The sequence below is a fragment of a genome, unplaced genomic scaffold (assembly GCF_019419815.1).
Source record: "Pyrus x bretschneideri cultivar Hongxiangsu unplaced genomic scaffold, Pyrus_bretschneideri_v1 Contig13, whole genome shotgun sequence".
In the NCBI taxonomy this organism is placed as follows: Eukaryota; Viridiplantae; Streptophyta; class Magnoliopsida; order Rosales; family Rosaceae; genus Pyrus; species Pyrus x bretschneideri.
The window spans coordinates 5,103,697-5,175,785 of record NW_025999424.1 but is presented as its reverse complement, the minus strand read 5'-3'; the positions used below and the strand labels follow the sequence as shown (position 1 = coordinate 5,175,785).

The 72,089-nt window shown below is 36.3% G+C and overlaps 1 protein-coding gene, 1 long non-coding RNA gene and 1 pseudogene across 25 annotated transcripts; all 3 read left to right on the top strand.

Annotated features, from left to right (window-relative positions):
• Positions 1 to 18,165: 18,165 nt before the first annotated feature.
• LOC103935350 lies at positions 18,166 to 33,937 on the top strand. Of its 20 annotated transcripts, none has more exons than XR_007256283.1 (8): positions 18,166 to 18,352; positions 18,500 to 18,600; positions 18,909 to 19,451; positions 20,383 to 20,557; positions 20,641 to 21,193; positions 21,334 to 21,450; positions 21,541 to 22,237; positions 32,069 to 33,937. It is a non-coding gene; the product is annotated as an uncharacterized LOC103935350 (long non-coding RNA). The 20 variants fall into 20 exon arrangements; XR_007256282.1 differs by having other exon boundaries at positions 18,167 to 18,352; positions 20,641 to 21,190; XR_007256272.1 differs by having other exon boundaries at positions 18,168 to 18,352; positions 20,641 to 20,867; positions 21,035 to 21,447.
• A 9,049-nt stretch (positions 33,938 to 42,986) lies between these two features.
• Positions 42,987 to 49,662, top strand: LOC103935347. 5 transcript variants are annotated; one of them, XM_048579094.1, is made up of 9 exons: positions 42,987 to 44,099; positions 44,183 to 44,520; positions 44,630 to 44,686; positions 44,853 to 45,317; positions 45,544 to 45,693; positions 47,123 to 47,227; positions 47,396 to 47,443; positions 47,568 to 48,001; positions 48,861 to 49,662. In XM_048579094.1, the coding sequence occupies exons 2-9, from the start codon at positions 44,190 to 44,192 to the stop codon at positions 49,482 to 49,484; spliced, it is 2,214 nt and encodes a 737-aa protein (XP_048435051.1). In that variant the 5' UTR covers positions 42,987 to 44,099; positions 44,183 to 44,189; the 3' UTR covers positions 49,485 to 49,662. The 5 variants fall into 5 exon arrangements, with proteins under 5 accessions (XP_048435051.1, XP_018500033.2, XP_048435050.1 ...); XM_018644517.2 differs by having other exon boundaries at positions 42,990 to 44,045; positions 44,853 to 45,359; XM_048579093.1 differs by having other exon boundaries at positions 42,990 to 44,103; positions 44,853 to 45,359.
• A 2,570-nt stretch (positions 49,663 to 52,232) lies between these two features.
• On the top strand, positions 52,233 to 55,374 carry LOC103935359 (annotated as a pseudogene).
• The last annotated feature ends 16,715 nt before the right edge of the window (positions 55,375 to 72,089 follow it).

Below are 72,089 nucleotides of genomic sequence, written 5' to 3'. Positions count from 1 at the left end.
AACGAAGATGGATATAACCGTTAACCAATGCGAAATCCATTATCCGGTGGGTATGGTTATAGATAATACCTGATGGTTAATTTGTGGTTATGAATATGGTTAATTTTCGTGATTATGGGGATGGATATAACATTTTCATCCCCAAACCGATCCGTTGCCATCGATCCCTAGTTGGATGCACAGACTCCTAATTGGGAAATTTATGTTCCTCTAATTAAAAAATGTTTGCACTTTGCAACAAACTATTAATTAAGACTCGGAGTGTGATTAATTGATTATGAATTCAATATATGATTTTAGGAATACTACGTATTTGTAATATTATAGGGGACGAATCCGTAACATTATTTTTTTATATAACTTTTTACACATATTTTTGTGAAGTTCATTTTATAATGTATTTTAACGAACTGAGTAGTCTATCTTTTAGGTATTCCCTAAAAAATAATGTCTACCAAAAGTCACCTAAATCTAAAACCATATGACTATTAGTTTAAAGGTTTAGGATTCTTTATTGTAGAATCGTATTCATTTATTTTTTTCACTACAAATGAAGGTCTTAATGATTTTTGATTTGTCTAATTTTTTGCAAGGATGATCTATGAATATGTTCTAAAAGATAGATGGTTCGAATCGTCAAAATACATTACATTATAAAGTGAGCCCAAAAAACATGTGTTAAAAGTTGTGTAAAAAAATGATGTCACAGATCTAGTACCATATATAAGATTAATATCATATAATTAATGCGTTACCAGTCGATAGTGGTATGTACATATATATCACGTTGATTAATATTTTAACTCGTTGATGGTTAGTTGTATATAACATTCTGCACTAATCGAACTTAACATAAAAATGCGGTTTCCGTAACACTACTCTTATAAATCAAGCCTCCAGCTAACCAAAACAACTAAACATTATATTTTAGTTGATCATAAGCTAAAAGTATTCGTATTTTGCTAAGCAAAAGATGACAAGTTGGGTTAGGAAACACATGTGCTATATATGGTTGGGGGGAATAATTCAGGTACCTAATAGCACTACATGAATGTGCGAACAAACTTACTAATGTTATGTTTTATTACCCACAACTTGCATTATGATATGTTGATTCGTACATGACTTAGTTCTAAGTTCATGTGAATTCGAACACAAGATTTGGGTCGTCCCATTTCTTATTTGGACCTTATTGCAGTGACCCTAATGATGGTCTTTCTTAATAAATAATTAACAATATTCTTTGTAATAATGAGGGACGCACAACAACATAGATTAATATGTATAAATTATCCTAATATATACATAAGCCTTCATGTATCTCAAGGGATGATACTTTGAGTTTCGGATGAATGCACATATCCTACTTTTTTTTTTTTTTTTAATAATGTATATTTATCATATAAATTTTATAATCGGAATCGGTAAATTTCTTAATCTTCATTTGAAGATCATCTTTATAAAAAATCATTCAAATCGTATATTGTTTAGTCATCCAAATGTAAGAAACAAATCGACGATGTGAGTATCAACTAACATATCCATAATGACCCTCAATTTATTTGATACATTTGGATAACCACACGATGTCCAATTTCAATAATTTTTTCATGGAGATTTCAAATAAAAATTAAGAAACTAAATTGTTCCAATTATAGAGTTTATACGATAGAGATACACTATTTGCAAATATAGAATATATGCATTCTTCCGAAGAATGCAAGGATTGTTCTATATTATATTGCTGGTAAATTTGGCATAGTTGCATTAGTTTAATTAAGTTTGGCTTTCTCAAAATTCGAACTTCTACGAGCCTTTAGGACTTTAATATTTATTCAACTTGGCTACCCTTTGAATTTCCACAATTATAGTCTCGAGCAAGATTGCTTATCAAGCTTTTCTATCGTATACATTCCGTGAAAGATGTCGCACATGCAATGCAATTTCATAATCCAGGCTTGTACTATCCCACATGGCTTAATTGAAATTAAACAAGAGCTGATCAAGAGCATCATTTATGTAAAAATATAATAGAGTAGTGCTCAGGTACTAACTAGTTAATAAGGCAATACAATGTTAATAAATAGTTAGGTACATTCTTAAACCTTATATCATGACCCGAATAGTTTATATTTTTAGGTCCTTGTGTTGAATCATTGTAGTAAAAAATTCACTCAAATAAAAAATTATTTAGTTACCTAATTGTGATTGAAATAGATATATGAACAAGTGATTAGCATTGTTGCCTTATTAACAAGTGAATTGTATAAAGTATGATATGATATCATTAATCATAGATCATATATGCAAAAAATTAGATAAATTAAACATCATTAACGACAGCTTATTGTAGTCAACCAAATAAATGAATACGATGCTCCAAGGAAACACTAAAATGACCACCATTTAATCTAACAATCATATATATATGGTTTTCAATTTGAGTACTTAAAAGATAAATGATTGGGGTCATTGAAACACAATACTTAGTGTGCCATGAGGGTCCCTATGGAAGTCGGAAAATATGTGGGGAAGGTTTGTAGGATGACCCTATGGCCATTTGGTATTGGACTGGAATGCCTCCGAACTATTCGACGAAATGTCGCTTCAGCATAATTTGACAAATCTTGGCAAGTGATGCATGTCTTGGGAAGCTATCGACATATCTAGGCACGATGATGACATATGCCTACTAAGTGCTCAATTAAATGCCTTTGTGCAAAAAATTGGAAAACTTTTACATGCTGCGTTTGGATTTTTTACACTGTGACCCCATAAGGCTAGAGTCTTAGATCCCACACGGCTTAATAAGCGTGTCCCTTAAATAAGCTTAGTTGAGTGTGTGTGTGTGTGTGTGTAAAAATAAGAATACCAATTAGGTATTACCATAATGAGTGCTATCAACCTTCTCATTTATACTTTCTTGTTCTACCTTCTTAGCTCTCATTCTTATTCTGGAATGTTGCTTGATGATAAGGGAACCCCATGTATTTGCACTAAGAACCTTCTACATTGTAGATCACCCTTTTAAGATAATGTATGAAAATATTCACTGAATCTAAAATTATTTAGTCATCTAATGATTATCCAATAAATAGATGAACCATGAGAAATAAACATTGAAATTTTGGCAATGTTAATCAAATAGTTAAAGATTTATAATTTGGTTAATTTTTGCAGAGTTAATCTTTAAATGGTGATCTAGGAAGTAAATAGTTCGAACTCAACAACATTGAAGAATGAGAAAGATAGCCAAAAAGATAAAACGAGAAGATTTAAGCGAAATGTTTGCTAGCATTCCCCTAATCCAATTATACCTTCTACACATGGTATGCACGCATTCCTTACCTTATTTTTTTTTAAAGCTAGGTACACACACACACAAAACACATAGTTGTGTTCCACCCAGAGACGGAAAGTTATTCTTCTGATTAAATTTAAAATTATGACAAAAAATAAATAATTATCTAAATGATCTTATTTGGAAGACAGAGACTTGCACCAGCGTCCTGCCTATCTTGTCCAAATCCAATGTGATTTATTCATTGGACTTATTTGGTTTCATTCAAAATAAGTGTAATGTGTCTCATTAGAAAATGACCATAAAATCGTCATTGTGGACATTCACTTCCCTGTGTTATTTTGTTATCTTTTTATCCAGACCCAACTTGCTTCATTTCTTTGGTTGTTAAATAATCATATAAAGCTATTTCGTTATCTGCCTATATATACTTCTTATTCGTTGTAATGCAAGCAGGACGAATACACTTTCGAACCAAGTTTATAAAATATCAACTTGTCTTTGTTGTATTCATTTTCTGTTATCTCACAATTTAATGTTAATTTTCGTATCAATATTATAAAACATTATAAAAAAAATATGAATTGATAAAAAATTTGTAAAAATTCCATTTTTTTAAAAGTATCCTTTGAATTTTTTTTTTTTTTAATAAGTATTATCTAAAATGAGTCAGATGGCACTGGCAGGCACAGCCAACAAAGCACCAAAGCTTCTTCTGGTTCTGGAGCACCACGGTATACGTGTAGGATAAATAGAATGATTGTTAAAATGTGCCTTCCATGCACAGGAACGAGAAGTGAGGACAGTGCGCGTGGCGATTAGGTTCTGAGGAATGACAACGTCTTGATAATTGGCTGCATACCCATTCAGCCATGTGTTTTGGTCGTGCACAAAGTATTGTGAAATTGAAAAATGACCATTTCCATCATTTTCCAATTTTGGTCACAAGCAACATCCACATTATTTGCTCCTAAATTTTTGGGAAGCTTCTCAAATTTCCATGGTAGAAGTCGTTTGTTCAACTCTCCATCTCCAAATGGTCGATAGGCTCTCAAATACCACTCCCCAATTCCCCTAGTTTTGGTTTTATAATCCATGGCCTAGCCCGTGGGCGACTCATCAACAAAGTTAATATAATATATTTGCCCTTGCGGCTGATGGCTTGTGGGAGTGGTTCTACCTATAAAACAATGTGTGTTTACATATAAATGGATCAGAGAATACATTTCTTTAACACGTTTACGATCCAATTATTAATCTGTGGTTGTATTTAATTTTAAGATAATGATTGAAAAGCTGGTTAGCAAGAGTTAATAAAGAAATCCATGGTCTACAAACTCATGTGTTACGTAACAAGATGAGTACCATACATTCTCAATTAAACATAAGGACACTTGCCCTGTTAGGTTGGATTCCTATAAATTGGAATCACAATATTTGGGAATATTTGACTTCAATATGAATGAGTTTAATTGATGAGTATATGTAAGGTTGTAAAAGATGCTAGTTGCTAGTTAGGTGGCGGGCTGGAACTTAGCGTTTAGGTGTCTGGGCGGAAGACGAGGCGGACTAGGAGAATTTAAGTAAATTTATTATAGCGTATAAATAAGTGTCTGATTATACTTATGAAATATATAATTTCATTGGAATACATAAATCATCATGCCCCCTACGCCTTGGGCAACATACGTGCTACAATGGCCGGAACAAAGAGTCACAATCCCGCGATGGTGAGCTAACTCCAAAAACCCGTCCTCAGTTTTGGATTGTAAGCTGCAACACGCCTACATGAAGCCGGAATCACTAATAATCATCGGTCAACCATACGACGGTGAATTTGTTCCCAAGCCTCGTACACACCACCCGTATTACAAAATAAAACGACAGTGCTAGAACCTAATAAAACCTCATTAGATTGTAAGCTGCAAAACGCCTACATGAAGCCGGAATTGCTAATAATTGTCGGTCAACCATATGATGGTGAATTCATTCCCGAGCCTCGTACACACCACTCGTATCACAAAAAAAAACGACAGTACTAGAACCTAATAAAACCTCATTAACATAATAAGAATTTTAAGTACTAAAATTTGAGATGTCTCACTCGTAAATTAAAAACCTCAATCAACACAACAAGAACCAATGATGGCAATAACCTCAATTAATTCAAGATGAACTAATAATCATGTGCCATGACTCAAAAGAAAGATATACAAGAAAAAGAGGATATATTGTTAGAAAGGTAACTTGACTGAGGATAAGTTCTTGGATGTCTTGTTACCGATTTAAGGAATTTGGTGATTATAAATGAAATAATTTATACTACAAATCACTCTACAAAAATCACTTTTGAAAAAATTTATAGAAAATAATATCTCTAATAATTGAAATGTATACAAATTGTCTCTTTATTGCTACAATTTATTGGCCAAACAACCTCATGTTAAATAAATTTCCAAGTAATATTTACAGAATAATTTCTTAATATTAACCGTTTTGATTATAAATACAAAATTTTATAAAATTAATAATAAAATATCTTGAAGAATAACTCCTCCTCAATTTTGAAGATATAAACTCTCCTTTATTGTTAACCCATACCTTGCCATTGCGGAAAGCAAACGAGGACGAGGGGATGGACACGAGAACGTCGAGGAAAAAGTGGTGTACCTATTTCTGAAGAGATTTTTCAATGTGACAAGTATATAGGATAATACATCATGTGTAACTGTATAAATAGTGAGATATATGTGCTAACAAGTTAATAACTTAAAAAATAAAATTTCCCACAATTTCTATTAAAACACGTGATGTACTCCTTGTGGTTCCGTCACAATTAAAAATTTCTTGCATTTCTGAAACATAATGACACGTGTAGGACGCAGAAGAAAGGTCGGAAAATGTGGCATCCATGCAAATGCAAGTAGCTTCCAACAACCCATGAACCTCTTACCCCACGAGAACAGCGCGTGACCACCACGTTTCTTCTGATCTCCAATGTCAGACTCCACCCACGTTACGTGGAAAAACGTCACCTGCTTTATCTCTCTCCATCACAATTTTAACTCCTCAATTTGAGGAGGCCTTTTTGTAATACCGCCATCGGATCTGTGGGCGCTTCTCAAACCTAATTGCATTTGTTTTATTTTTTTAGTTATCGTTATTTTATTTGTGGAATATGTTCTTTGTGTCTTTGTGTTTAAATTAAGCGTAAAGCAACTACAAAAGTATAATCTGATTGTTTATTAGTTCATAATCTAGTTTAACAATATTGATTATTTGCCAAATAGAATCTAAGCACACAGTATTTGATTGTGTTGAATACAAAACTTCTAGTTACATATTAGAAAAATATGTTGACTTTGCTGATTGAAGCAAGGTTCAATGCATTCAACTTATCTGGTTCTTTCATGCATGTGTATTTCCAGCTTTTTGTTTTGTGTTTTAGTTTGTTTTCCTGTTGCTATTGGACTTTTGTATGAAAGTTATGTGGTTCTGAGTCGTTTGGTATAAAGGATCGATGTAACTGGAACAAATAACTCTACAAAATGCAAGAATATCAAAGGTAGATGAGAACTATTTTTCAATTTGAGGAGATTGTAAGAGGATTATAGATATGATAAAAACTTCTTCTTTCTTATTCTTTTATTTTGGGGATGATTGGAATAGATAAATTTATTTCTCGAACAATCATGCTCCCTTTGATCACAATTTTTTTCATTTCTTCTTTCAACGTACTTTAAAAATAGATGCTTATCCATTTTAATCTAATCCTTCAAACCCAACAAAGCCTTAAGATTTAGGAATTTTTGTTTGTTATACGAAAATGAATCGAATCTATAACTTAACCTCATCTTGACTTGTCTCGCAACTATTGGCAAAGGGAGAGGAGAGCATAGGCTCAGGGGACGTGTGCCCCTCTCACCCTTTTTATTTAGAAAATTGTACATTAATATAGCAAATATTTACAAAATTTCTATTAAATTCTGGTCTTCCTTCATATTATGTTTTCTCACTCAATTTTATGTCTAAAACTATGTGGAGTTGCATATCTTCTTATATATAAAGTCAATGGAAAGTGAATAGTGATTTTGGTGTCACCAAGCTTCAACAAAAACATTTAGACAAAAATGCCCCCAAGACAAAAAACTTCAAAGGCATCCCAAAATAATGCATCAAATAAGATAAGGGCATTTTCATCATTTTAACAGTTTTTTTTATTAATTAATTTTTTTGTGCTTTTATTTTATTTTATTTTTAAATTAGTGCATCATAATAGGCTAGCAATAATATGATTCAATTTCTCTATTTTTAAACACGTTCAAAACATCCTAAGAGACGTGTAATGCCGATTATAAAAAAGGTCATTCGCATGCGGATAATAATGTGACTAAATTAGTTGTCAAATGATTTTTTTTTTTTTTAACAAATGATATTGTTTATACTAAGGGGGAAGGGGTGGGCTTAGTCTCACAATGGGCTAGCAATAATGTGATTCAATCAATTGTTTATTAAATATTATTTTCTCTATTTTTAAACATGTTCAAAACATCTTAAGAGGCGTGGGAGGCGTGTAATGCCAGTTATAAAAAAGGTATTTCGAACGCGGATAATAATGTGATTAAATTAGTTGTCAAATGATTTTTTTTTTTTAAACAAACGATAGTATCTACACTAAGGGGGAGGGGTGGGTTTAGCCTTACAATGAGCTAGTAATGATTGAATAATACTAAGGGGAGGGGGTGGGTTTAGTCTCACAATGAGCTAGCAATAATGTGATTCAATCAATTGTTTATTAAACATTATTTTCTCTATTCTTAATGTAAATTCTATAGAGACCGATTTTATTATGTGAATTCAGCTGCTTTAATTTGTTTATAAGGGCTTTCTTTTAGCATGATCTAAGATTATTCATTTACTTCAAATATTTGACTTTCCTTTTTTCAATTTACGCTAAATACATTTAAAACGTGTAAGTCGCTTGTAGCACACTATGATTCAAAAAATGCCTTATGCACGTGTGTGAGCGTCGCGCGTGCATGAAGGCTAGTATTTGTTAGTACGATAGTGAGTGTTGTATTCACGCGTGTGCATGAAGGCAAGTATTTGTTAGTACAACAGTGAGTGTTATTATGATTACAACAGGTAGAGAAAATATTAGAGAAATGAGCCACAAAATTAGAGTTTTTAAAGTTTTTGCTTTGTCGTGGCATGTTGGAGTATGTAAGTGTTTGAGTCAAAGTGGAAAGAACTTCCTTTTTGTTCATAATTGTTGGCCTCCATCTATGCTAAAATGGAGTGAGACTATAGGCATTCATTTCACATTGAGAATAAATAGCTGTGAAAAAAATGTTGGAATATAATGCTAAAACTGTTTTTCGAAAAAAAAAAAAAGATGGAGTGGTTATAATTGCTAATATGAAAGTTTCATTAATTGGTATTGTTCATGCCTCCAATGAAAAAAAAAAAAACGCATTTTTGAGAAGCATGTGTAGAGCTACTTTTGTTTTCTGCTGTTTTGGACCCGTAATTTTGAATAAGAAAATACCTTTTTTTTTTTTTTTTTTCACTTTCCAAACATATTAAGGCTCTAACTTTTTTAAGAAGTTGGTTTTAAAAAATTTAAGAAATATCAAACCAAACACCGAATTATGAGGGAAAAAGTTTCAAAGACCCCTTGAAAGTATCAAAGAAACGCCACTAACATGTAGATAATTTGAGTTTTATATTATACCCAAACTGAATGAATTTCTTGACCCAAGGGACAAAGAAATAACAAGCATGAATTTGACTTGGCTGGGTTCCTCGAAGTTGGAAGATTTAGGTTATGGTCTCTTGTATTCCAAAATTATCAAGCAAATATCTGCAAGCTTAACAAGGACGAGTCCAATCTGACTTGGCTTGAAGAATATACACAAACATATGTATATGCACACACGGTTTTTCTACTTTGCGGTTAATCACATTATTTAAATGCGGACCTGTAGTCAATATGTGGTCAATATATAATAGAGTTAACACTCTCGAATTTGACGTAGATAATTGAGAGTGGTGTTTGAACGGGATGATTCAGGAGTTATTTCTATAAGGACTAAGAAGTTTGAAAGTAAATAAAAGAAATCAACCATTGTTTCCATCACCCGAGCTCTCTACTAATTAGCTGCTTGGGGGACAGCTCCATCGATTGTTTTTAAATAACGTTATGTAAGTTGACAGATGGAGCATTGAAGTCCTGGTAATCCACTTCTTAACCAAAATCACTACGAAGAGTGGACTTCCACACATAATCCTAAAACTTGCAAATTAATTAATTTCATTTCCTTGTTTTGAAATGGTTTCCCATGTTTGGTTTGGATTAGAGTTTTTTGTTTGTTTTGTCAATTTGGTTCGCACAATCAAACTGTTTGGGTCGGTTTGATTTGGTTTTTTTTTTTTTTTTTTTTTTTTCTTTTTTTTGTTCATCTTGGCTTTGGCTCTTTGTGTACATGTTTTGAGTACACCCACGATTTCGAGTGCTAAGCATTCTACTTTTCTGCCATTTTCAATTTGAATGTTTGCTTAGTTTCTTTATGGGTTAATTACCTGTTCGTTTCTAACGTTTATTGAATATGGTGGGTGCGAAAGATGATTTTCCCTTCAAGCTATTGGTGTGAGACTGAATGAAAGTAATTACACTCATTTGACAAATGTTATGAAGATTTTTTGATGAAAAATCAGTGTGTGGTTACGTACATGAAGATGTTACCGTTCCATCAGATATTAAGAGCAACTCTACTCCCATTAATTACCAAGCCCAAAAAGTCAGACTATTCGTGAGCCCATCCATTCCGTATTAGTCTATGTGACGTAAAGCTAACGTCAGTTATGTTATCATTTTTTTTTTTTTTTTTGTGTTAGGCACGTGTACTTCACATGTGCTAGTACACGTGCTTGACGGTGACTGGGCCGACCAAAACCCAGGCGTTGGGGCCTGTGCACTCACCACAACTGTCGTTAGATTTGCAATGGTATGGGTTGTTGGATTGCAAAAAAAAAAATTATTTTTACCGTTGGGTCCACATGGCATAATATGGGTTGTTGGATTGCCAAAAAAAAAAAAAAAAGTAATCCAACTATCCATGTTAGTTAGGTGAGAACAAAATATTAAAAAAATTACAAATTACTAAAAATATGACTTTAGCCCTTGAAATTCAATTTTCGTTACATAAAACCCGACATAATTTTTTTACTTGATCAATACCCATTGACTAGACTCCACACAAGCAAATTCATTAACTATGTTTGACTTCACCATTGTACATTTTTTGAATGCCTAATATACCCTTAATTACATTTTTTACCTATACAATTAATTGTATACGGATTAAAAGGTGGATTAATGATTCTTGAAAAGAGAAATAAGCATTAATATTCATACTGTGATTCGATCACAATATATATGATGTAATTTAACAAATATGTGGGGAATAAATAAATGTGCCTAATAGTTGTGCTAATATATGGAGAATAATTTACCTACAACATAAAGAAATGTTATTTGCCTCAAAGTTATTTTACATATAAATATAGGTAAATTAGTTTACACACACATATATAATAATAATATTTTACATATAAATATAGGCAAATTATTTTACACGCGCATATATAATAATAATAAAATGTGCCTTATATATATTAATACATGTAAAATAATTTATCTGCAACATATAGAAATGTTATTTTATTCAAAGTTAATTAACTATATTTTACATATAGATATAGGTAAATTACTTTACATAGACATACATATGGTAACAATAAAACGTGCCTAATATATGTACTTTTTTTTATTTATCCAAGCCTAACATATGTACTAATACATGTAAATTAATTTACCTACAACATTAATTTACCTATACATTACATATAAATATAGGTAAATTATGTTACACACCATAATAATAATGTGACGAATATATATATGAAATGATTTACCTACAAAATATAAAAATATTATTTTATTTCAAATACATATGATTATAAGTGGCTAAAAAAACGTCGAGAGGATTAATTAGAATTTGTGGGCATGATTGAAGCCAAAATTGGAGGGTTGTGTGTGAGAAAACGTTAGAAGGGTTGTCGCATATGTTGTAAATTATCTGAAGTAATAGGCCATTTAATTTCTAATGTGGCAACATATTTGAATTTTGGGTTTATATTGGATGTTTAAAGATATATGGGTTTTAATCTAAAAATTACAAGTTGTATGGGTCTATATCTAAAGAACCCTAAAAATTACAAAATCATAACAAGTGACGCTACATAATTGATTAAACATCTAATCGAAAATCAAACCACACAAATTTTAATTTCGGAGAATAACACGTGGCGCTACATAATTGATTAAACATCTAATCGAAGATCAAACCACATGAATTGTAATTTTTGGAGAATAACACGTGGTGTGACAGGATTGGTTAAAAATCCTATTTGAAATTAAACATAAAATTATTTTTTATTAACATTTAAAAAAAGTTCAATACCAATTGCCTTGACTATTCAGTTTCGAAGTAAAGATGCACTCGGATAATTACTATTCATTAAAATAATAATTACCTTTGCATAATTACTTGTGCAATTATGGTCTGAGTGAGGTAGAATTTGACACACCCCGACCGAAATCAAGGCGTGATGGCCGTCACGTGAGGGTGACGTAGTCATGTGCACAGTGTGGAAACAATAATAATAATAATAAAAGAACGAATAAATAAAAACCAAACTACTAAATAAGCTAGTTAAAGTAACACACTAGTGTGAGACTAAGTGTGATAAACAAAATCAGAGCACAAAAAGCCTAAGTGCAGTCCAGAAGAACGAATACTAATTACACAACACCCAAAGGTGATCCTACATTTGTGTTGTTCTGTCTGAACCACCGTCAAGTTCTCGTGAACCACCAAAGCGCTTCTAACTAGAACATGGAGGGGCGCAAAACAAAAAGTGTGAGTGGGAAAAAACAAAGCTTTTCAAAATCATTTCAATCTCAAAAGTTCTAACCCCTCTCCGTAAAACCTATATAATTTCCCAGAAAATAGAATATATAAATATATCACAACCATGCTCAGAGTAGCAACATTCACAAATATGTATGTATGTAAGCCATATCAACTAATTCAGCATATGATGTAAGTAACCCAGGTAATGTCAATTAATGCAGAATATATGTTAGCCGGAGTCACCTAACGTGACTTGTACGGCTGAATCTAGAGCTCAAATCCATAGCTCAACCACTACATCTGCACACAAGTCGGAACCACCTAAAGTGGTCTATACGACAGCACTGTGCACCTAACTTGGATCCAAGATGAGCAAGTGGTGCGGGAGGTGAACATTACGTGAAAGACTATGCCCTACTTTGGGCGGAAGCACTAACACCGGGGTGCAGGTTTATGAGCTCTCTATGCATCTCACATAACTGCTAATTCACAACCATAAACTATAACTTACCTGGCACTTACCTGTGCGTCCACAACACCAAACACAAATATATGCAACAAACAATGCATAATTAAAATAGGCAAAGACTATGCATGGCATTTAAAACATATAAACATTCAATTTCATTTTCTGGGAAAATTCTCAAGTATATAGGTATATACAGAAAACCAAAAGCCCACTCACTGGTATGTGGAAGGGTCGTAGCCCCCGAGCCTTGAGTGACTGTGCTCATCCTCAGGATAGGTTTCACCTATATACGAAACAACTATAAAAACGTCAATTTAAAGCACATAACCAAAATTAGGTAATAACTTCTCATACAATGCTCAAATGGGGTGTTTGGATATACCAACGTGATCTACTCAATCTCACGAACATCCCCATATTTTTAAAATAATTTTCCGAGGCCCCACATTCCGCCACGTGCCGACGAGTGCACGGACCTACGCGCGGCCACGTGACAGTCACACTGACTGGCGTCAGTTAATGCCGTCACGAATATTCCGTTAAACCCTAACGGATTCCATTAAAACTGACTGACGGTGTCAGCACATTCCGTCCAAACCGAGATGCTCGTGTGAGTTCCCAAAAACAAAACCGTGAAGGCGTGGTAGGGGTCCAAAGCGGACAACATCGTGCTACGGTAGAGTCGAGCCCAAAATGTGGTGGGCCCCAGGCCGGGATGTGACAGAATTGCTCTAAGGAGAAAAACTATGTTGAGTTGCTAGATACTTAGCAGATGAACAATTCAAAAATTATTTATTTGGATCAACAATTCTGTTGGCATGCAACTTGCAAAATTTTCTACGTCTAAAAAAGTTTGGGATTGTTTAGCAATGTTGTATGAAATCTAAATTTACTAGACGATACCAATTAGAGACTGACAATAAAAGTATTCAAAACTTTTATCACATAATGACTGGCCTTTAGAATCCTGTAGGACTCAACTCTATTCATCTTTATTGCACATATAGAGAAGACCAACCCTTGTTCAATTTCTAATGGCTCGACATGTAAGATGTATATATATGTATATAATTACCATATTATAGACCATAGGTGTGCCATTGAGCCACAAAAGATAAGCACAACTTTGCAACTACAAAAATGAAACGAGAAGCATACCTTCAGCACCAGATGAAGAAGATGAAGCCATGAAAGCCTTTCAAATAGCTAAGCTTCTCCTCTTTTGCAATAAAACTAGTGCTCTCAAAGAATAGGTCTTTGAATTGAAACAAGCAGGAGAATTGCAAGAGCAGTAACTAGTGTTTATATACTGACACTACAAGAAAAATGGGCTATAGATACAAAATTGAGGACACATATGAGGAGTTTGTGTCCCTTTAAACACTAATATGGTGGAACAGTGAGCATTTTATAAAGGGCACCAAGTATTGTGCCCAAATGTAAAAAAAGTTGACACAAACACATTATTGGGCACGAAAACTAAGCCTTTTGTGCCCAAATGTCCATCCAACTTTCACGTGTCCCTTTAATGTTAGAAATGAAAATTTAATATTAATTTACAAAGACACGATAGCAGTTTTCGTGCCTCTAATTTAATATATTTAAATAAAAAGTATGTTTTTGTGTCCTCTACATATTTACTTTTTCCTATTCCACAATAATAAGATTGTTTATTAATTTCAAACTGACACAATAATATTTTCGTGCCCTTTGTTTTAAATAAAATAAGAACACCACTCTCTCTTTAGACCAAAAAAAAAAAAATACCACTCTCTCTCTTGTCAATCTTCACTCTTCTCAATTCCTTCCTTCCGCCTCTCCTCTTTCTCTTTCCCTTCCTTCTCAACCCCAACATTTCCTCTCAATTCCTCCCACCTCTCCTCTGTCTCTCCCTTTCCCAATCAACCCAAGCCTTTCACCAACCCCGGGCTCTCCTCGTCAACCACAGCCTCACTTAAGCTATCCTCCATTTCCTCCTCAATCATCTTCCTCCCTCTCGTATCCTCTCTCTTCCTCTTCTCTTTCACGCAACAGCGCCGCCGTCCATTAGTCACCAACGGCCGCCAAATTATACCTCCAGAATCATCTTCCAGTCCTCTTTCCAACCCCTAAGTTTGTTTCTACAAATTCGTAACCGATTTTTCTCAATTTCATATCTAAGAAATGGTGACCGTGGGTTTTCCGGCCAATTTCTGGCCAAGCCTGCAGGAATTGGACCTCGACCTAAGAGGTAAAAATGATCCTCTCTTCGTGGGCTGTCCTCTAATGTAAGTGCTTTTCCAAAATAGAAATTTCAGTTTTGGGATCAATTCTAGATTTCAAATTTTAATTCCATTATAGATGTCAATTAGTATTGTATCCCATATTTGAAATGTTGTAAATTGCTTCTGTTGATCCCAGATTCAATAATCTGTAATTTTTTTTACGATTTGCTAGTGTGAATAAGAAATTTAAAGTCCGTTAAAAAAAAAAAAAAAAGCAAAGCACGAAAATAACGAATGGAGTATTGGTAGTCCGTCCTGTAGGAATGGTTTTGCATTCGACTATATTTGTCTTGGTTTCTGATGAGTGATGGCTATAGAATCCATGTGTACCCGATGAATATTGTAGTCTGTTAGCCGAGTGGGTCTTTTAGCCACTAAGATCAAGCATGAAATGATTGATTGCGTTTGAAAATTTGTATGAAATGATTGGTGGGTTTTGGAATTGTTGATGGAATAAGTCATGGGTTTATGAATTTGGGGTTTATACGTTGTCAGTTTCTGGCGTATTTTGATTATGTATGCATTGGTATTAATGGTGGGAACTGGAAAACCCATTTCTCCAGTCCAGATGACCTGCAGGATGACGATAGAGTTGCAGGGAGGACAACTTCTCACTCCTCTCTTCCTCTTAGACTTCGATATAGTGGCAAGGCTCTTCATTTTTTCATTATAATAATCACCCATTCCACTTCCAAATAAGTCATATTTTTGGGTATTGTGTTTGTTCATCTGATTGTTTTTGTTTTTTAGCTTTTAGCTCATTTGTTTCTAATATAGGAACTGGGATATAGTTGGACTTAATTTCAAGTCTATTCTGTTTTAAATTTCGGGTTGAATTTGGGGCTTGTGTTTAAGAACTGTGATTTAATATGTTGTCAAATTAGATTTGGGAGTTCATGTTGTGGCTTCGAAGTTCAAAGTTCTTCTTGGAGAGGTATTAGTAACCGTTAAAAACTAAGACTTTTCATTAAAAAAGAAAAGGTTGTGATATGTTATTTGGGTGTTTTAACTTTCTCTTTGCTGGTGGGGAATTGTTCAGCTGGTGGAAAATGTGTAAAATGTTTTGTGTTATGTTTCTATGAAAATAGGGTTTATTTATTTATTTTATTCTGGATTTGATAGGCTCTTTTCTTGCTTTGGTTTTCAGTGGGAATGGTTGTGGTTCACGTTTGTCTTTCAGCAACAATGGAATTTTCATTTTTATTGTTGATTATTTTCTTTCAACCAGTTCTGTTGATGTTCCTTGATCTAGTATTTTTTTAGTACTTTACCAATTTTCAGACCGTTAGTGGTCTGGCTCTTTGTTTAATTATGCTAGATTTTATGATTGTTAGTGAGTCAAGGAGTGAAGCTGAGATGCTGAGAAAGATCAGTGCACTATTTGAGTATTTTTTTTGTGGAAACTTGGAGAATTTACTCAGAAACATATGAACTTTTTGTAGATCATATCATACATGTGGTAATGTAAAGTCAAAATGAAGATGATAAGATTTATCTATGACGAATTTGAACCTTGAGCAATTAGCCATGTAACCTTATGCAAGGTCTTATGGGACTGAACAACGTAGTAATGCATTTTTAAGTTTTTTGTTTGAAAGTTTTGGTCGTTGAACATCACTGGAAATATGTGGTAGTTTCCCCTCTTGTTAGTTGTATGAGCTGCTTTATTTGTTTGTTTTTTTTTTTTTTATCTTGAACACTTGTAAACTTATTTTTTTATGAGGAGCGCTTGTATACTTTCATTATTAATCTTCCGCTTCCGTTGTTGGCTGTATTGGAGGGTTGCGTTGTGATATAAGAATCATCTTTAAGCAAGTGGTAGAAAGGCCCCTAAAGCAAATAAGAGTCCTCCCACAGGTATTTCTTTCTTTATCCCTTCATTTTCTTTGCTCTTGTAAATTGTGTGGTTTTTCTTTATCTTTGAATTTGATATTTATTCATGACTTTTGTGAGAGGTTCAAATATTGCACATGTTATCTTCATTAATTCGTTTCTGGAGCAGCAAAGGTTTGATGAAGTGTAAGGCTTGTTGGGGAAGATGCATCTTTCCGAAAATGTTTGTTTTCAAGTCTTTTTGTATTAGAGATAAAATATGTAACATTATAATATATGTTTGTGAGATTGGGAAAGTGAAAGTTGGTTTCATGGTTGTAGGCTGTTTTCATTTTATGAAAATTTAAATTTTTGCATTTCCTCAATTCAATTTGAGTTTTTTAAATTTTGATTTTTTTAATATTTAATTCCTGTTGGCACAAGTAAAATATAAGTGTCAAAATGGCTGGAAAAAGTCTTCTGATAAAGTTGTCAGAAACAGGCACAAATAGTGGTCCATTTGTGCCTGCCTCTTTCAACACCAAATGTGTGTATTGTGCCATTTTGGAAATGGTGACGTCCATAGAGGGCACATACACAAAGATAGTAGCTGCGCTGTTGCTATTGGTCTATGAGCACAATTGTTGGTGCTTTTTGGCCTCAAAGGGCACATATAATTTATTGTGTGCAATACTCATTTTTCTTGTAGTGTGAATGTTTTCCTTGCTGGCCTCCTATTAGAATCAGCATAGGACTCAACTATCCAGTTCATATTAACATGTGAATATACACAATCCTTGCACATATTTAAGTCCTCAAAACTCAAACTATCATTAGTACTTTCAATCCTACAAGAATTAGGATTACTCAAAGCTTATTAATAAGACTTTTTCATATCTAATTCTCACACTATAACCTGCTTTAATGTCATGTTTAGACTCATACTCTAACACGACAATCAATTATATGTCCAAGATGTCTATTGTGGAGCATTCTAGTAGTGAGTAGATGTGGAGAATAAGCCTCACATTGATAGAAAGAGGGACTTTAGCTTATAAGAGTTTGACCCACTCTCATATTGCCAATTAATTTTATGATACTTTCTTCAGTAGAAACGATTGACTAGAACACGAGGACATGGTAGTTAGGTTGTACATATCAGACACAGTGTTTACTTAATTCATCACTTCTTTCACCAATTTTACATGGTATATAATTTTCCCCACACATGCAAAATTACCTTTTTAACAATTTTTTTTTTACATGTTTTCATGTGTCTGGATTCTATATATCTATATGTCTTTAGAAAGAGATAAGATGAGTGGACGAGTACACCATAAAAAGAGAGACAACTCATCAAAGATGAGATTACACTTTTGTTTTTTTGTTTGTTTTTGATTTGTTAGAATAAAGATTACAACCATTACACTTATCAATCAACCAAAGTTCAGAGGCCTTTCTCTTAGCTGTCATGGTAGTTGTGTTTCTCTTCGTTTAAGGTCGCAACATTCTCTTGTTTTCTTGCCAGGTTCTTAAACTTCTCCCGAGTTGTCTCATTTGGTTCTTAGTAGATCTTTATTTTTTTTTGTTTCTTTATCCAGATTGAACAGTTTTTTGGGACTGAATACGTGGTATTTTAACCATGTTGCTTACATATTTTCGAATTTCTTTATAGATTGCGGGTTCTTCCTTATCGGATCAGGGCGTTGGTTTGATTTCGTGCTTGGATCTTGTTGCTTCCTCTTTGGTAACCCTTTGCTGGAGGCCTGCTAAAAGGTGAGTTGAGTTGGAAGCTGAATCACTCAAAATATGAAAATGCATACTGTAATTTCTTCTCTTGTTCGTTCCTAGCTTGGTAATCCATATCCTAATTATATTACTTTTTCTGAATCGGCGTCTCGCATGGTATCTTATTGCTGTGCCTTTACACGTTTCCGTGCTCTTAGTAGCTTACCCATCTAATTGCAATTCCTTGAAAAATGTTTAAACTCTTTCTCTGGTTGACATATTAGGATATTATTTGATAATTTATTTCGCTTTCAGTTTTTTTAACTGAAATGGTTATTGTTTGAGCCATAAATTAGGTATGCTATGAGGCCTATTCATTTTTATTCAGCGAAAGTTGCATGACTTTGGCCCACCAACTTCGAAGCTCAAACCAAGGCTTAGAGGACCATCTCATTTAACTCCAACCTGTCTGAGGCCTGAACAGAAATCTCTCCAAAGTGTTTCTTCCATACAGGCGACCCAGGTCTGAAAATATCTTGTCTCCTTAATTACCTATGCATGCATCATCCACACGCTGATGTCACAAACACGTCATCCGACACGATATGTCACTACCAACATCTAGAAATTGTAGTCACTGTTAGCATCAAATGACCGATTTACCCCTGCTCCAACTTAACAATGTGAGATTTTTTTTTCCTGTGTCTATAAATAGAGCCACATGCCTTCAAGCTCAGGACCTTCGTCAAATTTAATCAACCCAAGTGTTTTTCAGTGAAAGCCCAATTGCTCTTCAGCAAAACTCTTTAGCTTTTCAACTACAATCTCAAGCCTTCTTTCGAAGCAAACATTGCCTACGATCTTTGTGATCCAAAACCTTACAGCTCAGTCACCCTGTGGTAAGATTCGATGGATTTGCATTTCCAACCACCATGATTTTCTCTCTAAGGCGCATGTTTTGTACTAAGTCCAGTCTAATACTAGTGATCTCGATGGACTACTCTAGCATTACTTACTTTTCATGGCTTGAATTTTGCTAGAGTTTTATTGCTTTCTTTACATTTCCAATCAATTACATTTCAAGTCATGTAGCTTGGCCCATCTGCCTAAATTTTACTTTTGTAAACGTTTGTAACCTTGACTTTGTCATGAAATAATTACATTTTGTTTCTCATTTTAGTTTCTATTTCGCTTTCATTTACATTTTAGGCAAGCATACAGGAAGTTACACTAAATTTTAAGTCCTCGTTCGCTTGATACACATAAAAGAATTGAACCGAATCAGTATCCTACTCAATACACAATCTTTTGGTTAAGAAGTCAAATTTACATGCAACTTTCACACACGCACGAACATAACATTGTTGTTGGCAACCTCTAACATTGACAAGCCCCTCTCTTTCTCTCAAGCCATCCCGTGATGCTGAGACCAAAAAGAACAGTCGCAGCAGTACGTGTTGTATTAAATTTAGACTCCATCTGAGTTTTGACACCAACCGTTGTCTTACAAAGCTTATAATTTTGTTCATTTCTATCTTTCTTGGTCTTTTTCCATGTTTTAATTGCTAATCTTTTATTACAAACGAACATATAAAGGGAAAAAAAAAACCTTACATTATTGCTTATCTATAAATGAGAAGATTGGCTACTCTGGACATGTAGGTTAATTAAGAATTATATAGCTCATCGTTGCAGCTTCTTTTGAAGATTGCCCCAACACAGATTGAGTTAGGGCAATCTTCAAAAGAGGCTACAACAATAAAAAATTTTCCTTTTTTTTTTTTTTTTCCTCGCTTACGCTTGATTAACATAAAATTTTGTTGGTAATAGGCAGATTAAATGTGTTAGCAACGGTTGTCCCTACCTGTGTAATGGCTAATCTTAAACCTCCTAACCGTATTAACAATAAAGATTGAAGCTGTCCGGTTAAGACCTACTTGTTGGCCGAAGATCTTTAGGACGTCGTCGAAGGCACCAATGAACCTACGGATGTAAATTTTTTTATGTATGTTTCCATATTAATATTCAAGTATTCAATATTGGAAATTAGATTTTATACTTATTTATATATTTTAATTTTACTAATAGGGACGTTTCCAAAAGAGGCAAAGCTCCTAAAACAGATGAAGAAAAAAAAGATGAACGTAAGGCTTGGAGGAAGAAGGATGCCAGGGCCTTATATGCAATCCAGAGTTTTCGCGGGGACGATACTTGTAAGTTTATCAAAAGCGCAATCACGGCGAAAGAAGCATGAGATATTTTGTCAAATAAATTGATGCCACATTATAGTCAACCATCAGACAGAACAAGAACAGGTACGTACATATTGCTGATAGTGAATTCCACATCAAGGAAAGGAGGGACCTTGCTTGTACTTATAAGTAATTGAGCTACTCCAATATTGCCAATCAGAGAAAAGAGGGACATTGCTTGTGCTTTTTAGTAGCTGTGTTACCTTCTCATTTACCAATTGGTTTTACAGTGGAATCCTAACTTTCTATGGCAATGGTCACACATGCTCCACGTCATCCGATTTGTGTTGTCCACATGTTAAGCTTGAAATTTCGTCACACATGAGGGAGCGTATTGAGAGTGAATCCCACATTGGAGAAAAGAGGGACCTTACTTGTGCTTATTAGTAGTAGGCGTATTACCTTCTCATTTACCAATTAGTTTTACGATGCTGAACTTCTCACACACATAGGCATTTGTAAGAAAGGAAAAGAAAGGAAAAATTAAGAATTGATGGTAATATCTGAACATCAAGATTTCCATTTTCAGATGAGAGGTCACTTCTTCAAGCGTATCCAGCCCCGATTGATCATGATGATGGGCCAACCCCAACTGATCGTGAAGCTAGGCCAGAGCTCGCAATGGAAGAAGGGCTCAATGCAGGTAGTGTGTATATATACCTTGATCCCTCACAAATTAAGATATTGCGTGGGAAAGTTAGCAGTTAACAAAGTTAAAATAAAATATGGCATTCAGGACATGAGAGCAATGCAAACGATATCTATGCAACTTTCGTCAAATATGTGAAGTCTAGTGATTGGGATAAAGCGATCCAGTTTCTTCGCGACCATCCCCAGGTAGGAAGTGAAAGAATTTCAAGTGGCGGTACAGTTCTTCACTATGCAGTCCGGCCGCTTAACAACTGCAGCGTGCGCAATATAGAACAGTCAAAACAGGGTTGAAGTAGCCAAACGCATGGTTGAAAAGAATGACAAATTACTTAGTATTTTACCTTCCGGCACTGACACCTCCAGTTGTCTTCGCTCAGAGTTTGTCAAATGAGGAAATAATGGCTCGTTATCTCTATTCTGTTACTCCACGCGAAACACTGCACGTTACCGATGCCTCTCAACTGATTTCTCTCGGCCTTCGTTATAAACGATTTGGTAAGAGAGGGAATCGACTGAGTTTCAAACATGACCAATTATTAATGTCGACGCCCTAGCTATATCTTCTTTTGCCCGTGTGTGATCTTTTTGGTTACATATTTTATCTGCATACTTACACTGTCGTTTTTCACATTTCTATTATATATGAGATTTGATTTAGCGCTACCCATAACTAGCCATGGCTAAAGATCACGACGGAGAATTCCCCTTGATAACATTGGCCAGTGATTGTTCAACATTCAAAAGTGGAAGCCGACTCAATTTCTGGGAAAAGATTTATTACGGTTAGTTCAACACTGTTTTTTATTTTCTCCTCATATTTTCAGCTTTTAAAATTACCTATTACCCTCCACAATAAAAGTCCTTTCGCTCTACTTTGTTTGAAAAAATAAAAGGGTTTTTAAACTTTAATCCTTAAAGAAGATTAAAATTTAATAAAAACCTGGTGTTAGATTGGATATTGATTTTAGTCCTTTAATGTGTACTTAATTCAAATTCATATTATATTTTTGTTTTAATATTTAATAGATATCTTATTTAATGTCATTACATTAAATTTTAAATTGATTATTATACACATTTTAATTCATTAATTTTATTTAACTTCCTCTAATTAGTGTACCTAAATGTTTGTATCTTAATATATTTGTACTAAATTAGTGTACCAAAATGTCCATATGTAAATGTATTGTAGTTAATTAGTGGCACATAACAAAATATGCAAAAACATAAGTGTATCGAAAATTCCTTACCTAAATATATAATACTAAACTAAGGTACCGAAATGTTGGTACCTAAATATATTATACGAAACTAGTGAAAGAAATGTCTGTACCTAAACATATTATACTAACTTAGTGTACTGAAATCTTCATACCTAAATATATTGTAATGAATTGGTGGCATATAAGAAAATATGTAAAAACATAAGAGTACCAACTATGAATCAATAAACAATGATCTAACCTAAAGGTTTAGTATGACCACTAATATCATTCATATTGTTTCTAATTTAGCCAATCACTTATTATTTGGTATGAGACTTTATTATAAAATGCCTCGGTTTCCGATGTCAAACTCTATTCTCCAACATGCTTCTTCACAAGTGACTTTCACATAAAAAACTGATATATTCTTTTTTCTTTCTTTTTTTTTTCCCAAAAAAAGAAAAAAAAAACAATTCTATTCATCATATTGAATCTAACAACAGTCTTATTTAGAGCCCAAAGTACTAGAGTCAATAGGGGTGGAAATTTTTACCAAATTACCGTACCAACCATACCATACCAAATTATTACCAAAAATTTGTACCAATTGGTAACGGTACGGTATTTGTACCGTACCATACTGTTTCGGTAAGGTACTGGTATCCAAAACCAGTACCGATGGTATACCGTACCTACCAATATTATTAATATTATATTATGTATTTATTCATATAATTATTTGAGGGCAAAATTAATAATAATTATTGTTGTAGTGTAAAAAATGTAAAAAAAATATATACAATCACTGATAGTGATAAGCTTTACACCTTTTATGAAGAAGTCAACTTCAAAATCCAACACTATAATCCATAAACCTTAAATTTATATTTAACCGTCGATTGTCAGTTACGCTTTATTCTTCTTACTGAATTTCATTTTTAAAATTTTCTTTTTTGAATACATGATCATCTGGCGAATGTAAGAAGATGAATGGTTCAGATCTTTGATATCACGTTTCGATATTTACGGTTAACTGAAATATGAGTCGATGTCATATTGTTTGTAGAAACTTTATAAACATCAAGCAATATTTTCACTAACTGTAAAACTCTGAACATAATATCAACGATCCAAACCGTTCATCTTCCTGCATTCTTTAATAGATTATGTTTTCAAAAAAAGAAAATCCGAAAAAAACAAAATTTGATGAGAAAAATGAAGCGTAAATGTAAACAACAATTAACGGTTAAATTTTGATCTATGATTTATATGATTATAATGACGAATTTCAAAGTTAAGCTCTTCATGAAAGTTGTAAAGCTTGTCATTACGAGCGTTTATATATTTTTTCTATATTTTTTACACTTCTACATTAATTAAAAAATATTAGATTTTGGGCAAACTAAGTGGCATAAAACAAAGTGGCAATTACTATTGGCATACCATACCAACCAAACTATTTGGTATACCGATATTCGTATACTGAAAGTTTGGTATGGTAATGGTAATAGATTTTGCCGTACCAAATATTTGGTATGGTAATTGGTACAGAGGTTTTGGTACGGTAATGTACCAAAATCACCCCTAGGAATCAATGCACATCTTTTTGAATGACTGGTCATTAAATCAATACCTTTAAGTTAGAGCTAGCGCAATTTTTCGAAAACTGCTAATAAATCGAGCCTAAAACACATTCGAAGAATGACATGATCTAAGGCTATAATAAACTTTTTGGCTTAGCGTGAGTTAGGCCATCTTCAACCGAAGGGTCTAGAGGGCCAGAAGGTCCAAAATAGCCTGAAAACTATCTTCAACCTAGGGCTAGGCCAGAGGGCTTGTGGAATATAAGAGGGTCCCACGAAATCTGAAAGGGTTGGAGGGTTGGAGGGCTGGCTGTATGCCAGCTCGGGGCTGGCCAGAAAAATCATTATTCCTGTCGGTTATAACCTACAGGAATTCTTAAGCTAAAATTCAAATGCAATGGCTAGCTGACGTCAGCTAGCCTTTGCATTGATTTTTTTTTTTTTTTTTTTTACAGTTTTATTATTATTTTTTATTTACAAAATTTTTCCTATAACTTCTATTTCACAAAATTTGTTTCATTTTATTTTAAATTCTATTTTTTTTTCCTATAACTTCTATTTCACAAAATTTGTTTCATATTTTTTTTAAATTATATTTTTTTTCCTATAACTTCCTAAGCCATTATACAACATTAAATTTAATTAGGTAACATGAAACAACATTAAACAATATGAAAGAACATTAAATAACATTTGCGCCTCATCTTCTTGAACTTCTTCATCAAACTCCTTATCTTCTCGTCTCATTTGCGCCCATTTTGCTTCCAATTTGGAATTGGATGAGGACCCCTAGTTGGAATCCGAAGAGGATCCAAAGTTGGAATTCATTGCAAACTTGAATTGAAAAAGATTGAATTAAAAGAGATTGAATTGAAATAGATTGAATTCAAAGTTATGTGAATTATAGCCCAATATCCACCATATTTATAGCAAAAGAAAATTTCAAATCCAACGGCTAACTGACGTCACTTAGCCGTTGTATTTGAATTCAAGTTGTAGTTTTTAAATAATAAATTATGTTTGGTCTTATGGCCTTCGGTTGGATACGGTTTTTTGTGACATGGCTAAAACGAGCGCTATTGTCACATCCCGGCCCGGGACGGATCATTTCCCGGGCCCGCTCCACCACCGTAATACGATATTGTCCACTTTGGGCTTACCATTCCCTCATAGTTTTATTTTTGGGAATTCACGAGCAACTTCACAGTGGGTTACTCATCATGGGATTGTTCTAGCCCCATTCTCGCTTAACTTCGGAGTTCTTATGGAACCTGAAGCCAATGAGCTCCCAAAAGGCCTCGTGTTAGGTAGGGATGAGAATATACATTTAAGGATCACTCCTCTGGACGATATGAGATGTTACAATCCATCCCCCTTAGGGTCCACCAAAACCCTTTCTCCGACCTCAAACCAACATAAGGGTGTACGACAAGATTTACCATATAGTGCCTCAATAGTGACATGCCGATACTCGAATGAAAGCTATTGTTGTAGGAAAATTTCATTAAAATCAACCGCTTGTGCTAAGCATCGCCAAACTGCAACACCAAAGATCTCAACATATCCTCCAATGTCTGAATGGTCCTTTCTGATTGTCCTTCTGTCTGAGGATGATATGCCGTACTGTAGAGTAATCTCGTACCCAAAGCTTCCTGAAAAGCCACCCAAAATTTAGAAGTAAATCTGGGGTCACGACCCAAGACAATACTCACTGGAACACCATGGTACTTCACAATCTTTGATATGAATAATTCAGCTAATCAGCTTAAAGAATACTTTTCCTTCACTGGAATAAAATGCGCTGACTTAGTAAGCCGATCAACTATTACCCAAATGCCGTCAAAACCATTATGTGTACGCGGAAGCTTGTACACAAAATCCATAATAATATTTTCCCATTTCCACTCTGGAATGGGAAGCGGCTGCAGCAACCCACGACTTTTTCCTTTCAGCTTTGACCTGTTGGCAAATGGCACACCTACTCACATACTCAGCTATCTCTCTTTTCATACCCAGCTAATAATAGAATGGTCGAATGGTATGATACATTTTAGTACCTCTTGGATGCATCACATAAGATGAGATATGCGCTTCATCAAGAATTGCTTTCTTTAATTCCAAATTATTCGGCACAAACATTCTACTCTCTTGCATAAGCATGCCATCCGATTCTTGAACTCTGAAGTTTTTCTTTTTTCCTTGATTCCTTGCTTGAATTATTTCCTGGGTCTCTTCATCAACCATCTAGGCTTCAAGTACACGATCAATTAAAATCGGCCTAACTTGAAAATTAGCAAGTAAGGCTACCTCCTAATCTTCTACCTCTAACCTCACTCCAGTTGATCTCAAGTCTGCCAGAAGAGGAACACGACTAGCGTACAACGCGTTAATACGGCCTTGAGATTTTCTGCTAAGTGCATTAGCTACCACATTCGCACGACCAGGGTGATAATTAATCGTGCAATCATAATCACTACGTAGTTCCAACCATCTCCGTTGACGAAGATTAAGATCTTTCTGAGTGAAAAGATATTGAAGACTCTTATGATCCGTAAAGATCTTACATTTTTCTCCATAAAGATAATGTCTCCACATCTTCAAAGCAAAGATAATGGCTGCCAACTCCAAATCATTCGTAGGGTAATTCAACTCATGATCGTGAAGCATAAGCAATCACCCTACCATGCTGCATCAGCACACATCCCAAACCATTCAAGGAAGCATCACTGTAGACTTCGAAATTACCACTATCATCTGGGAGTGCCAAAACAGGTGCATGAGTGAGACAATACTTCAATTGCTGGAAACTCTACGCATAATTATCATCCTACTCAAATTTAACATCCTTCCTCGTTAACCTCATCAGTGGTAAAGCAATCACGAAAAAATCCTTTACAAACCGTCGGTAATATCCTACTAAGCCAAGAAAACTCCTCACCTCAGTGACGGTTCGTGGCTGCTCCCAATTCTCCACTTCTGCTACCTTTTGAGGATCCACCAAAATACCTTGAGCAGATATGACGTGTCCCAAAAATGCCACTTGATCTAACCAAAATTGGCAATTGCTAAACTTAGCATACAGTTGGTGTTCCCTCAACCTTTTCAACACCAAAGTAAGATGTCGAACATGCTCAGATTTAGACTTAGAGTATACCAAGATATTGTTAATAAAGACAATGACAAACCTATCCAAATACGGCTAAAATACTCGGTTCATCAAATCCATAAAAGCTGTTGGTGCATTCGTTAATCTAAATGGCATCACCAGAAACTCGTAATGACCATAACGAGTCCTGAAAGTTGTCTTAGGGACATCCTCACTACTGATCTTCAACTGATAATAACCAGACCTCAAATCAATCTTAGAAAATACACAAGCACCTCGAAGCTGATAAAAAAAATCATCTATACGCGACAATGGATAACGATTTTTAATTGTTACCCGATTCAATTGCCGGTAATCAATGCATAACCTCAAAGTCCCGTCTTTCTTCCTCACAAACAACACTGGAGCTCATCAGGGTGAAGTACTAGGCTGAATAAAACATTTATCCACTAATTCCTACAATTGGATTTTCATTTCCCTCAACTCAGCAGGAGCCATTCGATAAAGAGTTAAGGATATATGATTAGTACCTGGATGCAAATCAATGGTAAACTCCACATCTTGGTCTGGCGGTAATCCAGGTAAATCATCAGGGAAAACATCGGGAAAATGCCTGACTACTCTTACGTCCTCAACGCTACTAAGAGCAACATCGTTCAACACTACATGAGCTAAGTATCCTTGGCAACCTTTTGATAACAACCTTTTTGCTCTCACAGCAGAAATAACGCCATATCTCACCCCACTCTGCTCACCCACAAAAGTAACCACAGGTAATCTAGAACGATGAAAGGTAACTGTTTTCCCGTAGCAATCAATATTGGCACGATTAAAATGCAACCAATCTGTGCCCAAAATCACATCAAAATCAACAATATTTAACGAGATAAGGTCAGCTGGCATAACAACATCCTCCACAATCACTGGACATCCTGGATACCCACAATCTACATAACATCTCTCCCTTCTAGGCATAGCAAACTCTAAATCATACCCTAGAGGTGTAGAGTGAGGTTGCGTCACTTGAGCAAATGTATGAGAAATAACAGAATGTGTCGCACCACAATCAATCAATACTTTAGCAAAATAACCAATGATATTTAACGTACCCATAATCCAGTCAGGATTATTCTGAGCATCCTGCAGAGAAATATTGTGGATGCATCCTTGGGTCTGCTGTCGTCCACCACGGCCTCTACTAATCTGACCACCTCAACCCTGCACATTACGCCCCTAACTAGGTTTACTAGACTGCCTTGAAAATCTTGCACTACTAGTAGCAATCTCTCCCTGATGAGGCTGTCCTCCCTAATACCACTGAAATCCATTCGCTGGAATGGGAGGATACGGCGTATAACCTCCGGAGTATTAAGGATACCCACTCTGAGAATAAGGATCATAGGGATATGGATATTGCCCTGGAGCATAAGGAACAACATCACCCTGATAATAGTAGGCACCACCACGACCCATCTGACCATAACTACCGGTTCTTGGAACCTGCTGGATCAGCACAGGTGGTGGTAAGAAAGACTGCTGGGGTCTTTGCTGATTATGGGGACAATTTGCAGCTCTATGTCCCATTTGCCCACAAGTAAAACATTTACTACTACCTCTCCTGCACTCTCTAAAATAGCCGATTATTACACCTGCGGCACAACAAAGTTCTTCCTCTACCACCTAAAGTGGTCTGTACGATAGGACTGTGCACCTAACTTGGATCTAAGATGAGTGTGTGGTGCGGGATGTGAACATCACGTGAAGGACTATGCCCTACTCTGGGCGGGAGCACTAACACCGGGGGTATAGGTTATGAGCTCTCTATGCATCTCACATAACCACTAATTCACAATCATAAACCATAAACTTACCTGGCACTTACCTGTGGGTCCGCAGCACTAAACATACATATATGCAATTACTAATGCATAAATAAATAGGCAAACACTATGCATGGTATTTAAAACCTATAAACATTCCATTTCATTTTCTGGGAAAACCACAAGTATATAGGTATATACGGAAAACCAAAAGCCCACTCACTGATATGTGGAAGGGTCGTAACCTCCTTGTCTCGAGTGACTGCGCTCGTCCTCAGGATAGGTTTCACCGATATGCGAAACAATTATAAAAACGTCAATTTAAAGCACATAACCAAAACTAGGTAATAACTTCTCATACAATGCTCAAATGGGATATTTGGATACATCAACGTGATCTACTCAACCTCATGAACAACCCTATATTTTTAAAATAATTTTCTGACCTCCCACGCGCCGGCTACGCGCTGGCATGTGCCTGGCACACGTGTGGTAACTCTAACGGCATTAAGGAATATTCCGTCCAAAAATGGAATATACCGTTAAATATACCTGACGCCGTTAGTAACGCCGCTAGTATATTCCATCAAAGTTGACGGAATATTCCTTGTTTTCTACGGTGAGTCTCGCCGGCCGCCGCCGTCAGCGCTGCCGTCTGCAACATGAATTCTTGCTAAAAACTGGAAAATTTTCAAAACTTCATATCTTCTTCATTTCTCAACCAAATTCCATGCAATTGGTACCAAAATGAAGCTTACAACAAGTAGAACAAAGCCTTACCATTTTCAAGCCCTGAAATTCACGGAATCTCGGTGGAGAAACTTCGCAAAATCCGGCCAACCTTAGAACTTGCTATCCCGACGTCCAAAATCCTTCAAACTTATTTCCAGAGCTTCGTGAGAGTATTCTAAAGCTCCCTAAGGCCTTAAAATCCACTGAAACTTTCGCAAGGATTAGTGCATGAACAATGCATGAAAATTTGGTTCTCGGGTTCTAGGGTTTTCGAGGGTTTCAAGTTCTAAAAGTGGTATGGATGAACTCAGGAGCTTGCAAGGAGTTCGAATCTTACCTTCTAAAAGTCAATCCGTGCATGAAAGGTTGGTTTTGAAGTTCATCCATACACTTGCAAAGGAAATGGAAGAAAATCCGAGAGAAAGAAGAGAGAGGGGGTTACGTGAGTGTGTAGTATGGGTGTATGTGTGTGTTTTATAGAGTCAACCACCAAAAACAACAAAACAACACACCAAAATGGCAAATACCCACCAAGGGCATTATCGTGTTTAGTACCATCACCTTCATCTCGTTATCACGAACTCATCTATACCATTTTTTAGACGTGAAACCCTCGAAAACCTAAGAACCTGGGAACCCAGATTTTGTGCACTATTCATGCACACGTGATCGTGGGGGTTTTAGAAGTTTTTAAGGTGATAGGAAGCTTTAGAATACTCTCACGAAGCTCGGAGAAGCATTTTGGAAGAAATTGGACGTCAGGAAGGCCAGGAGTGGCGAGTTGCAGGTTTGGCCGAAATTTCGTGGTTTGTCCGGCGAGATTCCATGAATTTAAGGGCTTCAAAGTGGTAAGGTTTTGTTCTACTCGTTGTAAGCTTCATTTTGGTACCAATTTCATGAATTTTGGTTGAGAAATGAAGAAGATATGAAGTTTTGAAAATTTTCCAGTTTCCGGTGAGAATTCAAGTTGCAGACGGCGGGACTGACGGTGGTGGACGGCGGCGGCCAGCGAGACTTACCGGTGAAGACAAGGGAATATTTCGTTAAGTTAACGAAATATTTTTAACAGCGTTAGGTTAGTTTTAACGGAATCTGTTAGGGTTTAACGGAATATTCCCTAACGGTGGTTAGGGCATCCGTCAGTTTTGGTCGCACGTGGGGGCGCGTGGAGCCTCGAAAAATTATTTTAAAAATATGGGGTTGTTCGTGAGGTTGATTAGATCACGTTGGTGTATTCACACACCCCATTTGAGCATTGTATGAGAAGTTATTACCTAGTTTTGGTTATGTGCTTTAAATTGACATTTTTATAGTTGTTTCGCATATAGGTAAGACCCATCCTGAGGACGAGCGCAGTTACTCGAGGCAAGGGGGTTACGACCCTTCCACATATCAGTGAGTGGGCTTTTGGTTTTCCGTATATACCTATATACTTGTGGTTTTTCCCAGAAAATGAAATAGAGTGTTTATATGTTTTAAATGCCATGCATAGCGTTTGCCTATTTATTTATGCAATAGTAGTTGCATATATTTATGTTTGGTGCTACGAACGCACATGTAAGTGCCAGGTAAGTTTATGGTGAATTAGTGGTTATGTGAGATGCATAGAGAGCTCATGACCTGCACCTCAGTGTTAGTGCTCCCGCCCAGAGTAGGGCACAGCCCTTCCCGTGATATTCACCTCCCGCACCACACGTTCATCTTGGATCCAAGTTAGGTGCACAGTCTTGTCGTACAGACCACTATAGGTGGTTCCGACTCGTAGGTGACCCGTGATTATTCGCCCAGTCTTCACGTGATCGTAGCACTTGAGCGTATTTATTTACAATCAATCTTGTCGTACAGACCACTTTAGGTGGTTCCGACTCGTGTGCAGGTATAGTTAGTGAGTTGGGAATTTGAGCTCTAGATTCAGCCGTCCATGTCACGTTAGGTGACTCTGGCTGACATGTTACTTGCATTGATTGACATTACTTAGGTTACTTACATTTTTTGTGGAGGCATTTGACATGGTATATTTTTGAACATGTTTTTGATATATGTGTATATTTTATTTTCTGGAAACTATACAGGGTTTTAAGGTGAAGGGTTAGAACTTTTGATAATGAAATGATTTTGAAAAGCTTTGTTTTTGCCTACTCACACTTTCTGTTTTGCACCCCTCCAGGTTCTAGTTAGAAGCAGCTTTGGTGGTTCACGATGACTTGTCGGTGGTTTTGATAGAACATCACAAATGTAGGATCACATTTGGGTGTTGTGTAATTAGTATTCTTCTTCTGGACTGCACTTAGGTTTTCTGTGCTCTGATTATGTTTATCACATTTAGTCTCGCATTAGTGTGTTACTTTAATTAGTTTATTTAGTAGCTTGGTTTTTATTTATTTGTACTTTTATTATTATCTTTTGCTTCCGCACTGTACACATGGTTACGTCACCCTCACGTGGCGGACCAGCACGCCTTGATTCCGGTTAGGGTGTGTCAGTTTGGTATCAAAGCATAGGTTTGGTGGTCTTGCATATTTTGTGAGTGTTCTAATTATTTTGGTGTCTTCTGTCAGAACTATGCCGCCTTGTAGGGAACCACATCGCTCTGCTGAGCCTAGTTTCCCCGATGTAACTCAATTAGGGGAAGCTATTGTTACCGCTATTCAGTCTGCGCTCCGCTCTCCCCAATTCTTGAGACCATGTATAATTTGAAGCTGGATAAGTTTAAGTGCCACGAGGGTTTTGAGGGAGCTGAGCAGTAGCTGGAGCATCTTAAAAAGACTTTTAGAGTGTTGCATAATCAGGGGAATCTTCCTGTTGAAAAGTGGGTAGAGACGACTTCATGGTTCTTGGGTAAGGAATCATCATCCTGGTGGGAACATGAGGTTGGTAGTTTGACCCCAGAGGAAAGGGCTGACTGGGAGATGTTTAAACATTTGTTTCGGAAAAAGTTTGTGCCTCATGAGTACATTGATCGTAAGAAGCAAGAATTTACTGAGTTGAGGTAAGGGAAGTTGACGGCGAATGAATATTATAAGAGGTTCACTGATTTATCTCGTTATTATTCGGAGGTTGCTGCCAATCCGGGTGAGATGCTTCGTCGTTTTTTATTGGGTACTAAGAAAAAGTGGCGTTCTATGTCGACCACTACTCCTTGCGACTCTTATCAGGAGTTCTATGAGATTTTGTTAAGGATTGAGAATTCTGAGAACATGCCTAGTGAGAGTGAAGAAGAGGAAAAATATGGCAATCAGAGGAAAGACGATAAAGGTAAAGGTCAAGCATCTCTAGGACTTCGCAAGACCTAGAGTTTTAAGCGAGGTGGGACTAGTTCCAGTTCTTCCAGCGAAGGTTTTAGTGCCACTGGTCAGGGAAGAGGTGGTAGATTTTCTGGGGTTCCTAGAGGCCAGAGACAGGGCAATACTGGTAGAGGAAGAGCTCCGTTGTGCCACAGGTGTAACAATCGGCATTTTGGAGAGTGTAGGAGAGGCAACAGTGGTTGTTTCACTTGTGGGAAAATGGGACATAGAGCTGCAAATTGTCCTCAGAATCAACAGAAGCCTCAGCAATCTTTCTTACCACCATCTGTGCCGATCCAGCAAGTTCCAGGGCCTGGTAGTTATGGTCAGATGAGTCGTGGTGGTGCCTACTATTATTAGGGTGATGCTGTTCCTTATGCTTTAGGACAGTATCCGTATCCCCAGGATCCTTATTCTCAATGTGGGTATCCTCAGTACTCCGGAGGTTATATGTCGTATCCTCCCATTCCAGCAGGTGGATCTCAGTGGTACCAGGGAGGATAGCTTCAGCAGAGAGAGATTGCTACTAATAGTGTGGGATCTTCAAGGCAGTCTGGTTAGCCTAGTCAGGGGCGTAATGTGCAGAGTCGAGGTGGTCAGACTAGTAGAGGTCATGGTGGACGACAGCAGACCAAGGGGCGTATCCACAATATTTCTCTGCAGGATGCTTAGAATAATCCTGACTTAATTATGGGTACGTTAAATATCCTTAGTTATTTTGCTAGAGTATTGATTGATTGTGATGCGACACATTCTGTTATTTTTCATACATTTGCTCAAGTGAAGCAACCTCACCCTACACATTTAGGGTATGATTTAGAGTTTGCTATAACTAGAGGGGAGAGATGTTATGTCGATTATGTGTATCCAGGATGTCCAGTGATGATGGAGGATGTAGTTATGCCATCTAACCTTATCCCGTTAGATATTGTTGATTTTGATGTGATTTTGGGCATAGATTGGTTGCATTTTAATCGTGCCAATATTGATTGCTACGGGAAAACAGTTACCGTCCATCGTCTTGAATTACCTATGGTTACTTTTGTGGGTGAGCAGAGTGGGGTGAGACATGACGTTATATCTGCTGTGTGAGCAAAAATGTTGTTACCAAAAGGTTGCCAGGGATACTTAACTCATGTAGTGTTGAATGATGTTGCTCCTAGTAACGTGGAGGACGTGAGAGTAGTCAGGCATTTTCCTGATGATTTACCTAGATTGCCACCAGGTCGAGATGTGGAGTTTACCATTGATTTGCTTCCAGGTACTAACCTTATATCCTTAACTCCTTATCGAATGGCTCCTACTGAGTTGAGGGAATTGAAAATTCAGTTGCAGGAATTAGTGGATAAAGGTTTTATTCAGCCTAGTACTTCACCTTGGGGAGCTCCAGTGTTGTTTTTGAGGAAGAAAGACGGGACTTTGAGTCTATGCATTGATTACCAGTAATTAAATCGGGTAACAATTAAAAATCGTTATCCATTGTCGCGTATAGATGATTTGTTTGATCAGCTTCGAGGTGCTTGCGTATTTTCTGAGATTGATTTGAGGTCTGGTTATTATCAGTTGAAGATCAGTAGTAAGGATGTCCCTAAGACAGCTTTCAGGACTCGTTATGGTCATTACGAGTTTCTGGTGATGCCATTTGGATTGATGAATGCACCAACAGCTTTTATGGATTTGATGTACTGAGTATTCGAGCTGTGTTTGGATAGGTTTGTTATTGTCTTTATTGACGATATCCTGGTATACTCTAAGTCTAAATCTGAGCATGTTCGACATCTTACTTTGGTGTTGAAAAGGTTGAGGGAACACCAACTGTATGCTAAGTTTAGCAAGTACCAATTTTGGTTAGATCAAATGGCATTTTTGGGACACGTCATATCTGCTCAAGGTATTTTGGTGGATCCTCAAAAGGTAGCAGCAGTGGAGAATTGGGAGCAACCACGAACCGTTACTGAGGTGAGGAGTTTTCTTGGCTTAGCAGGATATTACCGACGGTTTGTAAAGGATTTTTCCGTAATTACTTTATTACTGACGAGGTTAACGAGGAAGGATGTTAAATTTGAATGGGATGATAATTGTGAGCAGAATTTTCCAGCAATTGAAGTATTGTCTCACTCATGCACCTGTTTTGGCACTACTTGATGATAGTGGTAATTTCGAAGTTTACAGTGATGCTTCCTTAAATGGTCTACGATGTGTGCTAATGCAACATGGTAGGGTGATTGCTTATACTTCACGACAATTAAAGGCTCATGAGTTGAATTACCCTACGCATGATTTGGAGTTAGCAGCCATTATCTTTGTTTGGAAGATGTGGAGACATTATCTTTATGGAAAATTATGGGGAAAAATGTAAGATCTTTACGGATCATAAGAGTCTTCAATATCTTTTCACTTAGAGAGACCTTAATCTTCATCAACGGAGATGGTTGGAACTGCTTAATGATTATGATTGCACTACTGATTATCACCCTAGTCGTGCGAATGTGGTAGCTGACACACTTAGCAGAAAATCTTAGGGCCGTATTAACGCGTTGTACGCTAATCGTGTTCCTCTTCTGGCAGACTTGAGATCAACTGGAGTGAGGTTAGAGGTAGAAGATCAGGAGGTAGCCTTACTTGCTAATTTTCAAGTTAGGCCGATTTTAATTGATCGTGTATTTGAAGGCCAGATGGTTGATGAAGAGACCCAGGAAATAATTCAAGCAAGGAATCAAGGGAAAAAGAAAGACTTCAGAGTTTGAGAATCGGATGACATGCTTATGCAGGAGAGTAGAATGTTTATGCCAAATAATTTGGAATTAGAGAAAGCAATTCTTGATGAAGCGCATATCTCAGTTTATGCGATGCATCTAGGAGGTACTAAAATGTATCGTACCATTCGACTATTCTATTATTGGCTGGGTATGAAAAGAGAGATAGCTGAGTATGTGAGTAGGTGTGCCATTTTCCAACAGGTTAAAGCTAAAAGGAAGAAGCCGTTTGGGTTGCTGCAGCCGCTTCTCGTTCCAGAGTGGAAATGGGAAAACATTACGATGGATTTTGTGTACAAGCTTCCGCGTACACATAATGGTTTTGATGGCATTTGGGTGACAGTTGATCGGCTTACTAAGTCAGCGCATTTTGTTCCAGTAAGGGAAAAGTATTCTTTGGGCCGATTAGCTGAATTATTCATATCGAAGATTGTGAAGTACCATGGTGTTCCAGTGAGTATTGTCTCGGATCGTGACCCAAGATTTACTTCTAAATTTTGGGTGGCTTTTTAGGAAGCTTTAGGTACGATATTACTTTACAGTACAACATATCATCTTCAGACAGACGGACAATCAGAGAAGACCATTTAGACGTTGGAGGATATGTTGAGATCTTCGGTGTTGCAGTTTAGTGATGCTTGGCATAGCGATTAGATTTAATGGAATTTACCTACAACAACAACTTTCATTCGAGTATCGACATGTCACCATTTGAGGCACTGTATGGTAAATCTTGTCGTAGTCCGAGGTCGGAGAAAAAGTTTTGGTGTGCCCCAAGATTGTAGATAAGACTACTCAGAATGTTCAGGTAATTAAGTCTAACCTGATAGCGGCCCAGGATTGACAAAAGAGCTTAGCGGACCGACATGCCACTGACAGGGTGTATAAAGTTGGTGATTGGGTGTTTCTGAAGCTTTCACCGTGGAGAGATGTAGTACGGTTCAGAAAGAAAGGTAAGTTAAGTCTCAGGTATATCAGACTATATTTGATCACCGAGCGAGTTGGTGAAGTGGCTTACAGGCTTGAGTTGCCTTCTGAGCAGGCTAAAGTGTATAATGTTTTTCATGTGTCCATGCTTCGTCATTACGTTGCGGATCCATTGCATGTGATACCTCCTCAACCATTGGAAATTAATCCGGATTTGGCATATGATGAGGAACTAGTAACGATTCTGGATTGGAAGGAAAAGGTTCTAAGGAACAAGACTGTGAGTTTAGTGAAAGTTTTGTGGAGGAATCACTCAACGGAGGAGGCTACTTAGGAGACGGAAGACCGGATGAGAGATTTGTATCCTCGGTTGTTCTATAGTTACTAGTGGTTAGTTTGAGTTGTTATGAATTTCGGGACGAAATTTTTTTAAGGAAGATCGGTTGTGATATCCCATCTCGAATTAATTGTACCATAGGTGTGAAATGATGATAATGCCCTTTGTGGGTATTTGCCATTTTGGTGTGTTGTTTTGTTGTTTTTGGTGGTTGACTCTACAGGACACACACACACACCCATACTATACACTCCCATGACTCCCTCTCTCTTCTTTCTCTCGGATTTTCTTCCATTTCCTTTGCAAGTGTACGGACAAACTTCAAAACCAACCTTTCACGCAAGGATCAACGTCTAGAAGGTAAGATTCGAACTCCTTGCAAGTTCCTGAGTTCATCCATACCACTTTTAGAACTTGAACCCCTTGAAAACCTAAGAACTAGGGAACCCTGATTTTTTGCAATGTTCATGCACACGTGATCGTGGGGTTTTAGAAGTTTTTAAGGTCATAGGAGACTTTAGAATACTCTCACGAAGCTCGGAGAAGCATTTTGGAAGAAATTGGACATCGGGAAGGCCAGGAGTGGCGAGTTGTAGGTTTGGCTGGAATTTCGTGATTTCTCCGGCGAGATTCCATGAATTTAAGGGCTTCATAGTGTTAAGGTTTTGTTCTACTCGTTGTAAGCTTCATTTTGGTACCAATTTCATGGAATTTGGTTGAGAAATGAAGAAGATATGAAGTTTTGAAAATTTTCCAGTTTCCGGCGAGAATTCGAGTTGCAGATGGCAATGAACGGCGGTAATCGGTGAGACTCACCGGAGAAGACAAGGAATATTCCGTCAACTTTGACGGAATATACTAACGGCGTCAAGTATAAATAACGGTATATTCCATTTTTGGACGCAATATTCCCTAACGCCATTAGGGTTACCACACGTGTGCCAGGCACGTGCCCGAGTGTGGCCGGCGCGTCTGGCCGTGCCTTGGTTGGTGCGTTTGGCCATGCCTTGGCAGGCGCATGGTGGCGCGTGGGTGGTCGGAAAATTATTTTAAAAATATGGGGATGTTTGTGAGGTTGAGTAGATCACGTTGGTGTATTCACACACCCCATTTGAGCATTGTATGAGAAGTTATTACCTAGTTTTGGTTATTTGCTTTAAATTGACATTTTTATAGTTGTTTCGCATATAGGTGAGACCCATCCTGAGGACGAGTGCAGTCACTCGAGGCAAGGGGGTTACGACCCTTCCATATATCAATGAGTGGGCTTTTGGTTTTCTGTATATACCTATATACTTGTGGTTTTTCCCAGAAAATGATATGGAATGTTCATATGTTTTAAATGCCATGCATATCATTTGCCTATTTATTTATGCATTAGTAGTTGCATATATGTATGTTTCGTGTTGCGGACGCACAGGTAAGTGTCAGGTAAGTTTATGGTTTATGATTGTGAATTCTTCGAAGTTAAACGAGAAGGGGGCTAGAGCAATCCCATGATAGGTGACCTACTGAGAAGTTGTTCGTGAGTTCCCAAAAATAAAACTGTGAGGGAATGGTAAGCCCAAAGCAGACAATATCGTGCTACGGTGGTAGAGCGAGCCCGGGAAATGATCCGTCCCGGGCCGAGATGTGACAATTGGTATCAGAGCCTAACCCTGGCCACGTGTGTGCCGACGAGGACGTCGGACCCTTAAGGGGGGTGGATTGTAACATCCCACATCGCCTAGGGGAGTGATCCTTAAATGTATATTCCCATCCTTACCTAGCACGAGGCTTTTTGGGAGCTCATTGGCTTCTGGTTCCATAGGAACTTCGAAGTTAAGCGAGAAGGGAGCTAGAGCAATCCCATGATGGGTGACCCACTGGGAAGTTGCTCGTGAGTTCCCAAAAGGCCTCGTGCTAGGTAGGGATGAGAATATACATTCAAGGATCACTCTCCTGGACGATATGGGATGTTACACCTATGGCCCTTTGGCCCTCAGTTGGAGACAGAGGCAACTATGGTCAAATACTGTTCATTAAAATATTAATTTCTTGGAGGGTCAAGGGGCTAAAACGAGCCATCTGGCCAGCCCTTGGTTGGAGATGGCCTTACCACCAATGTTATTGAAATTGTCTTTACTTAACCACATATTATTATGTTTATCAAAAACTTCGGTAATATTAGAAATGAAATCTTCCAAATATAAATTATGTATTATTTTGTTATATTTTTGATATGAAAATTCTCCAGCAAGAACATTTTGGCATATAGACTCTTAGTGCTTCTTGAATATTGAACAAGCGCTGCGCAGCAGCACGTTGTTTCTTTGCCTAACCATTAATTAGAATTTGTGTAATTAACTAGTGACATAGAATCAAGGGTTTGTATGAATTCGAAGATGGATGATAATCACACCCAATAAATAAAAATAATTGTGTCCATATATTAGATTATTTGTTTGGTTTTGTGATTGCCTGTACAAATTTTTATATAGTCTATAATTCTCATTTAATTCTTTAAAAATCTTCCATTTTAAATTGCTCAATTTGATTGTAGAACTCAAATTTCTATTTTTAAGGCGTAATAGATGATTAGGGTAGGAAATTTTAAATGGAAAATTCAAAACCAGTCGATCCAGCCATATTAGACTCGTATCTGGAGCACCCAATAGTTTTTGAAGCTTGATTTCACTGTGGAGAAGATCAATTCAAGTTTGATTTTTTCCACTGCACAAAATAACATATTCACGCCCAGATTAAGCAATTGAACTTGGAGGCCATGTTAGTGTTTATATGTTGATTTGTAGTTAATTATGAGAAGAATTTGAAAGAAAATGGGATGATTTTCGATAAGACTTAATTAAAATTGACAATCAAGCAATCTGCAAAAATTGTTTACACATCAACTCTAGCAGCTTCCCAGAATCCAAAATACTTGAATTTAATTGCGTATCGGGTTCTCGGTTATTTATCAAGGAGATATTAATGACTTTAATGTGATAAGTGCTTCTTTCAGTTGCAATTAAAGGAAGTCATCTGACTAATCTATAAGCAAACGTGCAGGAGAATTACCAATTTACTAATTAGAAAGCTCATAACTGCAGACTCTTATTGCCCCTATTCAATATGTAGTGTCGTTGTTTTTCAATAGTAGGTAGGGGTTCTACGGGAAAAAGGGACGGGAAGCCAGGCCCCACCCGCCCTCACCCAGGCCCCGCCCACCACACACCCCCCCCCCCCCCCCCCCCCCCCACCCCACACACACATAAGCAACAACCCCATTCCTAGACTCAAATATTTCAAAATTGGGAAAAATGCTCTAAGGCCTTCCTTTTTGGTTCCATTTATCTGAGCTGCGTATGCTTTGGTTTCGGGATCCTAGCTAGGGTGCGGGATTGAAGCTGAACACCGAACAAATTAAGGCTGCTTTGCCATTAGCTCGTTGAAAATACTTTACTAACTATGATCTATGTTCGTCATTTAATTACAATCTTCAATATGCAAAATTTAACTTAATTATGGATGAGAACAAGCACAAAGTTTGCAAGAGACGCCCTAATATTCATTTAAAAGAAAATTATCACTCGGAAACTATGTGCACAGTAAACTCTGGCTTTCTGAAATGCTATATGAATTGAGAGTCATGCTTGATACGGACTCCAGACACCACTCATTCCTTCACAGAAAGGATATGAATTGTGATTCGCAGATTTTGAGTGGCCATCGTTTTGTGGTGGTAAAAGAAGAAAGAAAAAGATGGAAAACGAAAAATAAGACACTCTTGACAGCTAAGAAAAGGACCGGCCTGCCTTTTGGGTGAATGCAGAATAATCATTGCAATGGCGGTCTCGTTTATTTTTATTTTGGGATATGATATACACACTCTTTTTTACTTCTCACATATCTTTTTAATTTTTGGCTGTTGGATTGAATGTAAATGAAGAACATCAATGAACAAAAATTAAACAGATATGTAAAATGTAAAAAGAAATATGTGAATAACATATTCTTTTTATTTTTTAACCGACACCGAATCAATCAACCACATTGTCTGTGCCGTTGTTGGGTATGACGGTACCATTATTGAGTATGGCCAAGAAAAACTGTCTGATTACTGTTGTGCATATTCTAGAAGTGGTGACTAGAGAGTGTGCCCAAAAGAACGGTCTCTGTTGTGGGCAATTCTATTAGCGGGGACTAGACAGAATGTCCACAAAAACCGCGTCTGATGTGGACAGTTCAGGTATTGCGTAGTGGATGTGGATTGTCCTTTCATTTTCATACTCATCACATGCTTTTCTGCAATGTATGATTACGGTTAAATTACGTCAATATTTTATATTAATTTTTTATAGAAATAATAAAATAAAAAGTAATAAGAATATAAAATATTAACGTAGCTTAACCGTAACCACACAAAAAGAAAAGTATGAAAAGAGTATGGAAATGAAAGGGCTGACAATCCACCTCCATTCAGAGTACATGGCAAAACTTTTACCTAAAAAATATCATCAAGTTCACGTGGGATATAATTTAGATTTGGAGTCGGGAGTCTCTCACTAGTCACTTGATGTCATGCACCTTATTATGCACTTAAGATGGTAAAATCGCGTTCAGTTTTTGACGTTTGAGGAGTGAGAGAAGCTTGTCACTTTCATTATTAATTTTTTATTTTTAAATTTTAAGTGATATTCTACACTAATTGACAAATAAAAATTATACTTTTATTAGTTCGTAGTTGCTTAATTTCCTAAATTAAAAAGCATGGTTAGAATAAAAAATTTCTAGGAACTTAGAATAAAAAATTTCTAGGAACTCCTAAGATAATTTTTAATATTTGTGTGTGTGTTTTTTCTAATAATGTATGCACTTCAATCTTAAAAAAAAAATCCAACTTCACTTTATACTTATGATTCTTCTTGCATGCCATGTTTGGTGTCGTGGTTACAGACTTGCAGTCATATGTGGTTGTGGTAGCGATTATGGTGTTGGTGGTAGCGATTATGGTGGTGGTGTTAATGTGAGGTATGGTAATTGGGGATGCTGAGGCAACAATGGTCGTAGAGATGGCAACATTGATTGTTGTGGTTGTGGTTGTGATGTCGGTGGTAATGGAAGTAGTGGTGTCAAGTGGTAGTTAATAGTGCTCACTTTGTTTTCTATGAGAGAAAATGTGTGTGTAAAAGGATAAACGTCTTTTAAGTAACTAATAAAAGTATTACAGGAAGTGAAAATATTTATTAAATGAGCTAAGCTCTACTTTTATGAAAGCCACAAGGCTGCTTACTTTACCAAATATTTTAGTGCTTAATTTTAAAGCAGCTTTTTGGTGAAAAAAAAAATATATATAATACCAAATCATCTTCAAAGAACATGTTAAATTATAATTGATGGCTAATATGATAATTTGAAATCTTATGTTAAATTTTCTAATTATTCCATTGAATTGTCAATTATTATTTTTTTATTAAAATAAATCTTTAAATGATTGTAATTATTAAAAAAAAATGTTGAAACAAATTTTTTATTGGTTGAAATGTTAACGGGAAGGACCCACCATTAAAATTAATTAAAAATAAATTTAACATTGATGTCAAATTTGACTCCTAAGAATATCTTCAAAGGAGATGTCAAATTTTAAACATAAATTTTGAATTTGACAACCTATGTAGCATTTTGACATTTTTCAAAGTTTTGCCCTTCTGCCCGATATGTTAAATTAAATTATTATTTTATTACTTTATTTTCTTTTCATAATATATTTCAAAATTTTACATATATAGATAATTGATAATAAAAATTCATATTATTTAACAATGGAATACAAATACAAATAATTTAACAAAAGTACAAGAAGCCGCAATTTAGCACTAACCCTAAAACACCTACACCAAAATATCTTCAAGAACTAGCAGCCGCTGCCGCCACTGAGATTAGCACCACCACAGCAGCCACCTCAACACGTGTGGAAAGAGACTCGGAGAGACCAACGGACGAGGATGGGGGCGGAACGCAGCATTTTCATTTGGTAGGGAAATAAGCGGCGCGGAACTTAGCAAGCAGAGGGGATATTAGAGTAAAGACATTGTAGGTGAACCAGTTGGTTCAAACAGGGGTTGGACACGCTAGGTGAAGAGGTGGGCAACGAAAAGAGGGATTGAGATGAGGATACCCAAACCCTTTTCACCCGAATCTCACTCTCTCTCTCTCTCTCTCTCTCTGTGTCTCACATCAAAGTCTGCAATTCTTTTGAACTTCAAAGTTCCGAACCTCTTGTCTACCACAAGCTCCAATCTCTCTCTCTCTCATCAAAGTCTGCAATTCTTTTGAACTTCAAAGTTCCAAACCTCTTGTCTTCCACAAGCTCCAATGTCACGGATTTCCATAACCCAATTCCACCGAGCTCAGATCTGGACGCCGGCGAGGGATTGAAATTGAAGTCACCGGAGAAGAGAGGGAATGGGAGTGGTCCGGAGTGAGAGTAGTTCGCCGGAGAAGAAACGGAGTGAGGGGTTGCTGGAGGAAGACAGAGCGTTTGGTTAGGAGAATCAGAAGTGTTTGATTGAGTTTCACTTAACAGGTGGAATAATTTTATTGGGCCACACAATTGTTGAAGGCAAGTATTATCCCCGTCAATTATTGAAGACAAGAAGTGTATGGCTGAAACTAGCGACAGAACTCTCCCATTATTGAATTCACGCAGTTAACACCGACCAGGAAATTAATGGAGTATTAGGTGGCATAGTCTTCCGAGTCTCTTGTCCTTTTTCATCTCTCATTTGCTATACATCTATATATACATCAGAAGTGTGGTCACTCTAAGTGCACCGAGTGGGAATTTACTTAAGCTCATTGGTAATAGCTGCAGCTTACTTATTTTTGAAGATTGCCACTACTCGATCGAGCAGAGTGAGTGAGTTATATTGTTTTGTTTCATTATTTTCTTAATTAATCGACCTAATATCACTTTGGATAATTGATTACATTTGCAGATTAAACATGGCAGTTACAGTTGTTTCAAGTGTAATTGCTAATCTTAAAGTTCTTAGTCATGATAATTATGAAGATTGGAGTTTCCACCTTAAAACCTACTTGTTGGCTGAAGATCTTTGGGAGGTTGTGGAAGAGACCTTTGAACCTCCTAGACAAGAAGATGGTGAAGCGGAATTTAAGGTTTGGAGGAAGAATAATGCCAAGGTTTTACATGCAATCCATACTTGTTGCGGGGATGATACTCATTTTATTATCCGGGGCATTAGCTCGGCCAGAGTCGCCTGGGATACTTTGGCTGAAAAGTTGAAGCCGGCCGATCAAGCCTTGGAAAACACAGGTATGTGTACGCACGTACTACATGTCTCCTTTCCAAGTAAATTCCAATATTATAACTATTAAGTTTAGTTTTCTTCTTTTAATAAAGTCACCGTGCGTGATCGATGCAGAGGATGTGCCTTTGATGGCACATGAAGAGCTGAATACCGGTCTGACGCGGAATGAGGGTACGTACGTAGTAATATTATGTGATATCTACTGCAGCATGTATGACTCTCCATTGTTTCGTTTAATTTTATTTGATTCAGTTCTCTTTTATTTCAACATTATGTATAATTTTTCCCCAAATTCTTGACGTTTAGTTAACAAACAATAAATAATATTACTTGACAGAGTATTATAAAGCTAACGGCGACTTCAACGAGTTCCCCCACCATCAACCCTTGATTGATGCTGTTGCAAAAGGTGACTGGAGTTCTGCAAAGAAGTATCTTACTATGCATCCCGACGCAATCAGAGAAAGAGGTTCACTATCAGGCTTGACAGCTCTTCACATGGCAGTTTCAATGGAAAACGAATATATGGCGAAAGAAGTAGTAGAGTGGATGACAGAGGAAGACTTGGAAATAGAAGACGCTAATGGTGTCACAGCTATAGCTTTAGCTACGCTCATAGGACCCGAAGTGGCTAGATGCATAATCGAGAAGAACAAGAGATTACTCTGCATACCCTGCAATCTCCAGAATATGATCCCACTGATCATGGCTTGTCATGGCGGCCACTGGGGATTGGCTCGCTATCTCTATTCAGTTACTCCATTGGAAGCTTTGACGTCGACCCAAGATAACTGTCGGACTGGTGCTGATCTTATTTCCCACTGTTTTAGCTCCAAAGAACTGGGTACATAAATGTTTTAGATACAATATTCGCACACATTTTCTGACACACTCTAACTAAGGTGGACTGTTTCATTATTTATAGAACTCACCTGTACTTGCGAATGTGTTTAAATAGCATGTTCCCTAACAAATATTGCTTGCTTACTTTTTTCATGTATATAATTCTTCTTTTTACCCTATTGTAGATATTGCATTGGATTTAATTCAGCGTTGTCCAAACTTGGCCTTTGCCACAAACTCTACTGGGAAAACACTTTTACAAGAATTGGCTTGTATGCCCTCTCTCTTTTTAAGTGGAACACGTCTCAGATTCTGGCAACAATGGATCTATAACAGTTAGTAACTTCATTCTTTACTCTATGATGAATTTTATACTTTATTAATTTCTCTGTCCCTCTAGTTGGGTGGGCGTGGGTCGGTTTTTCAATAAGATATTTCCTAAATGTTATACATAGAAGGAGACTTGCACACGATTCCTGCAATCTGATTTATCTCAAAACCTGATATTTTATATATATATATATATATATTATTAAAACAATAAAATGCATTCTATGTCTGGATGGAGATTTCTAAGTCAAAAAGTGTTTTGAGAAAGACTAAAATTCAGTAGAGAAGTCTAAATAGAGTTTGTGATAAACCAGTTTCCTTGTATGACTTGGCTATTTATAGTGGAAGAGATTCATAAATTGTCTACTAGTAGGCCGTAGTGGGCTTAGGCAAGTCAATGAGTCTCCCTTCCCGCTTAGATACATGTAGGTTATGAAGCCCAATGATCACATGTCCTCAACATCATCCAATTTGTATTGTCCACGTGTTTGATTCAAAAGTTAATCACACGTAAGGGGCTGTGTGATGAAGTGAAGGTAAAAAGTCTCACATTGATAAAAAGAGAAACCTTGCAATAACTTATAAGGGGTTGAATTACTCCTTATATTGCCAATTAATTTTATGATTGAACCTCAATTTTATATAGGGTTGAGGTGCACGGGGTCGACAACCATGTCCCTCGAAGAAAAACAAAATGTTTGCTAGCTTGCTTAGCGAGAATCGGGGGTTAGGGCCTGATAGTTGTGGGCATATGCCGGTCCTTAGAGGGTTGGTCTGCTTAACCCACTTAGAGTGGAGATGGTGGTTTCTCACGATATCGGAGGTAGTTCCGTCAAATTCAGTTTATATTTCACTTGACACGCTATGATTGGGCATGATTAATTTGTATCCACACTATGTTTTTCTTCACTAGTGTAAGTCAAGAAATAGTAACAATGCCCCAAAACCTAAATGGCTCTTATGTTTGTCTTCACCGGTAAGTGCCTTGCATACAAATAGACAAATAAGACAAACATGTATTTGATGTACTCATATACAAACATGTTTCAAGTTCGAGTTCACAGATCCCTCAATTGTTTCACAGGTTTTTTTTAACGTGAGATGCGATGAGTTCTATAGCGGCACAGCTTCAATATGTGGTGTTTAAGGTTACGAGTTAAATTAGAATTTTGGTTTTGGGTCTTGCTCAAATATTATAGTGTAAGTTATTTTCCTTCTTATTTTTAGTATCTAAAAGTAAGTGTTAAAAAATTTAATGTGTACTTCTATCGTCATCAGTGTCCATTAATCATTTATTTTGGGTATGCACCTTAACTTCTCTTTTCACAGACATAAATATTTATACAGTAAAAGAAAAGGTTTAATGTGTCCAGACCCTAGACTAAAAAAAAGTTCTATATATTGACTAGAGGCATGTGTTTATTTTTTTGATAGGTATACACATACGACATGCTTCTGGGATCCGTGATGTTCGTATAGATGTTCAAAAACAAGCCAATGACCCGGTTAATGATCAAAGGGATCTCATAATTCGCTCAGGTATGTAATATCCATGTAAGATGGAACTATGCATTTTTTTTCCCAGTACCCTATATAGTAAAACGAGAGTTATGTCCTCAGGCGCATCTTTTACTTTGTTATAGATCATACCTAATTAACAAATTCTTTGAATAGCTAATGCAAAAACATTTTGTATTTGCGATGTAGTTATGGCTTCACTGCGAGGGCTCGTCTCAACTGTCCGTAAACTTTTCGGTAATGCTTCTTGTCAATCTTTTCATTCAAGTTTTACTCTAACATTTATCCAGTCATCGCTTAGAACTTCTTTTGGTCGTACTTTTGAAACTTAATGATTAATTATTTTTCTATGCCAACCTAGGAATCGATCACATGTACAAAATGAAACAGATCCATGTTCAATCCCTTGAAGTTTTACAAGGCATGTGCAAAATGACAGAAGGTGTAAGCCTTAAACAAATGCAAGGAAGTTCCGTACAAACAGCACTCTTCAAAGCTGTTGAACACGGGAATGATGAGTTTCTTCGTCAGCTGTTTACAGCAAATATCCTAGCCTTAGGGATATATGATGAAAATGCAAAGGGCATGTTTCAGTTTTCCATTGAATGCCGTCAAGAAAAAGTCTATAACTTTTTCCATGAATTTATCCGAATCATGAATGTTCGTACTGAATCCAGAGTAGATAAGTTCAACAATACTTTACTGCATTCAGCAGCGAGGTTATCCCCACCTGCACAGCTTAAACATATCCAATGTGCAGCACTGCAGATGCAAAGAGAATTACAATGGTTTAAGGTTAGAATCTCTCTCTCTCTCTCTCTCTCTCTCTCTCTCTCTCTCTCTCTCTCTCTCTCTCTCTCTATATATATATATATATATTTATTTATTTATTTATTTATTTCTCATCGATAGCGAGTTTAAGATCTAATTATGACTGACTTAGTATAAATGTGAACCCACCACTACCAAAACCTATATAACCACCACCAACACCAATACCTTTATATATATATATATATGAGTATTACAAACTTAAGTGACTAAAATGTGGCCTCATTCAAACCGATATGGGAGTATTCTATTTAAAAACCACCTCTCTTCTTAGGGCGTGAATTAAAAGGAACATAGCTTAGTACAAAATGGAGATAATTTCTATTTATAATTGGCCGAAATTGGAACCAAAATTTTATAAACAATATTACAATTTTAAGCTAGACTAAATGGATGAGGGTTTAGATTTAAGACATAGTGAGTTAAAGAAAAATGAGTTTATGTCCAAAGCAATCCACAAGGTCTGTAAATTAATAGGTTTTACTGTATAAAGTTCTAGCCACGTGGTCAATCGGTATATTACTTGATTATTTGGAAACTATACCAAATAAAACTTGATTATTTGTGACAGCAATTTGCACTCTCAAATAGGAAACAACCAAATTAAAAATGAAATCACAAAAATGAAATTTTGATTACTGTTACGAACTCAGAATGTTAGGTTACTTGGGATTAGATTTGAGCATATACATTCAAGGTCAAAGGGCATACATCAAGGATTTGTAAGAGTACAAAAGTATTAATTACTTGGGGTTAGATTTGAGTGCCTTTGAAGAAAATAAATTAAAGAAAATTTAAGTTTCTTCTATTCACTGAAATGCAGGAGGTGGAGAAACTTGTACCTTCCAAGTTTCTTGAAGTTGTTAACCATCCAGATGGCATGACCGCCCGCGATCTATTTACTAAGAACCACAAGGAATTGGCAAACGAAGGTGAAAGATCAATGAAAGCAACTGCAACTTCTTGTACGGTTGTAGCTGCTCTTATTGTTACAATCATGTTTATTGCAGTATTTTCAGTTCCTGGTGGGAGCAAAGCAGGCTTTCCCATCTTCCTAAATAAAAGGATATTTATGGTCTTTATAGTTGCGGATGTCTTTTCACTTTTTTCTTCCACAACTTCAGTCGTGACATTTTTAGGAATTCTTAACTCGCGTTATGCTGAAGATGATTTTCTTAAATCATTGCCAACAAAGATGATGATAGGCCTTTTCACCCTCTTCTCCTCTATCGTTACCATGATGATCGCGTTTTCTTCAACCCTTTTTCTTATGCTGGAAGCAAAAAAGTGGATAGTGTATCCGATGATTTTACTTGCTAGTGTTCCGGTTGTCTCCTTTGTATGGATGCAATTTTCTCTTCTTGTTGAGATCTTCATTTCTACTTACGGAGGTGGAATATTTTTGATCAACAAAAAAAGCAAACCTTGGTCTTTCAGTTCGTCTTAAATTGTACTCATTTTGCGTTGATATTTGCTTCTGTCACTTTTGAGGAAGTTTTTAGGATTTGTATAATGAATAATGATAGAGGATTTTTGCACTCTTTATGTTTTTGGGCCTAAAGCATGTATAATGTATGTGTTCCGGATTCTGTCACTTTTGAGTAAATCATACTTTTAGAATCTCATTTATAGCTTGATTTCTTATTATTTTAAATAGATTGAACTTTGCATATTTGAGCATCAACTAAACTACTTTGATCCTCCTTCCAAATCTAAACCATTTTACATTCATCCTCGTCAATCATTGGGAAAATTCTACATAAGTGTAATTGTACCTACAGTATTATACCTAGACTAATCCATTGCCTCTAAATATGTAATATACCTAAACTAATGCACTTAATAAGAAAATACTGTACCTACACTATGTACCTAGACTAATATACAATGCATGACTTTGCCATACGAATGAAAAAAAATAAAAATAATTCATAACACTTGAAGCACAATTGATGTTTTGACATATTTATGACGTTAATTGCTTTTTCCTTGTTTGGCAAGCTAAATCGGATAAATGGTCCCCGTAATGATATAGTATTCGGAAAATATCCCCTGTAGTAAACAAATTAAGAAATAAACCCTTATGGTGAGGACGGTTAGAAATTGAATCCTAAGTTAAAATTTATGTTAAGTATCGTTAATATGCTGCCAGTGAGTCTAACATGCAAGGTTAAATTAATCACCTTTCATTTGTTAACCCATTCCACGTCTTTCTCTTTCACATTGGCAAAACGGAGAACTCTCATTTCGCCTCCTCAGATAACCCACATCTCAACTTTCACAGATTTGCAGGCGTGTAGAACGATTTTGACTGCAAATTTTGTCTCTCTGATGCTTTCTTCTGTTTATATTTCTTTGATTTATTTTTGGGCAAGAGAAATTTGAGTTCAAAACCCAATCATAATTCGGTGGGGATTCTTCCAACTGAACTCATTAAAACCCAAAACAAAGAAACAATAAAAACCCAATTAATCAAATGACTCAAACAATTCAAGTTGTAAGAAAAACAAACAAAGCCAAATTACATGAAATTGGTTCTGGATGAATCGGTGAGCTAAAATGGGAAGGAAGGCCCATTGTTTTTAATCCGGGGCTCAATTCCTAGTAGTCTCTATCACCAGGGTTCAATTCTCACTTTTTTTCACTATATGGGCTATATTTCGAATACTCTATTGTCATAGAAACCTTGCATCTGATTAAGCCTTGTTTTATGAAAAGAAAATACGATAAGGACATTGTTTACAAAATCCTTGGCAGAATTTTAGGGATGAATTGGATGATTGAATGGTGCAATGGGCATCTATATTCATAAACTGTTTCCATCAAAGTATCTGCTTGCAAAGGTCGTGACTGAAAAACACTCAGACGTTGCATTGTTTCATGTAGGAACGATGAAAAATACCAAACTAGTTAAGTGCTAAATGCTCTTGGGCCTTTCTTGAACGAGAAGAAATCTAGTTTGGTGTTGTCTTTGTAGGAATAATAAGCTAACTTGTAGAAGTCGATGAAGAAATAATTGATGGGCTAACACCACAGTTTACTCCTCACTAAATTTGATCCTTTATTTTAAAGTTTCAAACAATGAAATCTTTAGTTATCCCTCAAGGATCAACTCCATCGGATGTTGGAATTAACACCCTTAAAGGGAGAAATTTTTTCATCTATCCGGAATACAAGTTAATACATTATGAATACTAGATAAATATACATTTTTCGCATCTCTCTCCTTATATTATAACATGTGATGTACCGATTTATATTCTGAGTATATTACAAAATCTAAACCCACGAAGAGTCTTCCAATACTTCTGGATTTTTTTAAAAATTGGTCATGCACAAGACCTCTTGTGACATGTCCAATTTGAAACGGGTCGAAGTTAAGTTAGGCCTTTCCTAAAAAGTCGAAATGGGTCGAAGCCCACCTCGTTTTCCAACGAAAACAAAGGGAGTTTTAACGAAAAACCCACGGTATTGTTCACTTTAATAAAAAACCACATTTTTACACTAAAAAGTCAAACCTGGTACCATTCACTTTATTCTTTATTTTGTCCCTATCGTTAAAACTCAAAGTTTTCAAATCATTTTCATTAGTTTTCCTAAAAAAAAATACAGGTAAAACTCTGCAAGTCCAAGACTCCATGCTCCACCTTGTTAACCACACTCCCTTTACGTCTGATTCTCTCTCTCTCTCTCTCTCTCTCTCTCTCTCGCTCGCGCGCTTTGGTACGTAAAAAGGTAAAAACTTTTCATTAACTTCCCCACAAACCATAATCTTACAGTTTTACTGACTGGCCTGTGCTATGTTCTTCTCATTTCTCCGATCACCCTCCATCTAATTCATTGTTTCCTGTCGTTAATTAACTAAAGATTCCAACTTTTGTCTTGCATTATTGTTTTGGTTAGTTCCCAGAAAAGAAAACGCTTGAATTTGATATTGTATGAGCTTGGTTATCCCATAAGGTGTGTCCTTTTTGCTTCCAGTTTTGTATTTGAGCTGAATATGTTTGGTTTTTGGAACCCTAGGGCGATGGCCCGAAGCCTAACGCTCACGAATTACGGCTGCTAGCTCGTTGGAAATACTTTACTAGGTCAAGGTACGTTTTTTAACTACAAGCTTTACAATGTATAATTGAACTTTTGTATTGGCAGTCCCTGAATTCAATAGCTTTTGCTTAATTTAGTGTTCCGTTCGAAATTGGAAATGATGAGCCCAGTTTCATTGTTTGAGAAAATTAGTATGGCATTCGGCTCTTTCGCAGTAATGGCGACTTTTGTTATTGTTTTGTTTAATCCAGGTATTAAGGTTTGCTTAAAATTTAGTCCGCTTCAGTTATTAGTTTTTAGTATTGACGGGTATGATGGATGGGAACAATCGAAACTTTTTCAAGAAACGCCCTAATATAGTTTAAAGGAAGAGGGGGTTACAACAACTATAAGAAAGGAAAGTGGAATGATTCAAGCCGTAAGTAACCTTCAGAGGATTATCAGTTGCTCAACACTGTGTATCGTATTCTCTGCCCTTGTAAAAAGGTCTGTGGTGGTATTGGGAGGGGTGGCAACATAGTCAAAGCCCTTAGAGGAGATCCCCGGCAAAGATTATTTCTGATTCTGTTCTTGGCTCAGATGAGAGAGTAATTATTATCTATAGCTCTCCAACAAAAATTTCAAGCAAACAAAATAACCATGAAAATTTAGCACAGGGAAATGAAATGGAGCCGCATTGTGCTGCCCAGGATGCTCTGTTGAAAGTTCATGACAGGATTGTAGAGGAAGATCGTTTTGGTGGAGTTACATTTGATGATGACAACGAGAACAGTGTTGTTACCACAAGACTTCTAGTTCCAAACAATATGGTAGGTTGTCCTTCCTGCAGATCAGCTTCCAACTTGTGTTATGGATACTGATGAATTGGTGCTGGTACTCTTTCTATTTTTGTGCTCCTTGCATGTTCTCTAACATAGGAAATAATGTTCCAAAAGAAGATTTTATATGATGTAGATGGGATTAGACTTTTGATTGAGCTAATAGAGCAAATCTTATGACGTCGTATGAGATCATCTGTTGATTCAAGTGAAATTTTTTTCAAACTTATTTTTGTGTTAGAAATGATTTTTGTTGTTTTTAATTTAATATGCGTTCCCAGCTGTGTATGTTATTATTGGGAAATTTATTGGTGCTCAAAATATAGACCCTAAATATGTCTATGTATACAAATGAAGGTCCAGTGGTCCACGTATGCAATCACTGTGTGCCAGCGAAGTCTGCTGCTGGAAACTTGTGGGTGTATTGAGATTTTTCTTGTCTTCTTTTTACATTTGTAAAAGCATATGATTTTGTAGCTTGGTCACTTTCAATCTCCAAACATGCTTATATGAAACTCACATGAAAAATTCTTTGTTATTTGTTTTTTGGTGCCTATATTAACTTTCAACATAAGTGAGATATCTGCAAAACCAAATGTGACAAAGAGGGCACTTTATGAAGTGTCTAATCTACCGCATCAGAATCCTAGGAAGGACAAGCCTCCTTCAGGCTTTCCTATGCCTTTCCTTTCACCTAGAAATCCAATGTTGTCTAATCGGGCTCCTTCCCACACTATGTCGCCAATGCCATGGACAGGAGGATATGAAAACCGTTCTGGATTTGTCCGGGGTGGTTTTAATGGTTTTCCTCCTGGACATGGGGGTGCAGCTCTAGCTCTAGCTGAGTTTTCATGAAAATTATGTGTTCAGCTGGGAAATTTGGTGGGTTATTGGCAAGGGCGGTTTACAACTGGAAACAGGAGCCAGTATTCATGCTCAGGATGCATCAAAGGATTCAGAAGAAAGTGTCATTCACGTCTCTGCTTTTGAGGTATGCTATTTTGTGATGTACAGCCATTTCCTGTCTTTAACTTCTTTTCATATTGGCTTAGAAGTGTTATTGGCATGGACAACGTACCGTGCACCAACTGTTTGCTGGTGCCTGTGGATCAAGAATATGCTAGCAGTGGATCAGCTTGCTCATTTTTTTTCAGGCTTTGTGGAATCCCAGATCACAAACCATTGAGACAATTGTTGAGCTTCAGAACAGCATAAGTGAATTCTCCGATAAAGGCATAATCACTATTAGGCTTCTTGTACTTGGATGCCTCCTTGGACAAGGAGGTAAGTTATAAATGAGACGAGAAGGAGAACCCAGGCTAATATTCGTGTTTACTCGAAGGATGATAGGCCAACTTTTTGGCTTATCTTGGTTTGAGTATTGATTTGATTGCCTTCGTTTTGCAGTTAGTTTTTAGTTGATTTTTTTCATGAGATTGACAACTTTTTTTTCTTTTATACTTATATATTTTATGTAGAGTTTATTGTAAACTGAAAGGTCACAAATTACTCAAGAGTTTAAATAATAAACTGCCTTGAAGTTGTTAATCATGTCTTAAATAGTGTAACAAGGTTTCCCAGGAGAACCAGTGGTAGAATTGAACTTTCTAGATATGTGAACACCATGAGCATCACTGTCGATATTTTTTATGAGGAATATTTTGTATGTATTATGGATTAATAAAGCATTCTGATTAGTAGCTGAACTTCTCACACACATAGGCATTTGTAAGAAAGGAAAAGAAAAGACAAATTAAGAATTGATGGTAATATCTGAACATCAAGATTTCCATTTTCAGATGAGAGGTCACTTCTTCAAGCGTATCCAGCCCCGATTGATCATGATGATGGGCCAACCCCAATTGATCGTGAAGCTAGGCCAGAGCTCGCAATGGAAGAAGGGCTCAATGCAGGTAGTATAAATATATACCTTGATCCCTCATAAATTAAGATATTGCGGGGGAAAGTTAGCAGTTAACAAAGTTAAAATAAAAGATGGCATGCAGGACATGAGAGCAATGCAAACGATATCCATGCAACTTTCGTCAAATATGCGAAGTCTAATGATTGGGATAAAGCGATCCAGTTTCTTCACGACCATCCCTAGGTAGGAAGTGAAAGAATTTCAAGTGGCGGTACAGCTCTTCACTACGCAGTATAGAACAGTTGGTCGAGTTAATGGCAAAGGAAGATTTGGAAATTCAAGACACATTCGGTTCCACAGCTCTGTATCTTTTAATAACATTTCGTCAAAACACTGCACGTTAATTGGGGAAGATTGCCTTGGCAGGTCAACTGGCTCGGCACCACTCCGGCTGATACGGAAAAGCTAGTTGTTTGTGATACAACGAAGGTGGTAAAGGTCTATTCTGTTGCATAGATTAAAGCTGCACAATCAATGACTGGCAAACTCGCTCCTGGATATATATCTGAAAACTTGTTCACTGTTTTGCATATTTTGCCTTGAAAGATGCAATCTTGAAAATGAGTTCATTGTCACGGTGACGTAAAATGTTTAATATAAGAATGTGGAGAGGATTTTACAGGCGTCAAAGTGAGTAGATGAAATTGAAGACATTGAACACATTCAATTTTCATACCAATTTTTTACATGGGTAAATATAATAATGACATGACAGAATCTCTACTTTTCAAAGTACTTGGCTAATTCTTACACGTCTCACAATTAAAAAGAGGAGGATGTACTTAAGGACCTTTACCCAAAAAACCTACAAGTTCAAGACCATCCATGCAATGAATTAACTGTGAAATTGTCACCGAATTGGAAGTTCTATGTAGTGGCAGATCCAGGATTTTAGATTCAGGGAGTCCCAATAATAAAGATAAAAAAAATTATAGTGAAAAATATCATCTCCACGCAACTATTGATTTCCCATTTTGTTGCGAAGTAGACCCTTGATATTCATAGCAAAAAATGTCATTTCCATTGAAGCAGTTGCAACCCGGTAAAACCAAAGCCCACTGAATAAGCAAATATACATATGCAAATATTTGCTGCAACCCTTTCTTCCACCATTTTTTTAGCAAGATTGCTAATCCTTTTAACTGAGAAAAATCATTATCAAAATGCATAAAATAAATATAAATATTAAGTTTTTTTTAAGGGAGAATATAATATCAAGTTGAGGAAGGGATGGGGTGGGATTGTAGGGGGACGTGATAGGGGTTTGAGGTTTTTTTTTTTTTATTTTTTTTTATTTTTTAATTTTTATTTTTATGATACAAAGGTAAAATTCATTAGTTACCAAAAAAACTTTACAAAATAAAGACCCAAGAAAGTAACACAAAGAAAAAGTGGGCCCTGAAAACAAGAAAACAAGCAACACGCCAACCATCTCACCAAAAGCCTAAGCAAAATATTATGCCCACAAACAAATAGCAAAAATCGAACAAAACCAAACAATTGGCCTAAATGAGCTTTATGGGCCAAGTCTTAAAACAGAAAAAAAAATATTTCTTCCTCGCGCGGCCGTCTTCTCCAAGAAGACGCCGCAACTGCAGCTACACTAGCTGTCATCTTCGAGTACGAGGGATCCCCAGAAAATTTCAAAGCACGATTTAGGTTCTCCGAAGGGTCCTGGGACCTCCCAGGTCCCTTTTTAGATCCGCCACTGATTGTATGTTTATATCCGATTTATGGTAATTTTACCTTCCGGCACAACGCCTCTAGTTGTCTTCGCTTAGAGTTTGTCAATTGGGGAAACAATGGCTCGTTATCTCTATTCTGTCATTCCACGCAAAACACTGCACGTTACCGATGCCTCTTAACTGATTTCTCTCGGCTTTCGTTACAAACGATTTGGTAAGAAAGGGAATTGACTGACTTTCAAACATGACCAATTATTAATGTTGACACCCTAGCTATATCTTCTTTTGCCCGTGTGTGATCTTTTTGGTTACATATTTTATCTGCATACTTAAACTGTTGTTTTCACACTTCTATTATATATAAATATTGCGTGAGATTTGATTTAGCGTTACACACATAACTAGCCATGGCTAAAGATCACAACGGAGAATTCCTCATAGTAACATTGGCCAGTGACCGTTTTGCATTCAAAAGTGGAAGCCGACTCAATTTCTAGGAAAAGTTGATTTATTACGGTTAGTTCAACACTGCTTTTTATTTTCTCCAGTGTTCTTAAACGCGGTCTGAGCGGTCGCCTAGGCGCTGGGCATTGGGCCACTGCCACGATTATTTCAAAAACGTTAAGGAAATCGGCATGGGTATTAGGCGGTGCCTAGGCGTTGGGCTAAGCGGCCTCCGCGGCAGTTTTGTTAAAATTTTCCATCTCACTACACCACGATGGCGACGAAAGAGAAATCTAGAGAGCGTGAAGGAAGAGCAAACATGAGAGAGATATGTAGAAGGAATCAGAATAACAGTGCAATTGTAGGAAAAAAACGAGAACTTTGACCTGGAAGCCCATATTTCTTCGCCGGAGAGGATTTCTTTGCTGTGCTTGAGGAAATTGACTGGACTCATGATTAGGTTTTGGAAAATTATACAGAGCAAGAAGATGGAAATTAGGCGGAGAGATGGGGAATCAGGCCGAGCAATCGAAGAAGAATGAAGGGAGAGGAAACGAGAAACCTAATTAGGTGGAGAAAGGGAATCGGGCGGAGCAATCGAAGAAAGAAGGGAGAATTTACAGAGGAAAAATGGAAAAAAAAAGAAGAAGAACAAGAAGAGGAAGAGCAAACATGAGAGAGATATGTAAAAGGAATCAGAATAACAGTGCAATTGTTGGAAAAAAACGAGAACTTTGACCTGGAAGCCCATATTTCTTCGCCGGAGAGGATTTCTTTGCTGTGCTTGAGGAAATTGACTGGACTCATTATTAGGTTTTGGAAAATTATATAGAGCAAGAAGATGGAAATTAGGCAGAGAGATGGGGAATCAGGCCGAGCAATCGAAGAAGAATGAAGGGAGAGGAAACGAGAAACTTAATTAGGTGGAGAAAAGGAATCGGGCAGAGCAATCGAAGAAAGAAGGGAGAATTTACAGAGGAAAAATGGAAAAAAAAAAAGAAGAAGAAGAAGACTGGACTCATGATTAGGTTTTGGAAAATTATACAGAGCAAGAAGATGGAAATTAGGCGGAGAGATGGGGAATCAGGCCGAGCAATCGAAGAAGAATGAAGGGAGAGGAAACGAGAAACTTAATTAGGTGGAGAAAGGGAATCGGGCGGAGCAATCGAAGAAAGAAGGGAGAATTTACAGAGGAAAAATGGAAAAAAAGAAGAAGAAGAAGAAGAAGAAGAAGAGGGAACGAAAAGAAGACGAAGAGGATGAGGAAAAGGAAAGAATAAAAAAAAATAGAATATTCCTGTTTTCAGGGCGTCAAAATGGACTCCTTAGTTTGGGACTCTGTGACTGTCTTGGTTGATGTGAGGCATGGGTTTTGGCTGATGTGAGGCATGGGAACTAGGGTTGGAGGGAAGGGGTCACACCACACACGTGGTGCTTTATGAAATGGGAAAGTATGCATATGCACATTTTCAAAATTCTTTTTATTATGAGCCACCTAACCGGATTTTTACTTTTAATCTTTAAAAATTAGATATAGTCATTTAAAATGTCTTAAGTTATATGGTATGTATGCTTAATATATTTTTAAATTCTGGACTTGCTAGATATTTTATTTGCATTTTATCATTATTTTATTATCTTATTTATGTATTTCATACAAGTATAATTTTTTGTAAGTGTCAATATGCAATTATTTACAAGATATACAAGAAATTTACCTAAATCCGTCTAGACCACCTAGGCGCCCGCCTAGACACCACCTAGCCGCCTAGGTGCTAGGCGCTACCCCAGTGCCTGACTAGCGTCTAGCATTTTTTAGAACCTTGATTTTCTCCTCATATTTTCAGTTTTTAAAATTACCTATTACCCTCCACAATAAAAGTCCTTTAGCTGTACTTCGTTTGGAAAAAAATAAAAGGGTTTATAAACTTTAATCCTTAAAGAAATTAAGATTTAATAAAAACCTGGTGTTAGATTGGATATTGGTTTTAGTCCATTAATGTGTACTTAATTCAAATTCATATTATATTTTTGTTATAATGTTTAATAGATATCTTATTTAATGTCATTACATTACATTAAATTTTAAATTTATTATTATACACATTTTAATTCATTAATTTTATTTAGCTTCCTCTAATTAGTGTACCTAAACGTCCATATCTTAATATATTTTTTCTAAATTAGTGTACCAAAATATTCATACCTAAATATATTGTACTACCTAAATGTATTGTACGTAGTTAATTAGTGGCACGTAAGAAAATATGCAAAATCATAAGTGTACCGAAAATTTCATACCTAAATATATAATATTAAACTAAGGTACCAAAATATTGGTACCTAAATATACTATATATTATAAACTAGTGTACCGAAGTGTCCATACCTAAACATATTATACTAACCTAATGTACCGAAATGTTCGTACCTAAAAAAATTGTAATTAATTGGTGGCACATAAGAAAATATGCAAAAACATAAGAGTACCGAAAAATCTCTACGAAAATATTTTCTTATATAGGAGACTTACCATAATGAGAATTAAAATTTATAATATTTTCATAAATTTTAATTTATGAACACCAAAAAATTATAAATAAAAAGAGAGACATTGCATACACATGATGGCATTAAATAGTGTCTAGGGATTAAAATCAATTTTTAATCTTGTATAAGACATTTTTCTAAACTTCATCTTATTTAAGGATTAATATCTAATTTTCTAAAAAAATAAAATCAACACACTTTGTAATTAGTGTTACATTTCCACATGTTTGCTCAAACGAAAATCAATGTTTGATGACTAGGGACTAAAATTAATGTTTGATGACTGGTTTATTACTTAAAGGTTGACAAACGTGCTTATTCTTATTTGTGACACATTATTTAGTTTGTAAATTTAGTCTTCGTAGCATTACCCTTATTTCTATAGCAAATTTACCCCTCAAGTGACTAATAACATAATCAAAATCTCCCAACTGTGATGTTATTTCTAAAGCATTTAAAGAACACAATATTGTAAATCATCGGATCAATTGTAGAATAACACAATCCCCTGTGGATCCATTATGTGGGGATCCTAGGGATCCCCACATCTCAACTGTTTATTGTGAATCGTGCGGTCAAAAATCATTTTATTTTTATTATTTTAAATTAAATACAAATAGTACCTGACTAAATCTGGCCGCATAATATACGATGAACGGTTGAGATGTGAGAATTCCTAGGATCCCCACATAATGGATCCAGAGGTGATCCGTGTTCATTGTAGAAGTACTACATGAGTACATAACATAAAAACTTGCTTCAGAGGAACATTTAATTGAATTATGATTGGGCTTGTGTTCTTATTCTGATAGGTATACGCATAAAACGTCTTTCTCCCATCAACAAAGATAATGGTATAAATGTTGAAAAACTTAAAAATGACCAGAGTGATCAAGGTCATCTCTGCGACCAGAAAGAGAATCAAAAGCATCTCATTTCTTCAGGTATGTTACATGTGTGAAGTCCGATTTGGTTTTTGTTAACATGGTTAGTTGCTCCATAATGGTACTATAAAATAGATGTGAACATCTTTATCCCATATATGTACTTCCTGCTTGGCTATAGGTTTTTTTCACCGAGTCTCCGCCCACTACGACACCCACCACGATCTCGACCCCCCACGCCAGCGACCAAACACTGCTAGTAGTAAACTGCAATCCTACTCGTCGCTGACCAAGCCTCATCTTTCTAAAAATTAAATTCTAAATCTTAACAGTATAGTAGACCTAATCGAATTCGACCCACCATACTCTCACTATAATAGATTAGCATTTCATGTTTATCATGAAATTACAGTTTCAAGTTTACCATCCTAGTTGCAGGCACACCGACTACATCTTTACAATTTCATGAATTTTACAGTACCCAACCAAGAATCCTCTTGTTATCAAGGGCAATTGCAAAGCCCCACTTATTTGAAATTGACAAGCGTAGATGGAGCCGAGAGGCTTTTGGTGACGGCAAGTAAGAGTAGGTAAGGGTAGCTGCTAGTGCATGGGGTTCAAATATGCAAAGATGGGATAAAGACTAGGATGCATGGACACGGACACGGATACGGCGATACGATACGATACGATACGGGGACACATCAAATTTCTAAAAATGAAGACACGATACGTCAAGGATACGGTAATTAAAAATATATATAAATAAATAAATATATCTAAAATATTATAAAATAAACATTCAAATTTATTACTCAAGTTTAAATTTATTTCAATAAACTCCTAACAGTTAGAAAGATAGTCCATCCAACAAGCAATTAGTCTTCAAACTTGAAAAATTAAAATGAAAATCCAAACGAAAATTAAAAAAAGCAAAGTCTCATTCAACTTCCACATTCATGATGTCTCCTCCAGTAACTAAAGTAGTCTCCAATGACGGTTCATCAAGTGAAAGGTTAGCTATTTCAAGCATCCCGACACTTTCTTCACCCAAGTTTTCAAAGCCATCTCCTCCAACATCCCACAATTGAGTAATACCTTCCTTGTAGGTTGAGCTATTCCTTGATAAAAGACGAAGATTATTATGCACAAATACCAAATCCTCAGCTCTTTGTGGTGTAATCTTGTTCCTTCTTAAAGAGTGAACAAAACTATAAGTGCTCCAATTTCTTTCACAACAAGAGGAGGAACAAGGTTGTCCAAGTAGCTTCAACGCTATGGATTGGAGACTAGGTGTAGAAGCTCCATGGACAATCCACCACATCACTGGTTCCAAATGAAATCTATCATTCATAGAATCAATAGCTCCAAAGTCATTCAAGCACATAGAGAAAGAGGCATACTCCACATTGATATTTCTTCTAATTTCCTCATTGGAAAAGTATCTCTCAAAGCACTTTTTCCTTTCAATTGTAAGTTCAACATCTCGGTGTGGAGCAAGACGACTAGGATATTCTTGGAACCATTCTGAACTATAATACCTAAAATAAAAGAAATAACAGTTTAAAAATGTACTCATAAAGCTAAAAATTAATCTAGAAGAATTTATAAGTAAGTTAGCAAAATCATTACCTTGGATTTAATGAATGTGCCAAACAATGAAGTGGTGTGCTACTTTTAGTCCATCGCTCCAATAAAATGCGATACACCGCATCAAAAAAGTTGTTTTTTTCATGTAATGCCTTGCGCTCATTCCTGTATATAGCAGCTTTCACCTTTTCAATCATAGCATCCCACCACTCATACACCAAGTGAAGACAAGGTTTATCTGTGTCAGCCATTCTAATAACCTCATATATTGGAGCTGTAAAGAAAAGAATATAATCAATCTTCTCCCAAAAATCCTCATCCAATATCTTTTGCTTCACCATCATTGCTTTAACCAAATCATCTTCTTTGTACAAAGCCCAATTCGGGCTAATCACCATTTGTTGTAAACCTTCCTTTATTTCCTTCAATCTTCTAAGCATCACAAGTGTGGAAGCAAATCTGAAAAATTTAAAAATTAGGACAACTTATAATTAAATAAGGAAAAAAAAAAAGTGGAGAAAACAAACCTTGTTTCGGCAATGGAAAGTAACTTTAGTTTGCAATGTTCATTAAACATGGACAATCTCATGCTATGGTTCATAATAAAATTTTTTATGGACCAAGCATCACTAGCAATAGTTGAAATCCAATTGCAGTCATCGTAGGAAACTTCTGTTTGTTTCGGAGTACATATACTCTTCAAAGCAAGATTAAGAGTGTGAACAACACAGGGTGTCCAAAAGATATGGGGATAGTGGGCCTCAATAAGTAACCCAGCAGCTTTACAAACAGGGGCATTATCAGTGATCACTTGAACAACATTTTCATGACCAATTTCTTTAATAGCTTCTGTAAGAAAGTTGGCAATACAATGCTTGTCTTTGTATTCACCTTCACAATTAATTGCTCTCAAGAACATTGGCCCACTTTCACAAGCTGCCATAATATTAATAAGTGGTCTCCTTTGAGCATCTGTCCACCCATCACTACAAACACTTACACCTTTAGTGCTCCATGTGCGCTTGATTGGTTGGAGGCACCGCTCAATGACACTCTTCTCTTGTTGCAGAAGAGTAGTTCTCAGTGCGTTGTAACCTGGTGGAACATACCCTGAAAGTGTAGAAGCACGAACATATGAGTTCCGATAGTGCGGATTTCTTGCAAGGTTAAATGATAAGCCACCTGTATAAAACATCCTTGCAACTTCGGCATCACATTGATCTCGAGCCTCCTTGTTAAAAGCTTTACTGAGAGGCCCACTTATTCCCTTTCTCTTCTTTGGATCAAGATTTGCTTCAGGTAGATCATAACAGAATGAACCAGTATTGGGCAACGAAACATGTTTAGGAGCAGAACTCTTCAACTTGTATTCACACTCTCGAACTAACTTATTCATTTCCGCAAGAGTTTCATCAGTAACCTTGTTGCAAGGCGCGATCCCATTTCCAGACATTTTTAACAAATGAAACTTGACCCTAGAGTAGGATCCTTTATAAGTTTTTTGACAATAATTGCACTCAAATTTAGTATTTCCTCCTCCTCTATTTCCCACTTTTTCGAGCTTTTTGACATACTTCCACAGCGGAGCATTATAATTTTCAACAATCTCATCCAGATTAACATTATCAGGGTGATTCATTTTCCTAAATTAACAAACATATAAACAATAAAAGTCAATTCATCATATAATCGTATAGACAAAGACTAATACATGAAAAATTTATATTAACTTAAGAAATAAAAAATGCATCATGAAAGCATATACATAAAATATTATAATCTAAATATCTAGAACACTGTATTCCCAATTTACATAACAGATTAAACTAAATATCATGAAAGTACAATAATATCTAGAACAATGTATTATAATCTAAATATCATGAAAGGCTATTCCAATAGAAAAATGTTGGCGTAAGGATATACGGAGGTCATTTTTATTATATTATATACAAAAAGCAAAAGAATATAAGCACAAGCTTTGAGTGCTTCCACAGACAGTGCCAGGAAGCTGCATTCATTGAACTACTATATTAATTTAATATATTATATACAAAAAGCAAAAGCCCTTTTTCCAATCTACACATTGAATCAGTCCTTTTAACTTCGAAATTAAAAACAGGAAATCAAGCTTTCCTTTCAGCTGCAGATCCGGGTTCTGTTTCTGGGAACCAGATTAAGCTTCAAAATTACCATAGTGAAAACGAAGTCGAAAGCTCTTACCAGCAGTTGCAGACGGAGACTATGGAGACGACGAAGCAGTTGGACGGAAACGACGAAGCAGTTGGACGGAGACGACGGAGCAGTTGCAGGCAACAAGTCTGATTTCTGAATTCTGATTCCTGAGGTTCAAGTGAAGAAAAATAGGTAAATCATTATTTTATACCCAAAATCGTTTTGGGTTTTAGCCAAACAATCGTTTCAGTTTAGCTAATTGGAATCAATCACGATTCTGTGCGGATTTCTTGATTTATTTTTTATTTTTTTTCTTCTGATTATCCTCTGATTTAGTTGGATTATCCTCTGATTTAGTTGAAAACGTATCTGAAAAGTGTGATACGCGTATCTCGACAGTATGATACGCGTATCTCATTAATAAATAACGTATCCCTTCATTCCGATACGTATCGGGCTCGTATCCACACGTATCCTATGCGTATCCGTATCCCTGCGTGTCAGATACGGGATACGATGGCTGTTACCCGTGTCCATGCATCATAGGATAAAGATGATAATTTTTGGCTGGCAAAAAGATGGGATTGCATGCACGTGGGATGATCTGAAGATAATATTCTTAGGTTCGGCAGCTTTGGTACTCAAGGGTCAGGCAAACAAGTTTACAACGTCGTCATCAAGCGTATTAGCTTTATAAATACAGAGCATTAACAACGTAGAAAGCCTAAGAATGATGCTAGGCAGTGATGACCAATCGCATATTAACCAAGCATGATGATCCTTAAAGTTCGTATGGACATACCTAAGTAGCAAGGATCACCTATTGCAGATTAACTACGTACAACTTTATGGTTGCCCATAGCTGATTAATGAAGCGACAACCCTTAAATAGTATGGTCCCACAATGCAGATTAACCAAACAGGACCATTCATGTACCACACTGCTACGTGGTGCAAACTCAATGCCACATCACCCCACAATACTAGTTAGCGATCCTCTACTGTCCCTTACAGTTGACAATCAGTTAAAACATAACATAGGTATACACTAGCACACATTTCAATAAAACTATTTGTAAATCCATGTTATATCCACGCATAATATAACAACAAGGTTTTCATGGGTGATAACCATATCAAAGAAAATATTAAAGTCACCCACCTGAATTCTTTTCTATTCCAGATTCACCACCACCGCTCCAATGAATCTCTTACAGTATACAATACTGACTTATCTAAAAGACACTAGACGCTAGTCAGGTGGCGGGTTGGAGCCTACCGCCTAGGCGGCTAGGCAGGGTCTAGACAGGCACCTAGGCGGACTAGGCGAATTTAAGTAAATCTATTATATTTCGTGTAAATAAATGTCTGTTTATACTCAACATATATAATTTCATCATAAACTAAAAAATAAAATGACATATGTATTATGAAGTATTGGAACATAATGAAAACATGGGGAACAAGCAATAGTGTGTGCTCATTTAAGTATTCAACAAGTCTCTTTCAATTTATTGAAAAAAATTAAATGCCAAGTGAAAGTTATTTATTTTTTGTCTAAGTGAGTCGCAACCTAGGCAGGTGCCTAGGTGGTCTAGACGGGCGCCGCAATTGGTCTAGACGCCATTTCTTAATTTTCAAACGTCTAAGCATTAATTGGGATGATGACTAGCCGCCTAGCGCCTAGGTGAGAATTTTTAGAATAATGTTTACATGTAAATCAAGACGACATGCCCATAAAGACAAGTTGACTAAGCTACCTCAACTATCTAACAACAACATATTACAAGTTGACAACACTCAATGTCATCATAGATGTTCGGAAAGCGAGTCAAAACAATTTCTTTTATTTATTTATTTTTAATTTTTGTTTTGTTTTTTACTCTAAATAAAACGAAAATATAAAAACCAAGTTCGAATTGTTTTCCCTTCCCCCAAACTTAAAATCGACATTGTCCGCAATGTTGTGAGATAAACTAGCATTTAGAATGGACAAACAAATAATAGGGAAAAGAAAGAACAATTTAACAACCTAACAAAACAAATTAAATGAAAACAAAAGTAAAAGAGAAAGTAGAGAGACTTAGCTGGATAGATGTAATCATTAATCTCCATAAGAATTAAACCATCAAGCTCTCCATCTTCGAATTAAGTTGAAGATGGCGGATCATTAAAATGGGAGAAAACATCAATTTTATTCTTGTTCACGAATCTCTTGTTCCACCACCCTTCATCTTTGGCGATTGAACTTGATTTTCCTTCATTAGCCAACCAGTGGTTGCTAGAAGGCCTTTTGGAAGACTCAATAAGAAGAGAGAACAAATCTTCATAAACAAAGTCAATCATGTAACATTTACTAGTCTCTTGTAGATCTTGACTTGCTCCAAATACTTTAAATTCAGTTGCCTCATCGCCAACGCGCATAGTAAGAGTGCCTTTCTCAACGTCAATCAATGTATGTGCAGTGGCCAAGAATGGATGACCCAATATGATTGGAACTTCCCTATCTTCCTCCATATCTAAAATCAAGAAATCAGTAGGGAGAATTAATTTGTCAACCCGGATTAAAACATCCTCAATAGTTCCTCTTAGGTATTTGATTGATCGATCTACAAGTTGCAAAGAAACCGATGTTAGCTTCAAATCCCTTAAACCTAAATTTTTAAAAATGGAGAAAGGCATTAGATTAACACTTGCACCCAAACCACACAAAGATTTATCAAAATGATAATTTCCAATAGTGCAAGGTATAGTAAAACTCCCTGGATCTTTTAGTTTAGGAGGTAACTTTCTCAACAAAACTGCCTTACTTCTTTAGTTAATGCAAATTTCTCATGTTCCTAAAACTTTCTTTTGTGAGTACAACAATCCTTTAAAAATTTAGCATAAGATGGAATCTGCTTAATAGCATCAAATAAAGGAATATTGATTTCTGCTTTCCAAAGAGTTTCAAAAATATCAAGTAAGTGTTGTTCTTTCTTTTGCTTGACTAACCTTTGAGGGAAGGGTGGCAAGTGGCAATATCACCTTCTCCTTCTCACTTACCTTCTTGGAAGCCATTGCTTTTGTTGGTGATGCACCCACAACTTCAGACTCTGGTTCTTTATCGTCTAGTACTCCCACTTTGTTGTCAACAACTTTACCGCTCCTCAGGACTGTAATGGCTTTAAGCTCATCTTAACCTCTAGGGTTAGGTATAGTTTGTGATGGGAACTCTACTTTCTTTCTTTCACTCAATTCTTTAGCCATTTGACCCATCTGTGCTTCTAACTTTTGAATAGCTTGACCTTGTTGGCTACTTGTTTGTTGTTGCTGTTGCAAAAGCTGAAGTACAGTGCTCTCAAAATCTAGCTTCTTTTGTTTTTGAGTCTGTTGTTGCACTTTTGATTGAGCTTGAAAGTTGCTCCCTTGTGCGTAATTCATTTGTTGCTCTGGTGGATTCTGAATATTCTGCCCATTTCTCTATGCAAGACTGGGGTGATTTCTCCATCCTTGATTGTATGTATTGGAGAATGGATTGTTCTTTGGATGGTAATTTCCTTGTCCCACATAATTTGCATGCTCCTGATTTGTAAAAGAAGACATAAGACATGTTTCAGTTGTATGATCAGAATGAGAACAAATAGCGCATACCTCAGTTCTTAAAGCTTGTTTGCCGCTAAGGGAAGATATGGCTTTAACAAGCATGTCAATCTTTGTATTCATGGCTGCCATCTTTGCGTGCACACCATCATTGGTATTAATTTCATAAACTCCTTGTCTCCTTGTGGTGCTTCTTCCTCTCATTGAGAATTGTTGTGAATTCTCACTCAACTTTTCGAACATTTCATTGGCTTCTTCATCACTTTTTTTCAGCAGGATCCCATTGCAAGCTGAATCAACAATAGTTTTATTAGTATCATTTAAACCCTTACAAAAAGCTTGTACCTGATCATCTTTGGGCATGTTATGAGTTGGACACTTAAGAAGCTTGTTCTTAAAGTCCTTCCAAGCTTCAAAGAATAAATCGCCATCCTTTTGTTGGAAAAGCTCAATCTCCCTTTTCAGTTGCTTGGTTTTTCGGCAGGAAAAAACTCTTTCAAGACCTTGGTTGCCAACTGCTCCTATGATTGAATTGATCTTGGTTCCAAAGAATTATACCACAATTTAGCATTAGATTTCAATGAAAACGGAAACAAAATTAACCTAATTTGCTCGGGAGTAAGGCCTTGAATGCCTTGTGTTCTGCAAAGATCAAAGAAATCTGTCAGGTGAAGATGAGGATCTTCATCTGCTCTGCCACTAAAATGGGGAACCATGCTAAGCAACTGCGGTGATAGATGCATGTTCTCTTCAACATTAGGTTGGAAGGCAATACAAGATGGAAATTTGATGTTCTTAGGCTGGAACTTATCTTGCATTGGGACTCTAGTATTAACTATTTCGTCAGCCATTTTTGGTTTGGACTTAGCTCGCTGCCCGCGCGTTTGTTTCAAATTGCGTAAAGTACGCTCAAGCTCGTGGTCAATGGGAAGAGCTAGATGGAGTAAGCGTCTTCCTTGCATGCACTGCAAAACCAACAAAGAAACTTTAGAAACTACGCACAAAAATTATGCAATAAGATAAAAAAAAAATGATAAATAACTAAAAGGAATAAAAATAAAAATGATGAATCCTAAACTACAACTAACTAAGAAGAGAAGGGAAAAAAATGACATTAGAAATCAAATTCTAGACACTGATTAGGGGACAATCCCCGGCAATGGCGCCAAAAACTTGTTATACATTTAGCAACCTAAATATTAAGATACTAATTGCACGTTTTAAACTCGCAAGTGCACAAGATCAAACACATAGTATAGAAAGCAAGTACGAGATCATTCCCACGAGGATTGCACTAATATGTATCTAGAATATGATTCCTAACAGTTTAAATTAATTAATTCACAAAACTAGCAAATATGCACATAATGGTTTAACAAAATAGTTTGAGATGTCTTAAATTTAAGTATAGAAACACAATATAAAGAACATAGGCAAATAAAAGTAATTGGCAATAAGGGATTTGAAAACGATGTTTGAACAGTTAGGACTTTGGTTTCCATCCTTAACCTTTTTTGCCTAAGCAACCGATACACATGATGATACAAAACAGATTTTTGATGCTTAACATTTGTCAACCTAAAGGCATGGTATCTCCTCTTTAAGCTATTGATTTCCCTAAACAACAAATTAGGCATGGATGTCTACACTAACTCTTTTCATTCTTGAAGTATTTAGCATGGTATCTACTAAGTTGCACTCCGAGAAAGCATAATACAATGGAAATTGACAAACACACGAATCCTAGAACATGGTATCTATTTCGGTTATTCGTGATAATTAATTCCAAGAGCCGTAACTAGTTTTCTAGTTACTCGGCATAGGTACAAGACTCGATCATCCAAATTTACCCATGAAACGAACTCAATTACAAAACTATTCTATGGTGATCAATCATAAAATAACTCAATAAGATTGGAATTAAAACTGGAATTAATCACTAAAGCAACAACAAATTGTCTTGTAACAAAAGTGTATCGAAAATACTCAAAGAAACATGATTAGGACTTCAACCAAGTCCCAACTATGAAATTCAGTTACTCATAATCTAAATGAGTAGCAAAGACAAACAAAATAGAAAGTAAAAGGAGAAGAAGAAACTCTTCAATGATGAATTTTGGAATGATGCCCGGTCCTTCATCTTTCTTCCTTATGTCGTGGCTGCCTCCTCTTCTTTTTTGGTGGCTGCCGCTGCCTATCTTTTTTTTTTTTTTTTTTTTTTCTCTCTCTTTTGTTTTTCTGTTTTTGTATCTCACGCCCCCTCTGCTGATCTGATTAGGGATCCTCCTTCATTCCCCTTCTAGTTGTAACCGACAAGGCAATTAGCCTTCTTTTCCTTATCAAGCATAATGAGCTTTAAAGTCTCATTATATTAAAAAAAGACTTTTAACTTACTTTCTCTCAGATTTTTTGGCTTTCTTCAACTGGTTAAAAACTCCTAATAAATAGGAATTTTAATCTTCCTTTAATCTGCCACATTGATACATGTTTGTAAAAAACTTCGTATTCGCGCGTAGCCCGACCTTCATGTACTAAAACTACCATAACTCCCTCTAGAAAAATGATATTCATGAACTGTAAAATTCTATGGAAAATAGACATCCATGGCTTTCCAAGAATATATGGCACTTCTCCTGTTTCTTCCTGAGTCAATACATTTTAACCCACGAACTCAGCTGATCTGCACAGGCTGTGCTGATGACATAAGATTGTAGAAGCCTTTTTTTAGCTCCTTGTGCACTCTTTGCTTGTTACAACCTACAAAACACAAATATAATGTAAAACCTATATAAAAGAGTAAAACAAAGGTGTAAACAAGGAGAATTATTATTATATATATATATAATAGCGAATTTACAAGCATAACATGATCCAACAGTTGGATAACTGCCAATCATACAAATGAGTGGTAGTCCAATTTGATCACCAGATCGAACAAATGAATCTCGGGAAACCAAGCTAGACACAGGTTCATAAGGTCACTAAAAGGTTTCCAATACTAAGGAAAACTTGTGACTGGGCTGACGCACCGCACATGTGGTAGCAGCTGTGGTGGAGAGTTTGAGAAACTCAAATTTTCAACCTTAACCAAATGAATTCAAATTAGCTTGGTATCTAGAGTTCAACGACACAAACAACTTTCATAACTAGACCAACGACTAATTCTAGTTGAAAACCAGCCAATATCACTGAGATAAATCGAATTTCTAGGGTTCCAAATACCTGACTAAAAAATAACTACCAATGCACGAAAAATCATACCAACTTGAATATCATGAAGAATAGATGAAGATTCATAGCTCATTTGATGAAAATCATTGCCAAAATCGCCGAAAAAAGATAAGGTTGTCAGAAAACCCTTAGGAGTTTATGGGTTCGATATATAGAAATGGGTAAAAAAAAATTGGGAAATCTAACAAAAATAAAACATTGGGCTTGTCGAGAGCTTTCCGTAGATACCACAATCACCTCAAATAGAGGTCGAAAGAAAGAGAAACAACCGGTCAAATAACCAGGTTGAGTAATTTTAGTTTTATTTAACTACGTTATATGACTAGCATCCTATATATGTAGCTAGCTTAACTAATGATTCTGGGTTATGTGGTGTCTTAAACGACAAATGTTTAAGGATTTATATGATGAGATAAGGACGTCATGGTCACATTGCTAAAATATTTTGTTGCTTGAAATGCAGATTGTGGAGAGCATTGCAGATTCTGAGAAATGTGAATCTGTAAACGATGATAATATGACATTGTATGAAGTATTTACAGAGAATCATAAAGAAATGGGGAAAGCGGCAAAAATTTCAATGAAGGAAACAACAATTTCTTGTACAGTAGTTGTAGGTGCTCTCATTATCACCACGATGTTTGCTGCAGCATTCACATTTCTTGGTGGGAATGATGAAGATACTGGTCTTGCTACATTCTTAACTAAAAAGGTATTCATAATTTTTATAGTTTTAGATGCAATCTTGCTCTTTTCTTCCACAACTTCGGTTATTATGTTTCTGGGAATTCTCACATCACGTTATTCTGAAGATGATTTTTACAAATCCTTGCTCGCAAAAATGATAGCATGCATTTTCACTCTCTTTTTATCTCACCATGATGATTGTCTTTTCTTGTACCCTTTGCATTATACTTGACGGGAAACTATCGATTGTTATTCCAAGCATATTGTTTGCCATTATTCCAGTTGCCTCGTTCACATGGATGCAATTTTCGTTTCTTCTAGAATTACTTATTGTGCTTTGGGACCGGGAATATTTAATAGGAACCAGAAAAGTGGTTTTAAATTCCTATGTTATTTTTAGCTAGTTTTGGATTTGCTACTTTCTAACAAGCTTGTAAG

What these genes read in the sequence shown, in the direction of transcription:
- LOC103935347 (XM_018644517.2), top strand. Translation starts at nt 44,190, where the DNA reads ATGGCAGTTACAGTTGTTTCAAGTGTAATTGCTAATCTTAAAGTTCTT. An exon ending in TTTTAGCTCCAAAGAACTGG is followed by an intron (nt 45,360 to 45,543) that starts GTACATAAATGT and finishes ACCCTATTGTAG; the next exon opens with ATATTGCATTGGATTTAATT. An exon ending in GAGAATTACAATGGTTTAAG is followed by an intron (nt 48,002 to 48,860) that starts GTTAGAATCTCT and finishes ACTGAAATGCAG; the next exon opens with GAGGTGGAGAAACTTGTACC.